The sequence below is a fragment of the Amphiura filiformis genome, chromosome 7 (genome assembly GCF_039555335.1).
Source record: "Amphiura filiformis chromosome 7, Afil_fr2py, whole genome shotgun sequence".
NCBI lineage: Eukaryota > Metazoa > Echinodermata > Ophiuroidea > Amphilepidida > Amphiuridae > Amphiura > Amphiura filiformis.
In genome coordinates, this window is record NC_092634.1 from 16187531 (window position 1) to 16259619 (window position 72089).

The 72089-nt window shown below is 37.4% G+C and overlaps 2 protein-coding genes across 2 annotated transcripts; one reads left to right on the forward strand and one right to left on the reverse strand.

Annotated features, from left to right (window-relative positions):
• Positions 1 to 13042: 13042 nt before the first annotated feature.
• On the reverse strand, positions 13043 to 40908 carry LOC140157675 (alpha-2-macroglobulin-P-like). The gene is made up of 5 exons (XM_072180915.1): positions 40749 to 40908; positions 26055 to 26156; positions 24567 to 24761; positions 13925 to 14003; positions 13043 to 13208 (listed from the first exon to the last, which is right to left on the reverse strand). Exons 1-5 carry the CDS (start codon positions 40906 to 40908, stop codon positions 13043 to 13045), a joined length of 702 nt encoding a protein of 233 aa, XP_072037016.1.
• A 10506-nt stretch (positions 40909 to 51414) lies between these two features.
• On the forward strand, positions 51415 to 52729 carry LOC140156474 (uncharacterized). The gene is given in 3 exon segments (XM_072179418.1): positions 51415 to 52078; positions 52081 to 52272; positions 52275 to 52729. Coding segments are annotated over 3 exon segments (1311 nt in total).
• Positions 52730 to 72089: the final 19360 nt, after the last annotated feature.

A 72089-nucleotide genomic window follows, 5' to 3' on the forward strand; every position in this document is an offset into this window, starting at 1 on the left:
ACATATTCATGACCCCTCACCTTTGTTTCATAACCACCAAGGCCAAATAAAAAAATAAACATGTTTCACGTCCCCTCTCGCTTCCTTTTTTGAGGTTTCTTCAATTATATTTTTATTTTTTGAAATTCAGTTACAACTTTTCAAAAAATATGTCTAGGAAGTAGAGATGCTTTCTATAGTCTAAAGGTTTTGTGATAGTTAGAGGGGCCTATCTCTCAGAACAACAAATAAAAAGAGGCCTCCTCCTTTTTCCAGGCATTATTGTATACGCTAAAACAGCTCTAATTATGGGTATTTACACTGATTTTGCGATAAAAAATACAAAATAAAAGGCCCCTCTTCGTCCTTTTTTCAAAAACCGGACGTGAAATATGTTTATTTTTTTACTTGGCCTAAGGTGTAGGACATTTTTTTTTTTTTTTTATAGCCCCCACTCCAGACGTATTTTTAATTGGACTTGCTCAAGTGGCATTTTCTATTTTATTACACAATTTGTTGCCATTTTTATGAACTTGTAAGTTCTTAAAATAGCCTAAAATGAGGCTATAGCATCCATAATTAACAGCCTTCTCTAATATTAATCTCCATAGACTTTACATGTAAAATGAAAAGGTCCATAAAAAAGAACGGTAACAAATTGTGTACTAAAATTTGCACAAAATGCTAATTGAGCAAGCACAAATGCAATGCACTAGTTTTCGTGAGGGGCTATCTGAAATATTTTTTATGTATTGTATATATATGGTCTTTTTAAAAATAAAATGTCCATCTGAAACATAGGTGCCCTCCCTGCCCGAAGAAAATAACAGCCCTTAGCAGCCACATATCCTGGCTATATGCACCTGGTCAACTTTACAAGCAAAAAGTTGATGGTAAACTTTTTGTTACACCCTGTATATCCCTTTTCTGTATCTTTTGTGTAGTTATGTCAATGCTATTGTTGATAGTAAAGTAATTGTGTATTTTTGTATCACACAGAGCATACTGCATGATATATAGTGTAGCACACTGAGCAAAGTGCATGCTGCTCTCTGCATGTATCATATTAAAAAGGGCATTTTGTTTGTATTGCATGGTTTGCATTAACCAATTTTTTAGGAGCTTCAAAAACATGCATTCATAATGATAGTCAGAAATGAGTGAACTATTTTGCATCTGACGATCATGTCAATCCTCACCACGGCCTGTGATATGTTTAACTTTAAAAGCACACAATCAGAGACAATGGCCAATGATGTCTGAACTTTAGGAAGGAAAAGGGCAACTTTTCTAGGAATTGTTTTCTAGCATTAGTTTCCTATTACTAAGACCTAACTTTTTAGAGAGTTTGTATGTTTAAAGGTAAAAAACTAACCATAGGGCATGCTGTTTCCCGATGGGTTAGAAATTTCAATCATCAAGAAAAATGAATACAAACAAACTGTTTCTGAGTTTGATTGACAGGTGAACTAGGCCTACATGGTAGTATCTTTAAAGGAAGTTTGTCAATCACAACATTATGCCTTATATGTAAAAAAATAACTATCAACACGAATCACATGGTTTTATTTAAAACAAACTCATCGTGACTATATAAGCGATTAAAAACCCCCGACTCTCAACGGGGACATTCAAAATTCCTGGGCGCTGAAATTGTCGAGTGTAATGACAATTGAGTACTGGTACAAATAACCATTATGTCATTGCACTTAGACAGATTCAGCGCAGGAATTTTGAATATCGCGTGTTGAGAGCCGACTGTTTTTATTCGTTTTTATAGTCAATATGAGTTTGTTTTAAATAAACCATGCGATTCATGCTTCATAATTATTTTTCTAACATAAAAGGCACAATGCTATGATTGACGGAGACTCTGATTTTATGCATCATTTTGTGCATATTGGCATATGTGAAATTTATTAAGTTATTTTTTTTGGTTAATAAGGCCGATATCAAAAAAATTAAAAAAAACTGTTTCTAGAATGTCGTCTCAAGATAAAAAAAGTATTTTTGTGTTATGATGTAGCAACAAAGGAATATTCTGTCCCAAGAGGTATAGGCAGTAGTATTAACTTCAAGATCATTCATCCATGGTAGAAATATCATGCGATGAAATTTGACCAACCTCCTTTAATGTTACTTACACCTAAACCTTGATGTACATTATAAATTGAAGGCTTTAAGGTGGTATGGGTACACGCCCTTGATAAATTTTGTGACTAATTTTGCATTTTTCTTAAAAATTACTACACTCTGGTAACAAAAGTTATGTATAATACTTCACTGACATTTCAGTGATTGAAGACAAGTGGTTCATTATATAAAGAAATGAGGTACATTCTAGCGGTACCTCTTTTCTTATCATCAATAACATACCGCTTGTCTTGAGTCACTTAAATTACAGTGTAGTAACTGGATTCCTTGCCCTATAATATACATAACTTTTAATTGTTACCAATGTGTTATTACTTATAGAGAAAAATGCAAAAATAATCGCAACTTTATCAAGGGGTGTAGTACCACCTAGGTTTTGCCCGTAATGGGCATTTTTCAGTTGTTTGTTTCTTTGTGAAAAGGCAAAACTCTAATCATTCATAATTTTTAAGTGCAAGTATTGTATTCAACCAAATAGCTCTTTGGGTGCTTACACAAGACAAGCGGTTTGATACTTGTGATAGAAAATGAGGTACATGTACCGCTAGGATGTACCTCATTTCCTATCATATTTACTGAACCGCTTGTCTTGATTCACTGAAATTTCAGTATAGTAATTGGATTCCTTGCCCCAATAATATACATAACTTTTGTTACCAGTATATGTTATTAATTTTTGAGAAAAATGCAAAAATAGTCACAAATTTACCACAGAGGTGTAGTACCCCTTAAATGGGTTATGATCAAGTTTGAAAGTTCAATGACCTTTTCCCACTGAATGCAAGGTGTTGTTGAAATGGCTCCATAGCCTAGATTAATAGTGCTATTTCTCAGCCAAATATGGCAACTTGTAGTGCATATGAACTGAAATCATTGGATTTTGAAATGTTTGCAAGCTCCGAGACATAGCATTTTTTTTGGAAAATGGCATCAAGGGTGTATTAAATTCATATTGTTTCGATATCACGCCTGCCCCCAACTCAACACAAAAGTTGACAACCATGAGAGTTACCAAATTGCGTGGAAAAGGGGTTATTTTTTTACCAGTAGCAAGGACCTTGAAATTGGCAAAATTTCGTGAAATTTGACAGTGAAATTAGCATAATAGGGGTATTTAATTTGCACTGTCCGCGATATTTTGATAAAAAGTAATTGAGAAAATCCAGAAATTTTATGTCAATATTTAGTGTCATTGATAAGGGGTGTTTGAAATTCTAATCATTGAAAGCGGATGTTTGAAATTCTAGTCATTTAAAACCGCAAAAAAGGGGTTCTTTTTGGCCATATTTAGTCCTCGATTTTGCATGAAAAAGGGGTAATTTGATGAAAAATCATTGCAAAAGGGGCTTTTGAAAGATTTGGTAACTCTCATGGTTGTCAACTTTTGTGTTGAGTTGGGGCGGGTATCTACGCTAGTCCTGTGGTGAGTCTGTTGACATGATAAAACAATATAAAAACTTGATCTCGAATTGAAGCGATTAACTGAAACACTCCCGGGAAGCAATTCAACAAATGGGGACGCTTTATAGTTATATATTTAGTAAGTTGTTATTCGGCACTCTGTCATGTTATAACAGTATGATATACTAGTAATACAATACAAGTGGCAAATGATGTCAGTAATTTATATTCAACAAACACATTTATTACAAATGGAGATAACTTTATTTAGCAAATAAAAGATATTAATGATTAAGTACAAACTTGTGATAAAGTGTGTTTTTCATTGTTATTATTCAAACACATTGTTATACACCAAATGGGCTATTCCAGTTGAAATCCATACACCCCCTATGGAATACATGACCTTAATCTTTGACACAGGTGATGTAGATTTCAAGTGGAGTCACCCATTCAGGTAACCACAATTGAAATTCACACTCCCTGGGAGATTAAGGTCATATCTTCATATTGGGCTATTCAGTTACAATCCTTCCACAGGGGAGTATGTTTTTCAAATGTAATTGGTCAGGGTTAATTATTTTGAAACCCATACACCCCTGCATTATGGCTTTACCTATAGACCACTTGACATCAATGTTTATCAACAAAGGCGAGGGATTGGTCTTTCGATTTGCTCGAACGAACCGCTTCACAGTTCAATGGCTTTCTTGTACCATATGAAATGTGGTGGGAGATTTAAAATACACACGCCCTGAGCAAACTACGATGCGCACGCACAATGCAGGGCAAAGAACAATGGAAAGTGCCATAATGCGTGCGCATACTGCCGGGTAATGACGTCACATGTCAAGTGGTCTATATCTTCCATAGATGGAGTGAGTATTTCAAATGGAAGTTACCCAACTGTCTATTCTATTCGAAAACTCATACTCCATCTGTGGAAGACTTTGGCTAAATCTTCCACATGGGTAGTGTGGATTTCAACTGGAATAGCCCAATGACCAAGTGGATGGTGGGAATATTGGCTGCTCATGATAGAAAGTGTGCAAATTATTACCCCAAGGTGATCTGGAGAGTATATGTCTACTATTTTCCAAGACCGAAGGTAGAAGGAACATAGTAGACCTAAATTCTTACGTCACAGAGAGGGTAATGAAATTCAGCATTCCCTGAATACAGATCAGTCAAGAAGACGATATCAAGGTTACGATGTTGGTAAGGGGCGCACCATTAGATTTCCAGGGGGGCATGGGAGTTTTTTTTTCGCCCACTAGTGAGACGAAAAAAAAAAAACTTCACCCGCTAGTGAGACGAAAAAAAAAAAATTTGCCTCACTGAAGAAAAAAAAAAATTCCCCCAACCAACTTTGTATAAAAGTATACATTAAAATTGAAAAAAAAAATATCTAGCCTTTGGAGGCGAAAAAAAAAAAAATGAAACTACACAAATGAAAACCCATGATTCCTTTATTATTATATTATAGGTCATACACACATGTAGCTGGTTTTAATAGCAAAACAAAAATCTACCAGAACTTTTCTTGAAAAAATGCTTTTTGGGAGGCCTATCCATGTATGTGAACCACAGACATTGGTTAGAGATCAGTGGGGTAATCTCCCGGGTAATGTACTATCCAGCGCCATAAAAATTTAAAAATATCTAGGACCCATTTTTTTATTTTTTTGAATTCAAGTTTTTAAATATTAATAATTTAAAACAAAATTTTGGCCCAAGAATTTTTTGTTACGATGTCTGAAAAAGAAGTGGGCCAAAAACTGTTATTTTTGGGATTTTGGTAGAAAAATGGCATTTTGGCCCACATTTGACCTCACAGATGAACTTATCAAGTCTTTGCCATTCTAAATATGTATACTTTTATATACTTTAGACCAACAATTTAGAGGCCGAAAGTTTCCATAATTCCAGGTTTCAGACCAACCTTAAGGGGTATTACACCTGCCCAATTTTGTGCCTATTTTTGCATTTTTTCTTACAAATTATAGTGCATTGGTGACAAGTAAGATATGTATATTATAGGGCAAGGACTACAACTACTGCACTGAAAATTCAGCAACTCAAGGAAAATAGTTATTGATTTATTGATCAAATATTGGTTTTCCCTCATTTTTGACTGTAAATCCACAACTGTTGTCGGTGCTGAAATAAAATTTCCAGTGCATTAGTTGTAGTCCTTGCCCCTATAATATACATATCTTACTTGTCCCTAATGCGCTATAATTTTATGAAAAATGCAAAAAAATAGGCACAAAATAACGCAGGTGAATACCCTTCAAGTTGGACGTTTGAAATTGTAAGTGCAAAGTGTAATGTGTACAAAATCTTGAAAACGTACATGTTCATTTAAAAATGATTTGATATACCTGAGAATTATTTTCATCTTGTAGCGATAGACAACAAAAATATACCCTTCAAATATGAGAATGAAGTTCAATGAACCATGTTATTATATAGCCATAGCTAGTGGGGGGGGGCAGGTGGGGGCACGAGTCAGTGGTAATAAGAAGTATTTACTAGGGAAAAAATGGAGGAGAAAATATTTGGTCCACCCTCTCACTTTGGTCAACAATTAAGTGAAATTGAGACACATCTTTAAAAAAAAAAACCTCTGGGCAATGTGTTCCCAGCAAACACAAAAATGTTCTTAAAACGTTTATTCAATACGTTTTAACTAAGGTAACACTAGTATATAGATTTTTTTTTCTAATTTAAAAGTCCATGCTCTCCTGATTACAAAACTGAAATTTTGATTTTAATCGGACATTCGGTTCTCAAATGCAGTTGGTCTGTCAAAATGGTACAAAACCAACAAATTGGCAACAACTTTCTTTTTATAATTTTCTTTATTTTTGGCATGAAGTGTTGTCAGGTAATTTTTTCATTATATATGCATGAATTATGCAAAGTAAAGTTTTCAGATACAATTATAAGAGGTATGGTAGTACTGAAACTTGGTACATGGGCTATACACATAAAATGCAACAAACCTATGGATGTATTTGGCAAATTTCCATAATTTGCATAAAAATAATTAGGACCCTAATCAACTTTTCTAATTAGTGGCCCTAATTGATTATGCAAATTGAAATTTGTCAAATGCAACCATAATTTTGTAGCACCTTGTGCGTACTACCCATGTAACATGCCTCAGTACCTGCGGAATACTACCCTTTTTTTATGTTTTTATTTTTGCGGATGGTGTACATTCCCCTGCAGGCCACAATGGGGTATATGTAGGCTCTTTATTATTATTATAAGTGATCACTATTGCCCAGGCGAGGACAAATTACTGACCAACTGTCCTGTTTTAAGCATTCCCTGGTTTTCCTACAAAATCATTATTTTTGTTGATGGGGATGGGTAAAAGCCACAGACTGCTACATGTATAAAATGATATAAACCCATTATAATTCTTTCCTAAATGACACTTGATAATTTGCATACCCTGTAGAGCGGTCACTGCCAGCCAATCCAATTACATAGCCCATCTCCATAACATAATAATTCATTTTATTTTAATCTTCCTTGAAACTAGCTTTTTTTGAAAAACCAAATTCTTCCTCAAAGGGTAAAATTATTTCCTCCCCTGTGTGTGTGTGTGGGGGGGTGAATAATAGAAGAATAGACGGCCCTGACATTTATTTGATGTCTGTAATCATACACTTCCAAGTATCAAAATTGAAATGTGTTCATGGTTATCCAAAGCAGTGTGTCAAATGTCAATAAACTTCCTATAAATATAATACATAATTAATGTCTCCGAGTCTGTTTACATCACTTGAAGAACACTGAATTGTCTCACTTAGAATCTGCAATTCCTTAACTATTGACACTCATCATAAAGCCAGTCATCAACAAAGTGTCATATACACCATTTCACTTCAGTTGTGCTGATGTGGTTTTACACGGCATAGCTGTGAACTGAAAATGTCTGCTGCAGCCTTTATTGTTGTTTTATAAGAAGAAATATCTTCTCTGTCTGTCTCTTTTACCTGCTCTCTGAACAGTTTATTCAACTTTTGTGTCTTTGAGGCTCTTATGACTTTCTCTTGAACACATGAATTCACAAACATAAACAGCTGGATTGCTGTATCTACAAAGTATACTCTACATGTACATTATTCCTGGGAGTTGAAGTTGAGTTGGTAATTAATATGGGATAAAATCCCTGTAGCATGTTGCATGATACTTCAAACCACTAGCACAACACAGTTTGTCCGGTCCTGTAAGCTGCTGCATGCACCTTCAGTCTTTGCTATGATTTGTCATCTACGGCTTTCGTCAATTTCTGTCTTATGAAAGTACAAGATGTCAGAGCCCCTTGGCATCTCAATCTGCTTCCTTTGTGGCAGGGTATTATACTTTGTTGCAGACAATGCAAATATGTGACAGCACATCTTTGGAGTGCTGCTGTGGCTGTTCAGTTGAACAAATACTTAACCGTTATATGCAAGTAGATGTTTTTTTTCTTGGGAGTACATCCTCATCACTGCTTGTGTCCATGTCAGCAACTGCATTTGAGATACAAAACAAATGCGATTCAGTGTATGTGTAAAATATTGCCAGCATTATCAAAATGAAACTCAAAATTTGAATTCCCGACCAAACTGCTTATATTGCCAAACAAAGGGTTTCCATGTGTTAGCCTAAATGCAATGTTTGTGATGCGAGAAATTAACATATAGGTGAGTTTGTCTAAGGGTACTACACCCTGCCCAATTTTGTGCCTATTTTTGTATTTTCTCAAAAATTAGAGCGCATTGATTGGTGACAAGTAATATGTATATTATAGGGCAAGGACTGCAACTCTTGCACTGGAAATTTTATTTCAGCACAGACAACAGTTGTGGAGTTACAGTCAAAAATGAGGAAAACCATTATTTGATCAATAAATCAATAACTACTTGCCTTGAGTCGCTGAATTTTCAGTGCAGTAGTTGTAGTCCTTGTATGCCCCTAACATATACATATCTTACTTGTATCAAATGCGCTATAATTTTTGAGAAAAATGCAAAAATAAGCACTAAATTGGCCAAGTGCAGTACCTTAACCTGACCGACTGACAACTGTAAAAAAACTCTGCTGAGTGTGATTTTTGTTTCAATCAATGTGCACAAAGGGGTATATGACTCCAATTTGCCACTAAGTTTGCTCAATCTGTGGGAAATGTTGATTACAGCGAGAAAAGTGAACCAAAATATTTTGAATTTCTCGAAATAGGCAACATTTGCTCGAAAAGATCAAGTAAAATAATTGACACAATATTTTGCTAAATTTCTGACATAAACACAAAAGTTCTCCTGTGTTGAAACCATGAAACGCAGAGTAAAAATGACTGCACTTACCACCTACCGTTTTGATATTTTAGTGTTCTCTATCGTAAACTAGTAATGAAGCTCTCAGAGCCCAATTTTATGCTAGACAATTTGCAAAAGTATACAAAAAGCCCCAAAATGTAATAATTTGCAAGCGATTTTTAAAGCTTTTTTTGGTCAAAATTTGTGGAAGAAAGTCTACTTCCACAAAATTGCCCCCCAATCAGCACCCCCCACAAAGAATCATGGTTACGGTCTTGACAAAATAAACATCTTCCCCATAAATCCATTATCATATTATTATTAGCCTGGGAATGCATAAGTTTCACTTAGAGGCTTTGCAATAATTATGAGCCCTAGGGGAGGTACCGTATATATATTTTTTTGGGGGGGGATTTTTTAACGAGCCAAAAGGTGAGAGGGCAAGCAATTTTTGGCTGGCTGGGAATGGGGGGAGGTACAATTTTTGGCATACATTTACAGAGCACCCTTTAAATTACACATGCTAAAATAGCAACACACTACAGAAACGTTTAAAAATGTACAATTTCCTGCTCGCTAATCATGTAATTATAAATCTGAGAAAGTTTGCAAATTGGGAACCCAAAAATGTGGCATGTGCAAAGGGGAAGGGAAAAGATTTGTTGGCAGGCCGAGGGGGGGCAATTTTGCTGAGCCAAGAAGGGAAGGATTTTGGCCAGCTGAGAGGGAGGGCAAGCAATTTTGGCACATATTCATGCCGGGCCGCCTTTAAAATAAAAGCGCTCTAAAAGGCTTAGGAAAAAAGTACCGAAATGCTTTTAATATGCAAATTTTCTAGCACGCTGCACTCGCATAACATGATCTAGGCCATTTAAGGTTTGCAAATTGGGATCCCAAAAATTTGACATGTGTAAAGTTGGGGAGCAAAGATATTTTGGCGGGCGGGGAGGGAGGGCAAGCAAATTTTTGGCGGGCGAGAGGGGGGGCAAGCGATTTTTGGCAACCGTTTGGAAATCGGGCTCACAATTTATTGCACCGCTTGCCATCTTTTAGAATACCCTGGTACCATCTTTTTACATTCACAGTGTATGTGTATGGGTCGTTCATAAAAGATGACATTGAAAATCTGCAGTGGTAGGTAGGGTATTCCAAAAGAAATCCCACCGCCCCATATTGCACACAGCACAGGCCCAATAGTACACATATTCATCATAGCTGGCTTCATTTTCATGCTTTATCATGTTTATATTAAAATGAAACATTACCTGGTTCAGGTTGAAGTTTTTGTTTCTTCTGCATCCTTTTGACCTTGTCTTTGTGCGCCGGGATACGAACGATGTGTCTTAATGGTTATAACATCTTCTCTGGTGTGGTTATACATGTTATAATAACTATGATAAAGACTGCCGAATTTTGATCGCAACGTTTGTGATTCTTGTTTGAACATTATGCTATAGCTAGGCAAAATAATTCCATTGAATGATTATAGGGACTAACATTCACGGATAACTGGACAACAAATTTGAGCAGCAAACAGTCAGAAAAGTAGGAAAGAATTGCCATAATAGTGCATGATCATGAAAAGACATGATGTGAGCTGAGTGATCTAACTTTTCTTCGCATGTTTGACCTCTGTGGGGAAATTCCCACTATGTAGTCTCATTCATATTACTTGTGCACGCTAAGCGCAATAGGACGTTAATAGGACGTGACCTGAGATCGTACGTAATGATACTGATAAATATTTATATTTTTGGGCTTTAAAATGGCTGAAAATGTCTTTTTTTCTAAATTCTTGCAAATATTGCAAAAAGCAACAATAAAAATTAGGTTTACTATGCACAGTTGAAGTAGAATTGTCATAAGGAATTACTTTCTGCCTCAAAATAGATCACGTGTCATCATGGGTCAAGGACGAATAAATAAAATGGCGTGCCATTTAAAACCATATTAATTATACGAGCTAGCTCGACTTTCTACCAGAATTGGACTCAAAATAGACTATAAAAATAGTCTATTTCAGAAGAAAATGGAATATCTAAACTGCAGGCACTCTGAGGAAAAACAATGTGAGTATAAATATCAGAATTACCCCAGAAACCGACGTTTTTCACGAAACATCTAGACTGCCAATTTACGAGAAACAATTTTCTCGCTTTTTTACATGTGTCTCACTGTGTTTATATCACTTGCAAACTTCGGTAGCAACCAAAATATACACATAGAGTGACTTGAATAAAATTCGGTTGTAATGCGCATAATGTTTGCAAGAAATGCCGACGGTCAGACCAAAATTTTGAGCATGTCATTGTGAAAAACGATTCTTAATGCGAAAACATACATAAAACCGACAGAAAACAGCAAAATGGGAAGACAAATTCGAGTGTAATATTTAAATGGAAAACTCGCAGGTGCTAAAACCATACTGAAATTTTGTGTGTATGTATGTATAATAACTGTCCAACAGCGATTGTTTCTGACATTTCTCTTTAATGAAAAATGTGCAAAAAACCGATTTTTCACTAATTTGCCCCAAAAATCTGACCAGATATAAAAGTTAGTAAAAAAAGAGTATACATGACATGTACTGACCCATGGCAGTTATCACACATGATAATGAGTGTAGGGCATCTTTACTTTTCGACAGGGGCTACCCTGACCAACGTCGCTACCCCAGCCCTTAACATACTACAATTTGAAGTAAAAAATGTCACGGGAAAGCTGTTGTCGAGCTGTTTTTCCGAAGAGAGTCTTCCAAAATGTCATAACAGTCGGACGTGTAATTATTTTAATGGCAAATTGTGCTTAACAGCTGACTCGAGATAGCTCCAACTTCGAGCGAGCACCATCGTGTGATCGGTTTGATCAATTATCGCCATAGAAGCTGTACAAAAACTTCAGTTCTCTTCCTCTATGGTCATCTAAAAATTATTAAAATGCGATTTTGGAAAGATTGTTGTCGAGCCCTCCCAAATATGGAGTTCTGACTGCCCGATAGGGAGCTAAAAAATGGAAAAACTTTTTCCAAACCGTGTTAAGTCTAAAGCGACATGTTTCTCACTTACTTGTGTGATACGATCACAATAAATGTGACAAGTTTGACATGAGTTGTACCATCAACATGGCTGGATAACAATATGCAGACTTTTGTTCTCATTTCGGAAACAAAGGCCACGCTCAGTATTGTAAATGTGCGTTTGCTTTGTAATGGTGCATCCAACTGAAATTATAATACCTATTTCATCAGCACATTGCGATATCGCACAGGTAAATCAGACACATATGTTTATGGATTTAACCAGGGATATGAGACACATCCCTGATTTAAGTTGAGCTGTTTTGAATGAGGTTTATCTTGGTGTAATGGGGTTTAAGTCCTGCAAAGGTCGTGGTGAATTCTGCTGTAGACATGACTGCATAATGTCCATATTGCACATACAACAATACAAGGTAAATAGAAGATAGATGCATTAATATAAATAACATATAATACACATAAGAAACAAAGCAAGGAGATATCACAGGATAGCCCTTTAAGCCCAAAGGGCTATCCTTACGCATAGATGTATTTGACCTTTTTACTCTGTCCCATCGAATTTCAAAATCCTTTTCCTCTTTCTTTAATTTCCATACAAACTTGTAAAGTTCTGTTTCAGTTGAGTATTTTTCGTGCCGGAATGATTTAGTATGATTATTGTAACGTGTCTTAAACGGGCCACCAGATAGGCCTACATATACATTTTCTGTGTTATCTGATGACACTGTAGCTTTGTATATTATAGAAGAAGCTATGTATTTATAGCGAAAGCTTGGTCAGAGCTGTTTACCAATTTTTGTTGTTCAACCTATACGCTTCAACATATTCTGGGTTGGAGGGAGCATAACCAAGCGGATTTTGCATTCAATGAAGACAAATAAAATTGACACACAGGAGGAATGGTATGTGTACTATAAAGAATATCCAAAGGCTTGATATAAGGGTGTCACTTCAGTCGAATATGCTTCGAAGTTTCTTTTGATACCTTAATTAAATACCCTTATTATGACTTTCTTTACTCATTTCCTATAATCGTACTTTGAAGTTTTTAGTGACTTTACCTGAAAAATGTGGCTCCTGTCATCCCACTTGCCTTTACAGGAAATATCGATCGAGTCAAAAACAACAGGGGCCATAATGTAAGGAAAAGGTTTCATACCATAAAATTTGCCCCTTGATAGGTTCGGTAAGTAAACCCAAATGATCCATCTGCCTGCTGTATGTTACTCAACCAAGCCATGCCTTCACAAATCACTCTCCTATCAACAGTTATGTCCTCTTTTGCTTTGCAGAGTACTCGCAAAACAAACGATGTCAACCTGTGGGGTCAGAAAGTAGAATGAAATATATATTTGCGAGTATTGCTGCATAATCATAGAAAATGTAGGAGGAAGAAAGAAGAAGAAAGAGACCAAAGAGGAGAAGGACATGGAGAAAGAGGAATATGAAAACGAAAAGCAGAAAGAAACATGACAGAAGATGAAGAATGAGATGAAAACAATTATGATAATAATACTGTAGCTGATGGTACCAAGAATGATGACGATGATGACAACGATGACAACGGTGAAGAGGATCATGATGACCATGATGATGATATTTCTGATGATAATGAAAATAATAATTGTGATGATGATGATAATGACTATAAAATGATGATGATCATGACGATGACCACGATGGTGACCATGATCACAATGATGTTGATGATTATGATGATGATGAGGATGACAATGGTAATGGCACCGAGGATGATGTTAATTTTGATGATGGTGAAAAAAATGAAGATGATAATGATAACGATGGCAATGGAAGCAGGGAGGAAGTCAATGTTGATGATGAAGATGAAAACAAAGATAAAGGCAGTGTTGAAAATGAGGATACACAATAAAATAATGAGGATGAAAATTATGATCATAATGATGCTGACAACTATTGCTCGGGTGATAGGATGAGGAAGATATTAATGAAAAAGTACAATAGCAACAATATTACTAAAAATGATAATTATTTAAAGAGAAAACTGATGACCTACCAAGAGTTCGCTGGAGTGGTACTAAATGTTTTGAAAGCTCCATCTGGAGTACGGAAATTGTTTACCTCACGAGAATACCCTGGTTAAAAGAGAACTTAAAAGTAGTGTGATTAAATTACCGGAAGAAGTGATCATCAATCAATATTCTGATGCCTTTCGACAATGAAAAGCGAGACCGTCAAACTAGTGGGTAGAATTTGGTTTTATTTAGAAGAATCTTCTATTCAGTTTATAACTCGATAATGACAACAGCCAGCATCATTGCATGCAAATTAAATGAACGCTTGTTCTTTTGACTAAATAAAATTCTTTTTGCGTAAAGGAATGTATAGTTTAGAAAAGAATACACCTTTTTCCATTTTTCAGCAGCTATCAATTTTGAAAAACATGATGACCAGTATGGTTCACTGGAGTGCGGCAGTCCATTTTAACATTATGGTTTTTGTAAAATGCACACAATTCAGTCTGATTTTGAAGTTGCATGATTATGAAAGGTCGGTTCAAATAAATAGTATGCTTCCCCGAATAATGAAAAACTCAAGCCGCAGACCCAAGCCAATGCAAACTATGCTGAGAAATAAAATACTATTGCGATATGCGCTATAAAATGTGTGTGTGCCCGATGAAAAGCCATGTTCAGTAACCCGTTCAACCCGTTTATCGGATCAACTCCTGCATTTCTCATTTCATTTGGTATTTTTGAAATGAAACATTTAGTCAAAAAACTAAAGAAAACAGCAGTATTGAAGAAGCTGAAGCCCCATTCAAATACATGTAGCTACTTTATATACTGACAGTAGATAAATTTGCCTTATTTTTGTAATACAGGGCTAGGCTGAAACACTAGCAGGCTATGTTAGCACATCTATGACAATGTTAAAGGTACCACAATCTGAATTTTGATGATTTTTACGATCATCCAGTTGAGCAAATCACTGAATGGGCCTTTAAGCTGCGTTCACACATGCAGACAGGTAGGGTCGGTTCATAGTGAATATTCGAAGGCGAATATTCGGCTTCGAATACTTTTTGTGACGTCAAAATATATACGGCAACGAATAAAATATGATGACACGCCGAGTTGAATCGGATTAAATATCGCGCAACTGATAGCGAGATACTATTGATTTATATGAAAGGCTCGAGGTCACCTGAATATCGTTCGACGAATGATGATTTCAAAAATCCCCAATGAAAATTAACCTGCCCAGTTGTCAAATACGTCTGGATAGTTCCAAAATGGCTGATAACGAACTGAAAGAAAATGTTATGGGCGCAAGACTGCAAACCCAATTCTGCCATTTTTTAATTCGCGGACCTATTTTCTCAATAATTATAAAAATGCGACTTTTTTGGTGACTCAAATTTATGTATAGGCTTTCCACTTTTACTTAAGCTATAATTCGCCACTCTTTCTGATTAATAGAGAGATTGCGGAGAGGCGTTCACTGCAAACGCCATACGGGTTACGGATTTCTGCATTTTGCGGTAGAACGTCATAGTCCCGTTCACATCCAAACTAGCCTCCTACACAGCCAGTTTGTGTCGGTCCTAACGCTCGTCGTTCCTAGTATGTTCGTGATAGCCGCATAGAGTCTGAACCAAGACTACGTGTAAACGCAATTGCAATCATGATGGCGCTATGCTGAGACAAATTATCTAAAGATAATAGGAAGCACCCATTGATTCACCTTGGGTGCATCGAACCAGAGAAGATTATCTTCTTTCATCGAACTACTTTCCTCGGTATTGATATGCAAATACGACTGGCTGTATCTATAATGCTCTAAGCATTCAGTCCAGATTAGCGATATTTGAGTTTTGCGGGCTATTGGAAAATGAGTATAGGCCTATGTTCACACGTGTATGCTATTTGTCTAAATAATCTAAACAGAGTTTGGTGTTGGATGCCTAGGACTTCCTTGGTGTATATTATTCGAATAACCAGAAACAAACTCCATTATCATATAAATAATACCCTGTTTACTTTCTAAAGCAAAATGAAAATAGATAATCTAATATGCCTAGTTTGATTACTACCCAGAAAACATAATATATTACAGAAAACGTTAAATGTCGGGTTAAAGGTTATGTGAGGGTCAAGGGCATTAAAAGTTTTAATAACATTTAAAAAACCATTTGTTCTAAACTTGCTGATAAACGTTCTAACACAATAGACACTTAAATATGTTTGCCAAATGATATTTTACTATAGCATTTCGAATTTGGCTTAAAATGTTGTCGTATTATTTTTTCAGTATAACACGAGTTTTCGTGATTTTTATATAAACATACATCGATATGTTATCAAAACCACATGCATTATCATGTTTTAAAAACATTTTGGAGTTTGCTGAATAGTATCCATAAGCAAAACACTTTGACAGCTGTTTAATGCACAACGAAAAAGCAAGGCGAAAAATAGCGTTGCACGAACTTCTGTTCCCCGTCCCAAACAGACAATTATACCGCATTTATGCCGTAACACGACACAATCTTGCCTAAAACGCCTCTTCGCAAGCTGATTTTTGGACGGCATTTTCCACACACAAATGAATAGGCAATCTGCCCGTTCGAATTCGCGTCGAAAAAAAATCGAAATTTGTTCACTTCTTCTTGTCTATACGAGATCAAATTTTAACCCCCAAAATGGATTTTATTACATGTCGGACTCTACTTGTTCTATTAGGATACTTTGATTCGATTCATATTATGATAAACATAACATTTTTCTGTATTTTATAATGCGTTTTTTTGTCATTTTGGAACGTCATTTTTTGCTACCAACCGCAACGTAATCGCCTTACGGTAATTCCACGATTGACCAATTCACAATAGATTTCACCCTCTAGAGGGCATAATAACCGATTTTCGACTAATGTAGCTTGCCGTTCGCGTTCCCGTGTCACGTTTCACGTAAATTTCGCAATCTCTCTAATAAGTCTAAAGACCAGCCCAAAATACCTCAAATAGTTTCTGTATTTTACTGGAACTCATTAGGGTTACACAAATGGCGCATTGATTTAGTTGTGTGCCCCCTTATTAGTGCGGTACAAGCGTACCCATTTTATATGATATGAAAGTAAGGGACTGTTAAGACGTCCAGGAAAAGGAAAATGCCTAGCAGGCAATAGCATTCCAATGCTGTAGTGATGGTAAGTAATGTTTTATGCAAATAATATGATATTTAGGCTTTACAAACATAACCTAAATGTACAAGTGAATGTTTCCATATTAACGTAGCTCTATTTAAATCGACTGATGCAGAAAAAAAAGTCTAACTCCAAATTCAGATTTATGCCTCCACCCCGGTTTTACATAAATAATCATTTGGCCCCAGTTCTAGGTCCCCATATGCATCTGCCCCTGGCAGAGGATGTGTGAGGGTCTGGGGTGGTAAATCATTGGTTATTGATATAAAATGCGTTTGCCATGGAGGTTCACCCATTTTTGTCATTTTTTCCGCACTAGCGGAATTCTTGACGTTTTTGGCACCTATAAACGATGTTATTTTGGGCGGAATAAAGATGTAATGCGTTGTTATCAGTCAAATTCATAATTATAATTAATAATTAAGAGGGCAAAATAAGTAACATGTAGGAATGGATATATAGCGCTTTGCAATGAATATCTTCATAAACTATGCCGAACAAACAAAACCCCGAGCGTTGGTACCCTATCATTGCGTGTTCTTTTAAAAAAAATCTTGTTTATTTCTATAATTTGTGAATCAGGCATTAAAACACACTTAGGCCCTAGCATATAGGTCTACACAAGTTCGGAACGAGACTTTTTATCTTTTGACGCGTATTTCGGTCGAATGCCAAAATTGATTGCTCAATGAGTCATGAAATGAGAGCAATACTACTTTGATGATACCGATCTCAAGTGGATATCAGCCAATGAAAAATGTATTCACCGGAAATATATTTATGGGAGTTGAATTTTGTTGAACTCGACAGATATATATTTGGTGGGTCACCGTGGGTGGTCTCATATATAACACTTGTAAGGGCTGTCATATTTGTCGGCGCTTCAATCATATCATATCATATATTTATTTATTTATTTATTTATTTATTTATTTATTTATTTATTTATTTATTTATTTATTTATTTATTTATTTATTTAATTATTTATGTATTTTTGACTTATTTTTTGACTTATATATTTATTTTTTATTTATTTATTTATCTATTGACTCATTCATTTCTTGATTTGCTTTGCAGTTGAAACCTGCAAGAAGGTATGGGTCAACCTCCGTTGAGTTACTATTCAGGTCAGGGGCGTAATCAGACCTGACCTTCCGGGGGGGCAAGATTGAAAAGTTTCCCAATTTCTGATCAAAAGTTTTAGTATTTATGTTCGAGAGAAAGCTCGCTTGCCGCGAAGCGTTAAACGGGTGGAGTCGGTGGGGTCCAGGGGCAAAGCCCAGGCGGGGGTCAAGGTGGCTGAGCGCCATGAAACTCATGGTTTTTGGCATATTAGAAAATATCAGTTCAGAGTACAAATTTCACAATGAAAGTAGTAGGCCTATAGATCTTCTTCTCTCTTTCTTTCCCTTTTCTCTTCTCCCTTGAGTCCCTTCCCCTTTTCTCTTCTCCCTTCCCCCTTTTCTTCCCTCTTTTTTCTTTTCTTCTTTCCCTTTTTTCTTTCCCTCTTTTTTCTCTTCCCCTTTTTTCTCCTTTCCCTTTCTCTTCCCTCTTTTTTCTTCCCTCTTTTTCTCTCTTTCCCCCCTTCCCAATTTTTGACTCTTCTTCCAGGTTTTTGTGTCCGGGGTAGCTTGCACCCCCGGCCCCCACTGGTTACGCCACTGCTCCTATTTAGATCCATTTATACAGACATTAAATCATGACAATAGTTCAATGGAGTTTACCTATTATGATTTTATTAACTTCGTTAAAGAAATTCTCTAAATTTTGCTCACCTTGGTCAACGGGCAGTACTTGTTAATAGTCGGGCAACACTGTGAATTGTAGAAATATATCTTTCTCCGGTTCATAGTTTTATATTCGAAGCCGCATATATTTTGACGCCCAAAACGTATTCGAAGCCGAATATTCGCCTTCGAATATTCACTTTGAACCAGCCTGTAATATGTTGTTTAAGCTTATGTCCGATGCAATAAAAAATGTCCGCTAATCCCTCAGCGGGTTCGCATTAATCGGCAATAGCGCTAGATCCGACTTCATCAAGCTTATTACTGGTCACAGCTAACCAGAAATGGTCCATGACAAGCTGGAATCGTGTCGTAACCTTTGACCCAAATCGCGCGAAATGAGATTTTGTAAACAACGAGAAATCGATACCAAAATGACTTCGCCAATTTGGTTTTGTCTCGCTTTCATGCGTTTGCGGTAATATATCGTAGCAAATGGCGATGTAGATGAAACAACACCTCTCCTGCACTTGCATTATATTAATAATGCAGCTTTTCTCGAAGAGGAAGAGACACGGAGAAGCCGGCTTTGGTTATATATTTGGAACCGGCAGTTATCTCCGACAGCCCAAGAGTGCTGTCTACACGTAATTACTATTACCGGACACAACGTTATGACCGGACTTTAACCTGCTCGGCTTAGGAATAAATCGTCGGATATAAGGCACATTATGTCCGAAACAGTTACTTCCGACGCTCGTTCCCACTGCCACTTTTATCCGATACTATTACCGACGAAATTTAGGTCCGGTAATAAGTAATTTATGTACGACCGTGTGAACGCGACTTCACCCTAAGAAATTACTGACGTGATAATACATTAAAGTCATGTTCACACGGTCGGAAATAAATGGCTTATTACCGGTAATAAGTCACTATTGTCCGACTATTGTCCGACTCAGAACGCTACTGATCATCCTCTATTGTTATGCATAGTCGTGCTAAAATTCGATCCATACATGTTAAGTCAGAGCTGCTCTAAATCATATCTCATGTATTGTTTGTACTTCTGCAGTTCATATCTACCCAACAAGACCAAGATTGTGAAATTTGATTCAGTAGAACTGGGGAAATGCTCCATAATGCTACACCTACCTCTTAATTTAGCAGCTCAAATATCATCAATATTTACATGTCTTTAGCAAAAAAATAATGGTAACCAATTGGAGACTGCTTGCTAGTTGGTGAAGTTCTGGAGGGTCTAAAGATACTACCCAAATTGTTTAATATTGACTACGATGACATCTCAATGCCTACTTTTCTTAGGTTGTTTCTACTTTATTTATTTATTTATTTATAACATTCGGCCGAAGCAGGCTAAACCCAATAGTGCTCAGAGGCTACTAAATTTAAGGGATGCCTCCAGATATGACGGGACAGGAATATGCGAAGAGGTCCGATTTTAGAAGCAGGAGGAAAACCGGAGCACCCGGGGAAAAACCTGCGAGGACGAGCATGGATCGGCAACCAAACTCACATGTGGCACCGCGGGGAATTGAACCCGGGCCACAGTGGTGAGAAGCGAATGAGAAGACCACTACACTAACTCGCCCTCCCACTAATTTCTCTCTATAATATTATAGAGTTATACAGTAAGAAATAGCAAATAAGTAGGGATTTTGTGCAAAATATACTGCCTGGGCGAAACATGCTCCGATATTTCTGATATCAAGTTTTAGCACAATAGTAGTATGTACCCAAGTAAAATTTTCCGAGAGTTCCAAGTCGATTCGAGAAAAAGAGTGTTTTTCGCCCACACTAATATACACCTTTTTGCTTTAAAAATTAATTTTCTTGGTCAAATAAACAAAAATATCAAATAAAGCATACCTAGGCATGAAATTGTGTCTTTTACGGTAAGAATTCTGATTTTTACAGACCTGAACTTAGCCCATGAACTTTTTTGGGATTTAACTTTTTAGCGTTTCAAACTAATATAGTTCGCTGAAGATTCAATTCTATAAGGCACATCGGTCTATATATATAATAGTTCTGTCAGAATATCCGTTTTGATTTCAACTTTTTTCACTTGCGACTGCCAAAATGTCCAAAATGTCTCAGTACTTATAACCAGCAGAAATAATCGATATTTCTATCAAAATGATAATAGCGTTTAATTAAGCGAAGTCGAATTAAAACCAAATTGTCAATGGGGAGAAAATTTTTGGCCAGGCGTATAAATGGTTTTTTTTTACCCTTGTGTATAATATGGATTAAGCCGTTGATCCACTTGGAGGTATGCACATCAGTGATTTCAGATATGCGTTCACCTAGGTTAAAACAGGTGCAGGGTTATTGAATGCATTCATAATGGTTTTGTTAAGGGTTTTTGTTGTTGCTATGATACAACCAATCACTTGGCATAATTGTAGCTGGCAAATGCAAATGGGTTTTTGACTCACATCATGTTTTATCATCGAGAGATCAACGTCTACTGAAAAACCCACCCTCCACGCCCAATAAATGTATATGTTAAGTGAAAGTAAAGTAACAGTGAGTCATGTATAAGTTTACATGTTTTAGCGGAAAGTAAGTAAGAATAATCAATTGGTTTTAAGTTTTACGTAACTTTGAAAACATGTTTAATGCTAAATTATGCGGTTTAAATTAACACGAGCATTAAATGTTTTATCAGAGCGTTAAACGTTTTCAAGGTAATCATTTGAAACAGAAATATCATAATAAATGTCAAATGTTCACTTCCAATTCATGCATAACAATATAAGAATTGAAGTAAATATAATCAAGCCTTGCAGGCTTAATTGAAGTTCATTTAATGGCTTAACATGATTAATAAAACAGGTTATCATAACAAGTGGGGACACGGATAAGATAATAACTCGCAAGTCAGCAAGTGATTATAATTGTGAATTCAAGTTTAAGTCTAAAAGCTTTCAATTGTATATACAGAAATATCACAATGAATGTCAAATGTTCACAATATGAGGTAACTTCGAATTCAGGCATAACATAAGAATTGAAGTAAATATTATCAAGCCTTTGCAGGCTTAATTGAAATTAATTAAATGGCTTATGTTTAATAAAACATGTTTATCATAACAAGTGGGGACACAGATAAGATAATAACTTGCAAGTCAGCAAGTGATTATAATTTTGTATTCAAGTTCAAGTCTAAAAGCTTTCAATTGTATATACTTGAGCCTTAAACACTGCATAGAGCGGTCGTGTTAAACTAAGATGTCTCCCAGCGCAAAACACTGAGAAAAATGGTTCACAAAGGAAATGAGAACCAGCTGTATAGAAATAAAGTAATAAGTCAACAAGTTCAAAATAAGTTTGATATGACTTTGAATTCATAGCAAATTCTAAAGTCTGAAAATATGTAAGCTAAATAATTCCACAAAAAGAATCTTTCTGTTGGTGTCAAGTAGGCACTTTATCATAAAATCAAAAAGTAGCCAAAGTTAAAGAAAAAGCACTTTACCACTGTCTACCTTGTTTACTGCATAATCAAAAAACAAAACAAGTCAAAAATGGTTGTTGAAGTTAAAGACATAAGCCTGGTACATGTATGTCAACAGTTTCCTAGTCATTGTGGTAAATAAATACATGAAATGATTGAAGCAAAACTTTTCATGTCTATAAAAGAAGACGCATACGTGCAGTTATTTTTCGGCTTTCAATGATATTCTGCATTAATTATATGCATTTATGACAAATCATGGCAAATGACATGGTCATTATTTGAAATCGAATATATTTTCAATAGTAACTACATGTAACCTTTAATACATGTGTGTAAGTATGGAATTGGGTGTTATAAAATACACACGATAAGAATTCCAAATGGGATGGCCTTTCAATTGAAATTAAAATGCGCGTGATTGTTTTGTCTGCGTTTTGGGATCTTTTTGGGCTCAATTACAGCGCTGATTATGTTTGTCACGGCTTTTAGGCTTTTACTCCATAGGATATTGGTGCCAATTAGCGCAGATTATGTTCATGTTGCGTCAGGTTGGGTACTTTCCATGGAGTTGGAAATATGGTGCCAAGTAGTGCGGATTATGTATGTGATACATTATGTAAGAATCAAATATTCTATATATGAATGATAATAACGTCATAAAGAAATATTGTGCCTTTAAATATGCGCAGATTATGGTATTGTCTGGTGTAGGGGCATTTTTCTTTGGTATGAGATACTTAAGAAATCCCATAGCGGATATTCTTTATAAATAAACCAAATGATCTCTCGGTTGGTATAGAACATGACCACCACAAAAAGTGTTGTCTCCCATGTTTGTTGTTTTTGAGTTCATTGACAATTGAAAAATTAAAAAAAATCAACACCGAAATTCTGACAAAAGTATAGCCATGTATAATGTGCTTTAGAAAGTTGGGAAATATTTTTCATTAGCGAATTATGTTACTTTGAAAAGGAAAAACGCTGAACCGAAAAAGCTCATGGCACAAGTTGAAGCCTGTAAAAATCGAAAATCGAACATTAGAAATCTAAATTTCACACCTGAGTTTAACACCAGGACTTGATAAAAGTATACAGTACCAAGCATTATAGTTTTTTTCTGATATTTACTGAAGAAATGAAAAGTATCGCTTTTCATTTGACATGTTTGACAGAGAAAATTAATTATGAAGTGAAAAGGTGTGCCAAATAAAGTGACTGAGTGGGTCTTGTATAACAATAGCCATCGACAGACTAGCGTTCTGAGTGCATTCTTTGCCGGATTATATGGACTGATCCACAAATTTGTCACGGTGATTAAACCCAAGTAAGTATTTCAAGTCGCGTTATTACCGGACCTAAATTTCGTCGGTAAAGGTATCGGATATAAGTGGCAGTCGTCGGAAATAACTCTATCGCACATATTATTGTGCCTTATATCCGACGAAGCCGAGCAGGGTTACGTCCGGTCCACACCACATTTCGTCATACATACATTTTCCCAGCCACATTTCCCTAACATAATATGAAATTAAAAAAAAAGGAAATTTAGTTTGGCAGTGCCCCCCCCCCCAGGAGATTGAGCACCGAGTCCTAAGTTTAATTGTATATCATGACGTTATTTGTAAAATGATAATTGTTTCGTGGGGGAAAAAGTCATTGGTGGTGCGGCTTGTGTCAAAAATTGTAGACCACGAGCTATTTAGTTGCACGGGAGATCACCGGGTGTGAGAGGAGGACACTTGCATACCGGGAGCGTACCGGGACCAGCAAACCAAGGGGGCAGAATTTTCCAATCGTCCAGCTGAACCGCTACAAAATTACTTTATGGACATAAATGTTTAAATTTTATGCTTAATGTGATGCGATCAAGCAAAATCAGTCGGAAATCGGAAATATTATATTTTCAGTTTTTTATAGGATAGTAAAAAGCATTGAAAACCATAGAAATTGAACAACCAGTTCCAAAGATATGAGCAACTAAAAAGTTTCCAAAACAAGAGGAAAGAAAAGGAAATAGTTCCTTTGTTTGGCTATATCACAAAATCAAAGAAAGACACTGATTACAATTGTTGGTCAATTAGCCACGGGTATATGCCTCCTCCCCTTGCCCTCTCAGTTTGTAAACCTCTGCTCGCATATATTGGCACGGGTCATGTGCCTGTCAATAGACTCCCTTTTTGCTCTGCAAATCTGTCACCCAAAGACCCTTTTTTAAAAGCTTACAACAAATGCCAATATATTTTGTGTTAGAAAAGGGATGTGAGATTAGACGTACCATCTTCTATATTTTGGATTGCTTTCATCTCAATGTAGGCTGTATCTTTATCAATGGCCTTCAGGTACTGATAGATGTAGACATTTGTAGCTGTGTACATCATAGTTGTTTCCCCATCACCACTGGGTATAGGAAGGAATTCACCAATATTGAGTCCCTCTATAACTGCACTGGCCACAGGTCCAAGATTAATGCCTGTTAAATTGCATGGAGTCGTGTTCACACGGTCGAACATGTGACTTATTACCGGTAATAGTAACTTATTACCGGTAATAAGTGACTTATGTCCGACTGTGTGAACACGACTTGAGAAGAATTAAATCAGGGAAGTGAGATTAGAATACGGCAAAACTTGTAGCCATTGTATAGACGAATCCAATTTCACGCATTCCTATACCTCAGTGCGGGCAGTTATAGTTGGGTCCCCGTCGGCTCAATCTCAAAATGATGCGGCCTTGGAGGGTATTTTAAATTGCATTCTATCACCCGTATTACACGTAGACAAAAGAATGATGACAGTTTACAACACAAAAGAATCTAACATCGATTTTTATGCGGCTTTAATCCCCCCAATTTGGCAGTCACAACACTATTTTGGTGTTGAGGGGACCCAATAATGGCCGACCAAATCCTGACCATGACTTGGCTCGTTGGATTCGTCTATATCATAAATTATAATTAAAAAGCAAAAAGATAAAGATAAGCGTACTTGAAATGCTGCCGACTGGCGACTCACACGATCTGTCAATAGTTGACAACAGTCCGGGGCAACAGTAATAAGTCCTGCCAATATTTATGTACTTTTTATGGAATTATGCTTGAAACTATACTTGGCACACTTAATCTTGCAACTAGATAAATTTAACAGTAAGAAAAGCTCGAATGGACTGACATAATTATAAGAAATTGAGAGACCGAAAAAATCAGATCGAACCAGAGCAATCTTAGATTAAAGAGGTACAGAATGATAGTGTCTCAACAGGCAAACGTTGTTAACATTAAAGTAATAATGTGTGATTTTCATAAAGAATAGATTCCTATTTAAATGTTCGTTTTCACTGGTCACATTATCCCCTTTTAATTTTTAGCCAAACAAATGAGGTATAACGAAGAAAATCGCGATTTCATTCCGGCGCCTACAATGCGTGTACTACGCTCGCCGATCGTAACATATAATACTACACGGAGTATCGCGCTCGACGTGTGTACATGTGATGTCATTCACGGGAGATGTTAGCAAGCAGTCGATCGATGAACACTGTATAAAACCGGGTCGACCCGGTTTTAATATAAAAAGTTAAATTTTACTGTTATTAGAGCACTTCAGGCTTAGTATTTTACGCGGTATTTTAGTACACCACTGGGCATCATAGTTATGCAAAAAGTAGAAATTGAGGGCGTCGTTGTGAAGCAAATCACACATTATGGCTTTAACGCATGCATGTTGGGAGAGTATCTGTACCTCTTTAATCTGTAAGAATAACTTACCAATCAAGTTAACCTCGCATTTAGCTGTGATTTGTATAACATTATCAGGCATTATTAATCTCACAGTGTCAATCTGGTTTTGATTAGCATTATCATGCAAACCTGCAAAAAAGGAAACAACAAGATATACACTTAAAGGCCCATTTAGTGATTGCTTATCCGGACGATCGTAAAAATCATCAAAATCATGAATACAATTTTTGGAATATATCGTACAAGTACGAAGATGGACTTAACACCGTGTGGCAATTTAAAATATATTAAATTCTTAGCAAGAAATAATTAGAAGGAGTCTACAATACACTGAGAACTTTACAGTGTTGTGAGTAAGACATAAAAACTGGCTGGAATCAGCAATTTTCTCTAGTTATTTTCTCAGAACCATGACAACGAAGATAGGTAGTAATCAGATATTATCATGTACAGATCAGAGGTGGGTGGACAGGATATGAAGACACATGAATAAAAAAATAAATTGAGAGCAAAAAAAAAAAAAGGAAAAAGGAAAAAGGAAAAAATAGAAAAACGCCATCCCCGATCCCAGGGGCTAGATACTCACTCATATGTTGAAAGCTATTTACCACTCCATTGTCATTTTCATTTGGATGAAATTGTTGTCCAATTCCACTTGGGTCGAGTACGAAAGACAAAGACTGAACTTCACGGGTACCTTCCGGCTGGTTAAGAAGTAATTAGAGTAATATTACAATGGATATCAATATAACTCCGCCTTAAAAGCAATATATAGTACCATTTTTTACAGTTCTTCAAAATTGTTCGCCCTTTTTTCTTTACTAATTCTTTTTGCCGCCTTCTTTTTTTTGCTGCCCTTCTTTTTGCCGCCCCTTCTTCTTCCGCGCCCCTTCGTTTTTGCCGCCCCCTACTTTGACCCCGGGGGGCTGGCGCCCCCAAAGCCCCAACAAAATATGCGCATGTTTATGGATTTAAAGAAGATACTAAACAGAGAACTACACAGTCCAGTCTAAGGATAAAATTGAAATTTATGAAGGACTGGAGTCTGGACGGACCTTAAATACGTAAATCTTTTATAAAATAGGTACCCTTTATATCTGATTTCTGTGTTTTTAACACCCTATTCACGATACGTACGTAGTGCCTGGTCGTGAAAAAAGACACTTTTTACGTGAATTTTTGGCCACGCATGATACCCCCTTGTCAATGACCAGTTCCCCCAGGGCCACACCGACATCGCCTGGCTAATAATTATTTGGTGAAGCAGAGACACTAAAATGAATACACGGGATCGATACACGTGAATTGCTATGCACGATTTTGATATCAGACGAAAATCTTCGGATACTGGGTTAGAAAATGATGAATATCTCCCGCAAATGATTTTTTCTCAAGAAACCAGATGTGGTCTCATACACTTGAAAATACGTGTTGAACAGATATTATAGTCGTTACCGTGCGCTTTGAAAATTGGCCGTGCGCTTTGAACTCAAAATCTAACCAAAACTCGAATGTTATATTGCGTTGGTCCTGTATGGACTACGGCGCGCAGCAGGCTAAAGTCTGCTGCACTCACTACTCAGTGGAGGCAGTATACCGTAACCATTGACCGCAATGTCGTATACAAGCTTACTCACACAGCGAGAAATCAATTACCCCGGTTATTGTCAGTAGCCTTAGTCAGGTCACTTCGCTAATTATGCATCTCATAAGGTCCGAATAAAATGGCCATGTGGCTGTGGATTCAACCTACCATGGCGATTTCTACCATGAAGATATCGGGGCGATGTCAGTGTGCGGGCCGTGTGCACTTGTTACTTGTGCCAGGAGAGAAATTTTTAAGGAATTTCGTTTCGGACCGGATCAAAAGGGGTAAAATTCACCAGAGGTCAACCAAAGGTCAAAATGGGTCAAATTCTTAAACTCGTCCTATTTAAATCTAAATTAGAATATGTAATATTGATATGATTTAAAACAAAATGGAGGTCATTTCAAGGTCATCAAAGGTCAACAAAGGTCAAATTATTGAATTAGTTAGATTGTTATTTAACTTAATACCAACATTTAATTAGTTAGATTGTTATTTTTGGTATGTGCATATAGGATTGTAATCAGATTTAGCTTAAACATGGAGGAGTGGTCTGTTTTGGGGTCAAAAGGGGTAGAATTCTAAAGTTTGTACAATTTGAATGAAAATAAGTATAATTATGTGATGTTCATAACTATGATTCAAAACATGATGAAGGTCATTTCAAGGTCATCAGAGATCATCGAAAGGTCAAACCGGCTTATTAGATAGATTATCATTAGTACCGACATTTTTCACGATGTTGACAATTTTGTCTATAATAATTTCAAGGTCATCAGAGGTCATTTCAAGGTCTCGGCTTGACTTCGTAGCCTTATAAGGCTGCAATATATCTAGTTGTGTATTTGTCGCTTATTTATTGTTATACAAGAATGATTATAAATTAAATTCTCAATATTTAATGATGAAGGATATATTTATTCATAGTCAAACTATGCCATAGAAAACGCCCGAACATTGCGCAACAGCTTCTTAATTATTCTTAAGCCTCATTCAAATGCATGATCGTAACAAAGGGATGATCAGAAGCGTATTTGCCCATTGCATGGTTCCGGAACACTTCGGCCTTCGTTGTCCGGCCAAAGCGTTTTTAAAATGCGTAAAAACAACTTGGTTTTAATGCTAATTATTGCGTGTTCTTGGGAAGTCTGATTATCTTTATAAAATAGCAGGGTGGGCGGGTTTTCGCCGAAATATTTTTTATGTAAAAAGTGAAGCATTCTACGTATAAAGGAATATATGAATATTAACTGCACAACATGTAGAACGATTCGTGATACCCAATTGTGGTACATTTGGTGTTGTTTAGGAGGGGGAGAATTTTATTTCAATTTTATTTACGTCAAAATATTTTTTGAATTTACTGAAAATAGACGCTCAAAAAATGATGAAAAATCTATGTAATTTTTACATAGAACCCCGATAAAGATTACTGTATCGTTTTTATGATACTCTGATTTTCCATTTTCTAAAAACATCTTGGGGGTTCTATGTGGAAATCCTGAATAAACCCAACGTCTATACTCCGGGGACTATAGGCCTACAAGAAAATGGCAGAATTCCGATACATTGCACGGACAGATTAAAGTTTATTGTATCTATACAATAAACACATTTACCCCCTGTGAAATAGACTAACCCTGGTCCAAGCTTGTGCTTGGACAAATCAATATGATTGATTTATTGATTGGTTGCATAGTAATGGCTTGGGGGCATGAATAAGTCATGGTGTGTGTCAGGTAGGGAGAATTGGTCAGACAATCAACCCGGGATGGGCTCATGTCAGTTTGGCGTCGAAAAAAAAAAAAAGTGAGTCGGATAACGTACAAATAAATATTGGGCAAATTATTTGTGCCATGAATAATTCATACTGTCGGGTAGAAAGAATATATCAGACAATGAAGTACTTGACTAGGTAAGAAGTGAGGGCACCCAGACCATATATAGTAAATAAAAATTTTATATTGGTTTGGTAATCAAACATTTTGGCTAGGGTGAGGTTTGTGCCTTCAATAAAAGGGGTGCCTTGGAGCCAGGGTTTTGGAGAACTGAGCAAGGAAAAATTTAAAAGGGGTGCCACTGCCACATTACCAGATTAGTTAATGCACCGGTATTTAAAATCTATGGTGAATGTATAGGTAATGCATTTATAAGATTGACAGGGTGCATGTGATCATATAAATATCCTTTTTCAAGGGGAGAAATATTTTTCCTTTGTTGAATGAATTCAAAATAAATTTGCGGAGCGATCACCCAACAGGGCAAAAAGAGGTCAGAGGTAGAGGGTCGGTGGTTCATGAAATTTGGGGGTGACCACGGAAACTGGACAAAAAACGTCATGGTAAATCCGGGTTCATCAGGGTTCAAACTGGTAGGACCTATAGATTTTGTAAGTTCATGAAATTTGGTTAGGGTTAGTTTTGGATTATTCGGGGTCAGATCGCCATAGGTTGTCGCAGGATCATGAAATAGATTATATTGGTAATCCAACTGTTGGATTTCAGTTGTGCAATACTGGATAACAATTGCATGGTATTTCATTTTATGACTTTTGAAGCTTGTGGTGCGTCACTCCTCCCTAATGATTACGTTCAGTCAGGGTGAAGCATGATGAGCCTAATTTCTTTTCTCAGCATTCATGGTTCATAAGTTCAAGGTCATAATGTAGGTTAGAAGGTACAGATTGTTGGAAAATATGGGATTGGAATTTGAGGTAATTGGAGAGCAAATAAGATATAAGGCTCAAGGAGTTTGCATGGAACTTGGGGAAATAGAGGAGCAGTCAAAGTCATAATTTCTTGGGTCAGGCTTATCAGGGTCACCTGAAGACATTGTATAAAGGTCAGATGGTCATGCAACTTGATAAAAGGGGTTCCAGCAGATTCAGGCAATAGATAATAGTATCAGGTGTTTACGGAGCTTGGTAAAAAGAGGTACGTAGCATAGGAGGTTAAAAATGTTCAAGATGTTGGCTTTACTCATGGTCATCCGGAGTCCAGTACGTAAGACAGGGGAAATGGGAAAGCGACAGGATTTGGGTAGTAACATCAAGTGAAGTAGTCATTTGGGGGATCAATGGGAGGTCATTCAATGTTGGTATTCATGAGGCTCGGAGAATGATCCCATTGAAACTTAACAATTCACCGGGGAAGATTTCGGGAAGTTGGGAGCATATCAGCATTTCATCAGGAAATTCCTGTCCCTCTCGTTAGTAGGATAAGGAATTTTGTGTAGCAACAGCGAAATGAAATAGGAATTTTGCATAGCGGTAAGGTTGACCGGCAAGTTGCTTCCCAGTTTCTGTTTTCTGTTTCTGATTTATTTCAGGTTGAATCAACATATTGATGCTCGCAGTTAATAATGGAGGCTATGTGACATGGATGATATAAAGAATGATATAATACGTTCTGGACATTATTTGGACCATTTATACCACATCTAATGATATATCCGAAGCAAGATTCTGGCAGGACAAGACGAAGTGGGACGGGAACACTTTCAGTGTACAATGCGGACATTATGTATTTTAAGGGCACATCTATTGCAAAAACAAGTTCATCTCTATTCGAGGAGAATAATTATTAAATTACAAGTTGACACTTGTTGCAACTTTTTATGCATGTTTCTCCTGAAAAAAGAGAAATTGTGTGGGTGAAGTTCGTACGTGTTCGTCCCCCGTTTGAAGCGAAATTAATTTTCAAGGTAGCCGGCTGACGACGTAAGTAAATGAAGCGGACACTATATCATGCTCTCATTTAATACTTGTGTAACACAATCACAATCACTTGCACAAGTTTGACATTAGCAACATGGTTGCTGCAACAATGAGTTGTACTAATATTTACCATAACAATGCTGCATAATAATATCCAGACTATTTTGTTCTCATTTCGGAAACAAAGCCTCACACAGTATTGTTACTATGCGTTTGCTTTGTAATATTTCATCCAACTGAAACTATAATAACTATAGCATTGCAATATTGCACAGGGAAATCAGGTACACGAGTTTGTGGACTTAACACGATTTATATGCTAGTCTCAGATTGATCACGCTGTAATTATTTTTTTAAAAATTTTATCAGCCCAAATATTTATTATGATATTGATAAACATATGAATTGGAAGATCGCAATTGGCAAATATATAAGAAGAAAAAAAAAAAAGTGGCTGATTTTATCCATATTTAAAAAAAAACCAAAAAAAAAACTTTTAAAAATTTGTAATACTTAATTCAGAGGTTTTGTCTGTGAACAACAGTATACATTATGTGCATTGAGAATGTTTATAGTCCCTTTTGGCAAAGCAGGCACAGTCATTTCATGACGTCAACCTCTTTCTAGGTCAAATCTGTCTCCTTCGAATGAACTCATCACTTAAGTTGGGTTTTTTTTGCAGAATATAAATTTTAAGTCTTATTTTCATTCTCAAAATATTAGCTTGCCAATGATATGATGTTGTCTGAGCAATATATATGACCATTGAATGCCATTAATTATATCGTTACAATGGCCGATAATCTCATTCTCTGGGAACCAATGATAGATAATATATAGATACTGGTACATGCAAAGTTGCCATATTGTGTGTAATTATTGAGTTAGGCACCGCAGGTAGCCTAACTCGCTAGTATGTTCATGTCATTTCTATCGTTTATTATATGACTATTATACATTGAGTGCTCTACGAGCTTCTACGCCCTTACAACGATCACTGTTATGGAGTCAATTTACTTTACTTCATTTCCTGGGCAGTAGTACTGGGCATAGATACTGGTATGCAAAATGGGTTGGCTTGGCACGAAGTTGGCAGCCAAAGCAAAGTTGCCATATTGGTTTTAATTATTGAGTTAGGCACTGCAAGTAGCAATCTCGCTAGTATGTTCTTGCCGTTTCTATCGTTTATTATATACATTGAGCACGCCCTTACAACGATCACTGTGTTATGGAGTTAATTTACTTCACTGCACTTCCTGGGCAGTAGTAGTACTGGGCACATTTGGAAATATTTGCCCAGCTAATTAATTAGTGAATAAAAATATATCCATTTGAGTGCCTTCTGCGAATTGACGAAAACAGCATTTTGCTTGTTATGTCATCAGGAGTGGATCGCACTGGCTCAGGTCGGGGCGTCAGTGGAAGCTTAGGATAAGCTGTTGCGCAAGCCTTTAAGTCACCAGCATGTATCAATGTTCAAGGGTGGGAAATTGCATGGGTGTTGTTTCATAATAGGAGGAATTCAATCACCAGGGTGCCATGGGGTAGTAAGCCAGGGGTCATCCTACGTTCTCATTTTTTCTCCCAAAAATACTATTAAATAGAGGAGTTTTCGAGTTTTCGTAGCCCGCTGCTACCAAGATTGTTTTTCTTAGGCCCAAGGCCTTAATAAGTAAGCCTATGTACAAGTATAGTACATGTTGTACATAGGGGGAGGATAAACTCGGTGCACAAACAAAAATAGGCACAGGTTTGGCTATTATTCGGCAATATATATACTGTGGGCAGCTTGTACCTCTTCCTTATACACAAAAGGTGTCTTGTTTAAAGGTGTCTTGTAAAATTTGAGATACATTAAATCTCAAATATCCTTGTGTTTGTCAATGACATCAAGGGTGCACATTTTCAAGTGATTTCTGTAAGGGAATTAAGCTGTCAAAAGGGATAGCTAGGGTTCATAAATCACAATTGAAAAAAAAAAGGGGGGGTTGGGCAAATTTCTGTGCCATAAATTTGTTTGGCGGTAAAAAAGGGACAGGGCCACAAATTTTATCTTGAATCCAATTATATGAAAATAATTGGATCACCATAGGTAATTGCATAAGTGTTTACAAATAGTAATAATTCGTAACTAATAAATTTGAGAAATAGTGCATGAGAAGTTGAACGAAATATGTCAAATAGCCAGATTACTTTCCTGAATGTTTCCGGCTTCAGGAAAGTAGGATTAATGTATATGCACTTTTCTAAGGAATTTATATTAAAGGATTGACTCAATAAATGTATGTAAACTTCTAGTCCGGCTGCAAACACCATATTTTGGGGGTTAGATGGTTTTGCCAGTTAAAGTTTGTTTTTTTGCTGGTTATTGATCTTTGAGTGGTGTAGAAAAAGATTCCGTGGGATGTAAAATCGTCACCCTTGGGCAATCCGAGATATTCAAGATGGCCGCCACGTATCTCTGAAATAACATTCAAATGGTGTTTTAGTGACAAAAGGTATCATACCAAATAACTATAGTGTTTTGGGCATTTAAAGTTTGTTTTTTGCTGATAAATGATCTTTGAGTGGTGTAGAATAAGATTCTAAGGGGTGTGAAATTATCACCCTTGGGCAATCCGAGATATTCAAGATGGCCGTCACGTATCTCTAAAATAGCATTCAAATGGTGTTTTATTGACAAAAGGTATCATACCAAATACTGTTCTGGGCAGTTAAAGTTTATTTTTTGCTGATAAATGATCTTTGAGTGGTGTAGAATAGGATTCTAGGGGTGTAAAATTGTCACCCTTGGGCAATCCGAGATATTCAAAATGGCCAATTCGTAACTCTGAAATTGCATTCAAATGGTGTTTTAGTGACAAATGGTATCATACCAAATAATTATAGTGTTTTGGGCAGTTAAAGTTATTTTTTTTTGCTGATAAATGATCTTTGAGTGGTGTAGAATAAGATTCTAGCGGGAGTAAAATTGTCACCCTTGGGCAATCCGAGATATTCAAAACGGCCGATTCGTAACTCTGAAATAGCATTCAAATGGTGTTTTAGTGACAAATGGTATCATACCAAATAATTATAGTGTTTTGGGCAGTTAAAGTTAGTTTTTTTGCTGATAAATGATCTTTGAGTGGTGTAGAATAAGATTCTAGGGAGTGTAAAATTGTCACCCTTGGGTTAATCCGAGATATTCAAAATGGCCGACACGTAACTCTTAAATAGCATTCAAATGATTTTTTTGGTAACAAAACAAATAATTATAGCGTATTTAGTGCGCATTAATGGTATTGTGGGCTCAATATGTAATATATGCACGTAGATTATGAATTGACACGCTTCAGTGATCCCAAATTGCATGATGGCGTCCCGTGAGTTGTGTAATGTATGCTCAACATATTGAATGGTTTGCATAACATATCATACTCATGCGTTTCTTGTTATTTAATTTAATTATTCATAACCATTTGCATACAGTTTTACCTATCTTTCAGACCATTTTAACAATAGAATACACTGGTCAATTAGATTGAATTAAAAATCATTACATGTGTATATATTGTCATCATGAAATATGTTCTTTAACACAAATACCTGAGAATTATAGCTGTATGACACTCTTTGAAAATACACTTTCAAGGAGTGTGGAGATATAATGATTACTGTTCCAAGGAGTAATTTGAGTAATAGCCCACATTTGTATGGACTAAGGTCGAGTTTTGAAAATGACAAACTGGCCTATACGTAGTATACAGCGAGAAAACATTCCAACGTGCGCAGAAAAAAGACAGCATATTTTCTTCAGTCATTTAAAAAAAATTGAAACAGAATGTATTTCTTTCAATTTATCTTCACATACCGATACGGGAACGAATGTAATGCTCATCGTTGCTCTCTGAACAATGGGCCAGCACGTATACAAACAATCATCAATGCAAGCAAGATTATGAGTATGACTTGTATGTCAGCTTATGTCCGCCTGAAAAATGATCACGCAAATTTAATATTGGCAATTATGTAGAAGATGGCTCTACCCAGTCCGCCAAACGACTACGTTGATCTTCCTCCACTTTGACTTCCAGGAATACTAATGTGGGGAAGTGTGTGAACGCCAAAAGATTCAAAGCATCCAGACAGATGGAAGCTTGCATATATGTACATATCTACACATGAACGTTATGCCAAAATTTGAGTATCTGATAGCAAAATGCGCGATCGTGGTGAAAGCTAGGCAAATGAAATCAGAGAAAGTTTAGAAATCTCTGTGAGTGATCTTCTCTATGAGGGAACTATGCATCACAGAGATCCTGTGCCTGGAGGAAGAACAGATGATTGTGTTTCAATTCAGTGAGTGTTCCAGGCTAAAGAGGAAATAAAACCAGGAAAGAAACTTTATTATTTTACTGTTTTTAGTGACAAAAGCAATACACGCTGTGATGTTGCAGCATCTGAAGAAGATGCAACTGACGAATTATTCCTAAAACATGCTGTAGATATCCTATCTGGTGATAAGAGTCGCATTTGGAAACCTGCTGAATTGTATCAGGAATGCTGCACACATTTGGAAATCCCATTAACTCGTGCTGATCGTAGGTGACTCAATGAAGAACTCCAAACAAACTTTGCCGAAGAGCTTCAAGTTCTTTCATCACAAAGTTATTCTAGTATTATCGTATTCCGTTGTAACTTTAACGCACGTGAAATGTGAAGTTATAATGAAACTGTTATAGGCAGTAGCATCCAAAGAGTAGCCAAACAGATAGTACGAGAGTGCAAAGACATTCGCAGTGTAAAGTCACAGTACAATATCCCTATCGACGAGGATTTGGCTGAATAATCAGTATCTGACATGCTTCAGTTTCCTCGCCGAAGTTGAAGAAGTCCTTGTCAGCTTTACAAAGTCCTGTGCAAAAGCAAGCAATGCAAGTGGCATTGGGTGTCTTACTCAGAGATTCAAAGATGATTATAAACCATCTGTTCGACTACCGGGTTACATGTTGCTATAATGATCGGTCCTACACTTCCAAGAATTTCGGCTGCAGTTGCAGGCGCTATTGATATTAGTCGTCAAGGAATTGAAGGCGCTCAGCTCAGGGAGGATTGGTACAAGTTGGGCAGATACAGATATCAGGTCAGAGATCACCAAACGGAAAGCTGTTAACCCCGAGCTGTCACTATACACTCCCTGCAAAAGTCTTCCAAAAAGTGTTATATTTCTACCTTTCATTTCGGTGGTGGCCATCTTGGAATTTTTATGCGATTGTAAGGAAGTAAAATGTCAAACTGGATCTGCTTAATTCTAGGGTGTACATTAATTATTGTAAGAAACAAAATCTGGCAAAAGAACTTATGACGTTTAACAGCGGCCATTTTGAATTGCGAGAGTGTCATGTTTAAAACTGTATATAGTTTATATTTAAAGCATCCAAAAGGAAAATAATTTACACAAAATACTTTAAGTTATCATTTATTATGGTACCGCTAGTGAATAACCGAGCTTAATTTTAGTATCCATAGCGGCCATCTTGAATATTTCTAATTGCCCAAGGGTTACCATTTTACATCCCCAAAATCTTATTTTGTACCACTGAAAGAGTAATAATCAGCAAAGAAAACTACTTTAACTGGCAAAACCATCTAACCTTGCTCTGCCACCGGACTATTCTCTTGAGAAATTTTCTCTTGAAAAGTTAAGCCAAGTTTGATGTATTGGAACGGTACCCTTTGGGTCCGTATTTTATTGGATGTTAAATCCAAGTCTGGTTTACAAATAAATGGAGATACTCCTGACGGATATGCCAGCAAAAACTTTTGAGTAAAATGTGCCTTATTTCATTTGGGGGTAATAAAGTTTATTGTATCTATACAATAAACAAATTTACCCCCTGTGAAATAGACTAACCCTGGTCCAAGCTTGTGCTTGGACAAATCAATATGATTGATTTATTGATTGGTTGCATAGTAATGGCTTTATGCAAGAGCCAATGGGTTTAGTGACTATTGTTTGAAGTAGCCAATGGGAAGTGGTCAATAGCCTTGTGATACTGCCCAGTTGGTCAGGGATTAGGCGCATTTGCTATCTGTCATGGAAAGGAGTAGGTTTGGTCTCCAATGTGAAGAAAATTTTTCCACCCACCACACCCAAAAAATTAGGTCATATCCCAGTATTCAATACCTTTGTGGACAGTTACTTAGGAGCAGTAGTTGGCTAGGAAGGCTTCCATATCGTACGGGATATAGAGGTACATAGACCTAAGGGGTATTGCGGTCTGCATTTTAATGATAGCTACTGGGCATGGGCAAATTACCAGGAAGAGGGCGGTAGCTGACCAAGGGAGAGGATTCAAGAAGTGCACATTTTAACTTCTCTTGGGGAGGTTAGGCGCATTTGGGTATACAGATCTAGGCGTTCAGGAAATCCCTTTAAAAAGGGCTCTGTAGCTAGCCGATTAATACATTGCTGTTAACTTCTTTTTAAGAAGTTGGGCCACACTTGCCGAGTGTGGAAAGGGCTCGAGAATACCCTGGAGGGCCCCGTATCTTACAAGAAATTAATTTGGGTTAACTTCTCTGCAAGAAGAAGAGTTGGGCCACACTTGTGTGTGTGTGCAAAAGGGCCAAGGAAATTCCCTGGAGGGCCCCGTATCTTACGAGGAATTAATTTGGGTTAACTTCTGCAAAAAGAGAAGTTGGGCTACACTTGCATGTGGGCAAAAGGGCCAAGGAAATTCCCGGGAGGGCCCCGTATCTTACGAGGAATTTGTGTTAACTTCTTTGCGACACAAGAAGTGGGGCCACACTTGCGTGTGTGCAAAAGGGCTCGGGGTAATACCCTGGAGGGCCCCATATTCATTCATTAATTCATTTTCATTCATTCATTTCTTTCATGCATTTATGTATTGTACAAGGAATTAACTCATTTTCAACTCATTCATTTTCATTCATTCATTCATTTCTTCATTGCATTCATTTATGTAACTTTCAAGGAATTAATTTTGGTTAACTTCTCTATGATAAGAGAAGATTGGGCCACACTTGTGTGTGTGCCGGGGGCCCGGGGAAATTCCCTGGAGGGCCCGTATCTTATACAAGGAATTAAGTTGGGTTAACTTCTCTGTGAGAAGTTGGGCCACACTTTGTTCCGGAGAGGCTCCGTACTTTACGGATAAGTAATGTAGGCATGGGCTCGGGAAATTACCGGGAGGGCCCCGTATCTTACGGGTGAGTAATTTAGGAATTGGCTCGGGAATTAACTTCTATATGATAAGAGAAGATTGGGCCACACTTGTGTGTGTGCAAAAGGGCCCGGGGAAATTCCCTGGAGGGCCCGTATCTTATACAAGGAATTAAGTTGGGTTAACTTCTCTGTGAGAAGTTGGGCCACACTTTGTTCCGGAGAGGCTCCGTACTTTACGGATAAGTAATGTAGGCATGGGCTCGGGAAATTACCGGGAGGGTCCCGTATCTTACGGGTGAGCGGACACTGTGTGTAGATGGGAACAGACTCTGTATTTACGGGGAAAGTAAGACTATCCAGGTCAAAAATTGTGGCGGTAAAAAAGGGACAGGGCCACAAATTTTATCTTGAATCCAATTATATGAAAATAATTGGATCACCATAGGTAATTGCATAAGTGTTTACAAATAGTAATAATTCGTAACTAATAAATTTGAGAAATAGTGCATGAGAAGTTGAACGAAATATGTCAAATATCCAGATTACTTTCCTGAATGTTTCCGGCTTCAGGAAAGTAGGATTAATGTATATGCACTTTTCTAAGGAATTTATATTAAAGGATTGACTCAATAAATGTATGTATGTAAACTTCTCTTGAGAAATTTTCTCTTGAAAAGTTAAGCCAAGTTTGATGTATTGGAACGGTACCCTTTGGGTCCGTATTTTATTGGATGTTAAATCCAAGTCTGGTTTACAAATAAATGGAGATACTCCTGACGGATATGCCAGCAAAAACTTTTGAGTAAAATGTGCCTTATTTCATTTGGGGGTAAATACCATGCACGATGCAGTCAAAATCGATATTATGTATGCTATAACCGAAAGAAATGTTGGAGTTGCCTATTGCCAAACCCGCGATTTGGTAGCCAAATTTGGCGACTTTTGAAGATTTTCCCCGCGACTTCTGACAATTTCCTGTCCCATAGAAACCAATGGATAAGACAAAATTTGAGCGACCTTTCAACATTGGCTCCCGCGACTTCCGATAGTTTCCTGCCCCATACCCAGCAAACACAAAAACGTTTTAAAAACGTTTTAAATAAGTTATATTTTGGCTTTTGTTTAGGTAAAAAACGTTTTAATAACATTAAAATGTCGGGTTATATAAAGGTCATGATAACATTTTAAAACGTTTTGTATAAAAACACACTACAAAAATATTTTGAAATGTTTTCAAAAAATGTTATTGTAAACTATTTTTGCAAACATTTTTGCCAAATATTGTGTCAATACTTAAATAACATTATGTTGAAATATTAGAACCCAGCAAACACAGAAATGTTCTTAAAATGTTTTTTTCAAAACCTTTTAAAAACATTTAAATGTCGGGTTATATAAAGGTCATGAAAACGTTTTTAAAACGTTATTGAAGATATTTTGGGCAAACATTTTTCGCAAAATATTTTTCAACTCCCCAAAATAACATTCTGTTTAGAATGTTTTGTATCAAGTTTTCAAGAATGTTTTTGGAATGTTATTAAAACGTTTTTATATCATTTATATAACCCGACATTTAAACGTTTTCTGTAAAACATTTTTGTTTGCTGAGCAGTAGATTATCAAAAAATGTTTTTTAAGGTTATGAAAACGTTTTATACTCTTTATATACCCTTTACATAACCCGACATTTAAACGTTTTCTGACAACCTTTTTTTAACCTTTTGCGAATGATGTCGAAAACGTTTTGTGTTTGCTGGGTAGAAACCAATGGTTTTGGTAAAGAGAAAAAATGGGCGACTTTTCGATTATTTGACCCGCGATTCGAGCTGAAATCTTTTGGCAACCCTGCCTATAACCTATACTGTATGGCTACCAACAACTCGTGTGGTCCAATGGATTAGCGCGCTGGACTTTGAGATTCTGTATGCAGCTGCGGCGTGGGTTCGAAGCCCATCTCTGCCAAACTAAGATTCACTTTTTTTTTAATTTCATATTTGGGAAATATGACTGGGCGAATTTATGTATGGCGAAGAGTGGTGTGGTTCCGGAATGTGCGAGGAATGCCTCGATATGGCAGCATGAATGGAAATTGAACCAGTCATATAACATTGCGTAAAGTTATGTAATTCTTCCTTTCATATCATGCCAGTTCTTGGCTCTCCTTGCATCATGGCGGAACCGTGCAATAGGCGGATATAGTGCCTGTACTCACCACGACATGCAATGTCTTCATCACGGCGTCATTACCATAAGCTGAGAACATATAGATAGTGATGACGTAATCTTGGATCTCAACTGGGATCACAATGAATGAGAATGACTTGGCTTGTCCTGCTTCAACAACGCCCTCTTCTGTTACAAATTCACCACGTCTCGCATTAGAGCACAGTCCTTCTACACCTACCATCTTAACAGTAACCTGCAGTTGAGATTATAAAACAGGTATTTATAACGTACGACTTATACAATCAGCAAGTGGATCTGCAAGTAGATCTCTGTAACGTATGGTTCTTGAGTTAAAAGCAAAAAGGTCAAAGGTCACATTTTGACTGACACAGGGGTCAACATCGTAAAAATGCTCCGATATAAACCAAAGATGTCTCAAATAATTTTTGTTCCTCTTAAAAATCCGTTTCAACATAATGAAAAGTATGCCATTTTAAATGTTTCGTTACCTAGGTAACGGGGAGAGAGGTCAATCCCCTGATGAGCTCTATTGACCTTGACATATTTTGCTTCGTAACATGTGTAACAACACATTCTGGATGGTGCAAACTTTTTTGAATATAAATGGTTTTGCAAGAGGAACAATTTGAGACATTTTTGGTTAAATCGGAACATTTCTAAGATTTTGACCCCGGTTAAGGTCAAAATTTGACCTTTGACCTTTTTGCTTATAACTCCAGAACAGTATGCACGGTTGTTTGATGTGATCATTTATTAATTTTTCTAACAAAAAATTATGTTCGTTTCTAGACCTGGACAATACCATAACACTAACACTAATAATTATACACATGTACTTTATAGTTATTTTTTAACATAGATTCTATTTTCTATATCAATTTATCTTTTTCTGCTATAAACTGCACATTTGTGTGCAACTTGAGGGCGCTATTTACATACATTTATAATTTAACCAAATAATATGAGTTATTCCCTACATTTCATGATAAAAAGTTTTTTGAAAATTTTGTTGCCATTTGTTAGACTTTTTCTGATGTTCTAATATCATTATACAAGTGTCTGCCCTTCCCTTTTCAAGATGCAAACAAGATTTAAGATAAAGAGCGCCATCATTATTCACCTTTTTTTAAAAAATGACTACAGTTTACATGCCATCAAACAACCGTGTACGTCACAGGTAGGTCAAACCAATTCGAGCAATTTTGAAATTTAGCCCGATGTAACCTTTGACCCCATGCTGGAACCTCATGTACAGGATTGATTTAGTTGGCCGCCAGAAGTTATTGCCTTTGACTTATAGAAAACATCTATAGGCCAACCTTATAACACGCCATGTCGCTTCAAAGGGCTTGGCTCCCTGGGTACATGTCAATTTGTTATTCTCTTAGGTACTTGAGACGAAGTCATAGGGAAGATTATTCCAATCTGGCACCGTCCGCGGAAAAATAAGAGTACCTGAAGCAGTCTTTCTAATTTTTTGGAATGTAAATTCGTTGGTTTTGCGGTGATTTTTGTTGATCGGGATGACAGGTGAATTTTCTTGGCTTGATGTAGCACTAGAAGTCTTCTCTCTTTTGGCCTCAATGACGGCAGCTCCCAATTAATTAATCATGTTGGAATGGCTGCTTGTAAAAGACTAGTCGTTGAAACACGAATCTGGCACACAATTTAATATGGGTACAGATCCCATACGGTTGAGCAGTACACAAGGTGAGGTCTGATCAGTGAGCTGAAGGCATTTGCTTTTGCTTTCTTAAAGCAAGATGTAATGTTTCTTCTCAAGATGTCTAGACTTCTATAGATTTGACTTCCGGCCATTCTTGATCTCAACTCACATGCAAGCATGATCGACTCGTTAAGGTAAAATCACCCAACATGCAACATTGAACGCAAGCACACCCGAGTCACGAGATGTTTGAAAGTTAGTATAGGTTACTGTTATATAGACTGTAACAATAAAAATTATACAACGTCAATTTCGCATTTTAGAAGAAAATTGGCAACAATGTTGTATATAGTGGAATTAGTAACATCTTGGCTAACGGAAAAACTTAACTTGGTTTCTCTACTAGGTCAGACTCAGATGCCATGCCCAATTAACTGAATCATCTAGGAAACGAGTTGGGCCACTTGGGCGCATATGAAGGGGTCATGACAAAAATATGATATGCAGTAGAATCAGTAGTATCTTGGTTAACAGAAAATTTTTACTTGGTTTCTTTCCTTGTTCAGGTTCAAACGCTTTGCTCGATTTTACTTAATCGCCCGAATTGGGTCACTTTTTGCCATGTTCTCACATATCAAGTTTCTACCGCGTAATATGAACTTGTTTGCTTGTCGTCAAAGATCTCGGAATACAAGCAAATATTTTTCATATTTGTATTTCACATAATTGACATTAGTAAATAAACAATATGATATTCAAGTGGAAAAGAAAAAAAACCAACATGATATTCATTTCAAATTTATGAATTAAAATTCCACTTCAAATTCCCCATTGTTTAAAACTACCCATTTTAAGAGCACCTACCAGATGGTTCAATAAGTCACTTTTGCTACACAAAGTCAGAAAAGCGACCCAATCTGTTTTAGGACTAATTTACATAATATTTGCCTGTAGACCACCGATTTAAGGTTATACGAGGTATTGTTGGGTTTTCATTATCTGAATCAATATATTATTGAAAAATAACACTTTGGTGTTTTGCAAAAGTTCATTCTACAAATCATATACTTTGCTTAATTTATTGTTGTTAATGAGTTATGTACGTTTTACGAAAGTGTTGTTGTTTCAGCCCTCTTTACAACATAACTCTAGAACCACAGGACCTACAAAAGTATACCTGTGATATTTGAATTCTTCTACATGCTCGCTATGAATTGAGCAATGTAATTTTTGTAAAAGCTTACTACCATTCGCAAGATGCTGTGAACTACTTTTTTTTTTGCTGCCTCGACCAACAATACATCGTATACCCTTAATTGAAACAAAACTTATGTAGCAACTTACAAAATTACCTTGAAGTTTATCGGCCTAATACTATTTTTTAAATTGTATAATTTTTTTGTTGCAACCTGCATAGCAAACAATTATATTATATCTTTCAGGCAGAAAGAATGTTGACAAACATTTTGCATACCCTTAGTTCCTGACCACGTTCATGATAATTGTGCACAGTCGCTTGTATCGCAACTTGTTCATGGCGCATGACAGAATGAGGTACCGCTACATCCAAGAAGAATTCGCGACGAACTACAATCTCTTTGTAATCGGCAACACACATTCCATAAAGCGGCGACACGCCTACGGCTTGGATGATCCACGTTGTGATACGGTCTGGTAGTTTGATATGATATCGTTGATATTCACTGATGCTAAATTATCAAAATAAAATAAAATGACTTTGTACCTGTACATCCAAGAGATAATTAACTGTTAGAAAATATGTACAACAGCGCCATATATGAAGAGCTGAGATGCAAAAGGGCTTACGTCCACCCCTGGCCGAAATTGAGTTATTGGTATAACGTTATAGTGTGGGTAAAAATACACATTTTGGTGGTTGTTTGACCTTCGTACCACCTTCCCTTCCGGAATATGGTATATTTTCCCTTCGGGAAATCTTCGGGAATTTCCGGAAATCTGAACTTAAAATGAATATAAAATTTTAGGAAATAGTTTTATTTTAATTTGTTGATGTTTTTATAGTAGCCTCGAATGTTCTTTAACTTTTAAAACCAAAAGGAACTGTTTTTGGGTCACTATGTTTGAAAAAATTAATTTTAATCAACAAAAATACTCAAAAAATGCCCAAAAATGACATTTTGGCGAATTTAATTAAAAATTCATAATTAAAAAAGTAAATGAGATATTTCAATTTTTCTTTTTGATTTTGAAAGCATTAGTCAAGTTGCATAACACAGTGCAACAAAATGGGCTCAAATTTGATTGTAAAGGTGGTTTCTAGAAAACAGCTAAATTAATTGTGCTGCAAAAGGGCTTACATCCACAAAAGGTGAGATATAAAATAAATAATAAAATAAATAGAAAGGCTTGAAAATTGTACCAAACCTATTCTTTTAGTTTCTATCCATCAACACTTTATCCAAAACCAAAATGAATCAAATCGAACAAGTAATAATTGCGCAATTAAAAAAAGCTGTTTTTCTCAAAAAGTCAAAAAGTGGATGTAAGCCCTTTTGCAACTCAGCTCTTCATATGTGATTTTGACCCAGACCAAAGCCTGCTTCAAATAGCCATGGCCTTCACCAAAACGCAGTAGCATAACAAAACCGGTTGAAATTTATAAAGACAATTCTGAGCATGTCATATCCTATCCTTACGCAATGAAAGAATATGACATGCTCAGAATTGTCTTTATAAATTTCAACCGGTTTTGTTATGCTACCGCGTTTTGGTGAAGGTCATGGCTATTTGAAGCAGGCTTTATCAATAGTAAACATAAGAGTAAGGAATTTAATAATAATGAACGTAATTTATCAAAAATTTGTAAACAGTGCAAATGCCCCCAAAATACTATTTTTCACAACTGGTAAGAAGCTACGCAATCGGTAAACAACTGGGGGGGCACTTAACACAAATGACCATACGGAAAGACCCCCGTTTTTGGATATCGCAGCTCCGAAAGACTCCCTAAATTTGATCAAAATAGAGCTCCGAAAGACTCTTAATTTTGATAATTTTAGCTCTAAAAGACCCTTAAATTGCTCATTCCTCATATTTCTGGCTTTTTTTCAGCCGATTTTCAACCAGAAAGCCAAGAAAGACAATTCATTTTGATTGTTTGCAGCTCCAAAAGACTCCCTTTTACCGGTATTCCCGTCCGACAGACCCACCCTCTCAAAGTTCCGGTGGAGCATACCCACCAAAAATGTATGATGTGTTCCCGGTAAACAACACGCAAAAGTAACGTGATCAAGTTTGATAAGAACGGTAAACACAACCAAATTTATATAATATTATCCAATGTATATGAGGGGAACAAAGTTCAATGGCATCCTATAAACAAAAGGGATTTCGTTAAGAGACTCAACCCCTCCTTCCTTGACAAGTAAAAATACAGTAGCCCTGAGAATATTTTGACTAGAGTAAAATGAAAATCATTGCTTTTACTGTAGAAACCAATGGTGCCCCCCTTCTACGGCTGGTCCTATCCCCGGGTAAGCTGCTGGGTTAAAAAAAATATCACTATTAATGAGCGCAAAGGATGGATCTACGATTAGCTCAGGTCGTTTGAGCGTAAACGCGTGCGTTTTTTTGTGACGGATACAAAATCTTCGTAGTGCTAGGGTTAATTCGATAATTCCATTAAAGACCCCAGCTTTTTACTTTGCAAGGCACAACTCTTTTGCTTCAATTCTAATCGAGATTCCAACTCCTTATTTAACCACAGCTTATTTGCTTTAATTCCATTGAAGACCTCATCATTTTACTTTACAAAAGAAAACTTCTTTGCTTCATAATTCCATAAATAACCTTCACTTCTTACTTTACAAAGCACAACTTCTTTGCTTCAATTTCATTCCCATATCCATGCGCGTATTTCGTTGTTTTTTTTTGGGGGGGGGGCTTGGGGCGCTAGCCCCACTAGGGTAAAAGCAGGGGGCGGCAAAAAAGAAGGGGCGGCGGAAGAAGGGGCGGCAAGATTAATTATTCAGGAAAAATGGGCGGTGCATAAGGGGTGGCAAGAAGAATGAAGAATATTATTAATGAATAAGGCGCACAAAGCACATCTCAGTCTTTTGCCTCCATTCCACTGACAAACCTTTTGCATGCATACTATCTACAAACATAGATCTTTCATTCTGCAGCTATATGCTTACTCTCCGAACTGAAGTCCCACTGGATTACAGCAGGCCTTTGCATTGCATTTACAAGCTGTAATACCAATGAATACACTTGCCCACATTTATAGAATCAACAGTTTAGTTTTATATTTGGATGGACATTCCCAAGTCACAAGCTCGATACATGCCTCTGGAACTGATAAGACCGCAATATCTTTAGATACTCATCATTCATTTCAGTCCACCCACCTGTCGCCAGTATAATGAATCGACAGTTTGTATTGTGGTGTTTCCTTGTAGCAAAACTTTTGCTTCTAGTTCATGTGCAGCGAAATAGCATATACTTTGTTTAAAATTATGTGGATCCTTCACACCTGTATCACCTTGTTCTACCTATCATTCTTTCCACAGACCACATGTGTCTTAAAGTTTGGACATATGGCTCACTCTAAACACCCAGTATACTCTACATACATATATTTCTTTAGGCAATACCCAAGCTCGTTTACAGCTATGGACATATAATCCGAAGAATATGTTACATACTGCAGTTACTGTTCATTTTCCTATACACAATACACAGTGCTCTCACCATTGTTTGTTTGTTTACCCAGGTTGGTCCGTGAGGAACACATGCTAATCCATGGAAAACCATGGACCGTTCCAAGCTCATACAAATGCACAAGCCTGGATAGCCAGTGTAGGCTAATATATATGCATGCTGGCCTAGATAGCTTTGATAAACAAAGCAAGAAATGGAAGAAAATAGCTAGGAAAAGAGAAAGAGAGAAGGCCACTCCCAAACACAATTGTACAATTTTACTCTTAGCCCTTACTTCGTGAGAAAGGAAACTGGAATTCCAATCTCATTGACGCGTGACCTCTACAAACAGTGTTATAGGTATAGGGCATTGCCTCGTTAACGTCACTGTGTGAAAAATATCCGGCCAATATGTTTTGCACTCTCTGAAATTCTAGAAAATATAGTTTTGTAACATGTCCTAAATTTTTAGCTAATTTAGATGTTGGATATATTCGCACTTTGGTGATTTAGTAAGGAAGGGCACACATGGCCTGCAAAATTCCCTGTGTAAATCGAATGCAACTTTTAGTGACTATCACTCACTTGTGGACCGCTCTCTTCCGCAGGGAATTAAAGCTAAACCACGTGACGGATATTTTTTGTACTTGCTGTCAATCAAGAATAATGTATACATTACACGTAGGCCAAAAACTGTATGTGGGGCATCTACAAATGTTATGTAAATGACAAATAACAGCAAAAACAACTTCCATATCTGTCCATAACTTTGGTCAGTGGAGCGAGCCAGGGGATTTCAAGTGGGTGATTATTGATTGGCAAGTGCCATATTTGGGCATAAGTACAGTCCACCATTCAATGTGGAGAATGGGCTAGACTTTATCGATTGATTTTACTGGAGTAAATCCCTGTTAACCAGGTTTAAGTACTGCAAAGGTCGAATCATGTTTGCTGTGCAGAATAACTGCACTATGAAAAATGCGGTAATCATGAGTTTCTTCGGTTAAACATGACTTTTGGACAAAAGGATCCAAATATAATCCCAAATTAAATTGGTTTGTTGGCAGTAGCATACATCTCATTAATTTTCTTCAAGTGGTATTATTAATACTATGTTTCGAATATTGCGAAAGCTTATCAGCTTTTAGATAATAACAATACTTTGGCTATGTATTTGACACATTTAACTGCAATTTGTACAAAAATTACAAAACTATGGTGGTTTTAAACAAAATAATGCACTATATGACTACATTTTTGAAAACCATTGTCACCATTTCATAATGGTGTTTCCTCTTCATTCAAAAGCAGCATTTATATAATTGAACATTTGTAAAGTGAATAAATGTATTTTGACGATCAAACTAACATCTTTTCAATAGAATTCAAAGGAATTTGTAAGCTATTTGAAGCTCTATTGACAATGCTTTACAATGGATTATGGGAAGTTAAAATCATCATCTGATACATACCCGAGATCAATAAGATTGTCCCGAAACAGCCACGACTCGGGGAAGAAACTGTTAATCATGACGTCTCCAAAGTCAACTTTGGGTGCTGGAAGCTGAAGCCCGCGTCTTGAGCGCCATATACCTTGAGATGAAGCCAAACAGCAACTGTACAAGGCTTGGACATTAGGATGACGCCACTTCCACCCCATACGAGTGGCTAGACCTTGGGCTCTTTTACCGCAAGTCCAGCCCACCATCGTCCTCCGTCCCTTTTGACAGTATGTTGTCAGGGTGTCGTTACCGCCATATTTAGTCCCTGTGATCAATATTATATATAAACAAGTAAATATGCAGACTATAGAAAAATAATTTAAAAAACAGGAAAACTATAACACAGCATCCAATGGGGTGTAACGCAAAACATATAAACAAAGTTAAACTTTAATGTTTTGGAATTTTTGAGACTTGCGGTCTGCCCACGGTCCATTTGTAACTCAATTTATCTCATTATTCTCAAAATTCTTTTTGAAAACGTGACACATGTTTGTTAAATTGTCTGAGAACGCCGCATTTGTACTAATGATTCTGACTTTTCACAGCATGCTAGGGACCTCAAGAGGAACCTTACAACTAGGGGACACAGTGCACACAAAGTGCAGCAGGCCATCAACAAGGTCAAATCTCTTCCCAGGTCAGATGTACTGAAGCAGAAGCCCAGAAGCCAAGACACCAATACCAGAGTCCCTCTTGTGGTTACTTTTCATCCTAACCTCCCTCCTCTCCGCAGCATCACTAATGACAATCACCATATACTTCAAACTTCAGATCGGCTACAACGAGCGGTTCCCGATAACCCCATCCTGGCCTACAGACGTCCCCGCAATCTTAGAGATCTTCTTGTGAGAGCTGAAGTCCCCCCTCTTTCTGATACTATTCCTTCCACACAGCAGGGTACTGTCACATGTGATTCCAGGTGTGTTGTTTGCAAGGACCATATCCAAGAAGGGGATTCTGTCACCAGTAATTCTAACAATTCCTCCCACAGGATCAGGGGCAACATCACCTGCACCACATCTAATGTAGTGTATCTCATTTCTTGCAGAGTTTGTGGTATACAGTATGTGGGAGAAACCAAGAATGCACTTAAGAAGCGGTTTTATGGATACCGGTCCACAGTCAACACCAAGAAGCTTGACACCCCTGTTGGTGATCACTTTAACCTCCCCAACCACTCTATCTCCGACATGATCCTTCAGGGGATTGAGTCTTTAGGTAACCGTCCTGACACCGTCCGTGCCAGCAGGGAGAAATTCTGGATGAAGCGCCTACGTACCATCCAGCCACATGGTCTCAACATCCAAGAGGGAAACGATTAACTTGGTTTTCATATTCATAATATTCCACCCACCCCCCATTTTTTTTTTTCTTCCTATTTTGTTATTTATATTTTCCATCCACTTTATTATTTTAGTTTTTATTTCCCTTTTACTTCCATCATCATGTATTATGTTTTTGTAGTTTTTATTTTTACCACACATTTTCATTTTTCTATTCAGCCCATTGTCTTCATTCATTTCCTTATCCCTCTCATCTCCATTCATGACATCCCACTTCCTGCCCCAATTGATAGTTCCCAGGAACCACTTATGTCTTCTATTGTCTTGCTAATTTCCTTTTCCTTTATGTCCATGTCACTATATATATATGCATGTTTGTGTGTTGTCTTGTCACTTTGCCTTAAAGATCCTGCTAGGATCGAAAGCTCAGGCCCCTAAACTTTGAAATTTTACTTAAACAGGCTATTTTTGTGGATAAGCAGTTTACAACAGCTCACCTTTTAACGTTATAATAATTCTCTGTTGCAGTATCCCCTTGTGGTGATACTCCTTATCCATATTGTATATCGTATATTTGTTACTGTTATCTGTGTTAACCATTTTTCATGTTTTATTTTTACAGCTTTGCTGCCATATATTAATTATCATTTACACCCCCTTTTTTCAGCATCCACGTGTATTATAGTTATATTTACCATGTCTAACCCAACATCTTTATTTCAGCAACTCAGGAAGACCAAACAGAAAGCCATGCGTTATTCTTTTCATCAAGATAACTACAGATTTTATTCCCACTCTCGCATTATTCCTACAGGCCTACAGATAAAATGTACACCAGCGCTGGGCACTCTCTCTGGTCCTCTACAGCAGAAGTGGAATCAACTGTTATATGGTACATCTATCCGTCTCATCAATATCCTAACTGAACATTGTGCTGCTTCTCTTGACAGTTTCTCTGATGAAATCACTGAACTCGAAGATGACCTGCGATCATGTTGTACAGAGGCCCAATGGGAACAGTTTAATAATGAGATAGATTTATGTTTGTCCACACAGAAAGCCGAAATTCTTGATCGCAGAAACAGGAAGATCCGTGGCATCTTGGAGAAACGCCAACAGCACAACAGAAGACGGTTTAGGCGTCCTGCAGCTACTAACCATGATAACGAAAACCTTCCCTCCACAGTCGTTAATTTATCATCCTCCTCTCTTTCCTCCGCTGAATTGGATCTTCTCTCCAAGGGCCTCAAGTTCTGCCCCACCCCTCCAGAGGTTAACCAGGTAGAACTCAGTCAGGATCTCACTCAATACTATCGTCGCGTACGTCTACGGGAGTTTTTCCTTGATGAGCCAGCATCTGAACCTGAGCCTTTTCGCAAGAAAAAAGCAGTTGGGTCCCTCCCAAGAACAGGGTTCCAGCCATGGAGACATACGTGCAGGTTGTTAGTTCCCAAGTTAACAATTCTGCCAATTCTTCCCACAGGACACATGACAACTTACCCCGTGAGGAACGCCAGGCACTCAAGTCTCTCAGAACCAGGACTGACATCATCATCAAGCCTGCTGATAAAGGATCTGCTGTGGTTGTCATGGATCGCCAAAAGTACATCGACGAGACCATGAAGCACCTCAACAATCGCACTAACTATGCTCTTGTTGATTCTGATCCTACTGACTCTTTCTCTCAACAGATACAGACCACCCTGGATGACATGCATGCTCGTGATGAATTAACCGACAAAGCCCATGCATTTCTTTGTCCCACAGATTCTAAAGCTGCTCGATTTTATCTCCTCCCCAAGATCCACAAGCCCGGGAATCCTGGTCGACCCATTGTATCCGGTAATGGTTCCCCCACTGAGAACATATCTCTCTACGTTGACCACTTCATTAAACCCCTTGTTTCACAGACTCCGTCATACATACACGACACCCCGGACTTTCTCAGGAAGCTTGAAGCCATCACGGACCAGATCCCCAGCACTGCCATCATTGGCACTTGTGATGTGTCATCCCTGTATACTAATATCCCATTCAGTGAAGGAATTGCAGCTACCTGTGAAGCGCTGTCTAGAAGTGACCACACCAGTCCCCCCATTGATGATGTGAAGACTCTCATGAATCATGTACTAACTAAGAACAATTTCACCTTCATGGGAGAACACTATTTACAGGTATTTGGGACATCGATGGGGACCCGCATGGCACCGTCGTTCGCCTGCCTCTTCATGTCTAGGCTTGAAGAGCAGATGTTGGATGCTGCCCTTGTCGTCCATGGATTTGGTGGAGGTACATTGACGATGTGTTTTTCATCTGGACCAGAGAAGAAGACAGCCTTCACACTTTCCTGGACCATGTCAATTCCTTCCACAGAACTATTAAATTCACATCTGAACTTTCTCACCACCAGGTCAACTTCTTGGATGTCACCATCAGAAAGGAAAATGACTCCTTGTCACAGATCTCTACACCAAGCCCACAGACAGTCACCAGTATCTACACTCTTCCAGTTGCCATCCCCAACATTGTAAAAGTGGTATAGCATACAGCCAAGCTCTCCGCCTCCGCCGCATTTGTACTAATGATTCTGACTTTTCACAGCATGCTAGGGACCTCAAGAGGAACCTGACAACTAGGGGACACAGTGCACACAAAGTGCAGCAGGCCATCAACAAGGTCAAATCTCTTCCCAGGTCAGATGTACTGAAGCAGAAGCCCAGAAGCCAAGACACCAATACCAGAGTCCCTCTTGTGGTTACTTTTCATCCTAACCTCCCTACGTCCGCAGCATCACTAATGACAATCACCATATACTTCAAACTTCAGATCGGCTACAACGAGCGGTTCCCGATAACCCCATCCTGGCCTACAGACGTCCCCGCAATCTTAGAGATCTTCGTGTGAGAGCTGAAGTCCCCCCTCTTTCTGATACTATTCCTTCCACACAACAGGGTACTGTCACATGTGATTCCAGGTGTGTTGTTTGCAAGGACCATATCCAAGAAGGGGATTCTGTCACCAGTAATTCCAACAATTCCTCCCACAGGATCAGGGGCAACATCACCTGCACCACATCTAATGTAGTGTATCTCATTTCTTGCAGAGTTTGTGGTATACAGTATGTGGGAGAAACCAAGAATGCACTTAAGAAGCGGTTTTATGGACACCGGTCCACAGTCAACACCAAGAAGCTTGACACCCTGTTGGTGATCACTTTAACCTCCCCAACCACTCTATCTCCGACATGATCCTTCAGGGATTGAGTCTTTAGGTAACCGTCCTGACACCGTCCGTGCCAGCAGGGAGAAATTCTGGATGAAGCGCCTACGTACCATCCAGCCACATGGTCTCAACATCCAAGAGGGAAACGATTAACTTGGTTTCCCTTATCATAATATTCCATCCAACCCCCCCCCCCCCAATTTTTTTCTTCCTATTTTGTTATTTATATTTTCCATCCACTTTATTATTTTAGTTTTTATTTCCTTTTACTTCCATCATCATGTATTATGTTTTTGTAGTTTTTATTTTTACCACACATTTTCATTTTTCTATTCAGCCCATTGTCTTCATTCATTTCCTTGCTAATTTCCTTTTCCTTTATGTCCATGTCACTATATATATATGCATGTTTGTGTGTTGTCTTGTCACTTTGCCTTTGATAAAGATCCTGCTAGGATCGAAAGCTCAGGCCCCTAAACTTTGAAAAAGAATGTAAAAAAATTACATTAAAGATTTTACGATTTTTGAGTTATGATTTCACACCACCAAAGAGTATTATACGGTTGTGCGCCCTGAATGCATTTCTCAGAAAAACCCTTGGATGGCCTAAAGGAAGCATTAAAATGAGCAGAAATTTGCATAACTTTGGCTAAATTTGGATTGGTCATGATTAGTAATATAAAATCCTGCAAGTGTACCGCAGATGGAAGAGATCGAGTATTTTTTAATGATTTTAAGCAGTCTTTTCTATACAGAAACACTGGCATGATTTTGCAGGTAAATTAGGTAATTCCCAGACATCATAGATTTCGAGGGCCAGTAGTAAAAAATAATGACGGTCAACCTATATTTTTTCCCAGTCAGAGGGATCAGGCTATAGGGCTAATTTCAACCATCATAACTGTCGCTAAGAACTGTGTCGCTCTTGAGGCAAATTTTAATAGTACATATCTCTATGGGGATTTATTTGGTGGTGTGATATCTTATAGGTAAAAATGTGCATGTGCAAGTTCTCTATATTTTGGCCAATAACTAACAACACTATCAACATTTGAATGTCATTTTTGAACGCACGTGGCAGGGAGGTTAATTACTGGAAACTGAATGTGCATTTGCTTACCCAGTAAATTTTGCCCACCCAGTGAATTCAACTTCCTCATTGCCCAAAAATTGCTCACGCAGTAAATTATTTTGCCCCAAAAAATTCCTATTTCTAAACAGTGTTACGAGTCGTACTTGACTCAAGGCCAAAATCACCTTTTACCCGAACTCACACGAATGCACAACACAAATACACTGTTTTATTAAGCTAACAAAATATAAGTCTTTAATTGAAAGCACGTTATGATTGGTATAATATATGACAACAAATGCACATACACAATAATCAAATATAATCACTCTTTATCTATTTAGTACTTAGCCAGCATTCTTCTTCTTGGTGATCATAAAGTTCTTGCAATGTTCTGGACGACTGATGTAATATATCCTTATTCCCTTGTCCTGCGAAAATCAGCAAAAGTCCATTGTACACTTGCATTTATAAATCCTTGCGTATAAAATCCTCATACGAAAATGGTGTTACTTTCTCCCAAGTGCTAAACTCCTTGCGTCATTCTCCAAACACATTTATAACTCCTTGCGCAGTTCTCCAAATATTAAACTCCTTGCGCCGTTCTCCAATACTAAACTCCTTGCGCAGTTCTCCAAATCACTTTACTCCTTGCGCTGCTTTCTCCAAACTTGGTGCTATTTCCACCTTTCACACAATATCTTCAGGAAGCAGGACTGCGATGCAGTTGTCCCCACTTATTTTGACAGTTGCGTTGAATCAAAACACCAGACTTCAGCAAGTCGACAGAAGAATATATATTCCTTTCTTGGAAGAAGTACGTTCTTTGACGTATTCTAGATCTTCTCCGACAACACTGGCAAATAGTAGTACTTTGACTACATAAAATATTTCTGGTGTGCCATTTCCTTTCTTTGAAGGAATTGGACTGTAAGCATATTAGCTAGCTAGCCCAGATCAACACTATAAACTGTGAAGAAATATGTTTACCTTTTCTTATATACCAAGCAGTTGGAAATCCCCAAATATTAATAGTCAATGTGATTGTGGGAATTCCCAAGCCTTAATTATAACATTAACCTTTCTCATTACATCACTTCCTGAGGGGAAATCCCATTACATCACTTCCAGAGGGGAATCCCATATATGATGTCATCTTCACTTTACAACCTCAGGGGGGTTTCCAAATATTCCAAATTAGATATGATTCAACTTGTTTTGCTCAATTTGAGAGGGGAATTCCCCCAAAATGCCATCACTCATGTAACTTTGTAAACAAAGATAAATCATCAAATTAAATTACTCAGGGCACATCACAACAGGAATAAATATCACAGAGCGAATAATGGTATATAGGAAGCTAAAATTATGAATATTTATTTTGGGCAATTTCTACACAAAACCTGAATGAATTGATTGTAAACATGAATTAGAAATCTGGGATGGGGTGCTTTTTAATAGATTTTAAACATGATTTGAAATAAATCAATATAAACATCTGCTCCTTTCAAGTCTTTGAGCAGAAATTAGCAGAATTTCCCGTTCTTGTTTGTTTGTTTGTTTGTTACTTTTCAGTTTTCACACCTTGAGACTGTGATTCTACCTGGGTCTCTATTTGTTTTGTGCAACATTGAAGCCTTTGCTTTTACTTTGATAGGAATTAGAAAAATAAACATTTTAATTATATATATAGCTATGAAATAGTTTAAAATAATTCAGGGTTGGCCATTTGCTGGCAAATGCTGGTAAATGGATTTCCGATTGCACCTACCCACTTCTGACACTGGGATATACTTAAGTACTTAACCCTAGAACTACTGAGCCATATTTTGTAACACTGATTACGACGGGGGTTGTTGCACCACCCTAATTTTCAATTATTATAAACGTCATATACCGTTCTATTTTCCGGGGGTCAATCTCACACACAAGTGCCTCCCACCCGCGTCCGAACACCTCTGAAATGCACCCTTAATGGCGAATTTTCACATAACCAAATTGCACCCCTTAATGGCGAAACAAATGCAAAATCCTACCCTAAATGGCGTAGCACATGCACAAACCATACCCTAAATGGCGTCAACTGAGAAATATCTATATTGATACCCTAAGTGGCGTAAACAGGGAAATGAGCTAATTTGATGCCCAAGGTGTCTTTTTGATCTTGCAGACATATAGATACTAAAGAAAACATGCTCAAAGATAACAAGAATCAATTTAGTGGTGATTTTTATCAAATTAGTGCAAACTCACTCAAACAATAATATTCCTAACCCTGAATGTCTAATGGCGATGCCTTCTGAAAAAGTACCCCCTTTTCAAAAAATACGTCGACGCCGCTGTGTGATGAAAAACATAGATTACTTTTTAGACGTTTTTCTTGGACACGGGTGTGTAGCAAGTCAAGTAGTGAGTGACCCCCGGGTATATTTTGTACTAATATATAGCTATGGGTCCCCGCGATCCACAATATCGCTATTACGTCATAATGTGAGGGCGCCCATGTAAATTTGGGAAATTCTGGCTAGGTAAAAAATTGTCCTGAAGAAGTCAGAGCTACTCCTGACGAAAGCTTGGCAGTTGTCCGACGACGAACCCGCTAAAAATTGTTATGAACTCCCGTCGTAAAAGCCTATCCCACAATTAGTATAGGCAACATTGATTTGCGGCTAAAAATTCTACAAAAATGCGATGTTCACAGAATTTTCTCCTAAATATATAAAAGAAAAGTCAGTAGCTTTTGGAATAATTCCACAAGAGCGAAATGAAAATCATTGGGCCTCACCAACCTTCGCCACCTCCTCTATGGTCATCTTTGAAAAACGATTCTCTTATAAACCATCATACGCACAGTTTCCACCTCGATACACCTGAGCACACATTTTCCCCCAAGAGCAGAAAACAACAAGCAGTGAATGTCCCCACCACAGTCTTTGATTACACTACACGGTTGAGTGCATAGCATGTGAGAGCTGTGGAGCTTCTAGCTGAAAAATGGGCCTCTTTGATTGGTTTTTGTCGAAACCCCAAGTGTTCCCTTCATCCAATCAGAATTTTTTTTATCAAACGAAAGCTAACACTTCCTCCTAAAACACTTTCAGTCACTTGGTCAACAAATAACGCAATTCAATGTTATAGCAAGGCGAATGTTGAAAATCTTTTGAAAATTACCTATCCAAGCACATTTTTGACCAAAATGTAGGTTTTAAAAGTCAAAACCTCAAGTGTTCCTTACAATATTTTTCAAGTTTTATGTCATTAAATGAAAAAGCACACTTATATTGTCCATACACTAGAGTCACTAGAATGTGCAATGGCCAATTCTCTTTTAATTGCAAATCTTGTGCAAAAAGTTACTATTTTCGCCTGTTTTGTCATACGGTTGTAAATTCAATGAACTATGACTTTTAAAAAAGGGAGAGAGGGAAAGGAACGAGAGAAAAAAGAGAGGAAAGGGAAAAAGGAGAGACAGAAGCCTAAGGCCTACTTGTTGATTTTCTTGTTTGATTATACTCTTCAGCTCCCTGTATGGAACGTCTTCTTCTTCTGTTGTGCTCGTCACAGCTGAGATCTGAAATAAACAAATACACGAATTTGCCTACATTGTGTGTTGGTGGTGGTGATATAAAAGAGGCCAAAAATAGACCGATGAAATTATGTCTATTTAAAACCAAATTGTGCAGGGGGGGCACATAACACAAATTACCATACGCGTATGTTCCCCCGGAAACACCCCCATTTTTTGGATTTCGCAACCCCGAAAGACCCCCTATATTTAACCAAAATAGAGCTCCGAAAGAGGGAAGAGCCTTGATTTTGCCAATTCATCTCTAAAAGACCCCAATATTGCTCATTCCTCATATTTCTGTTTTCAGCCATTTTTTCAACCAGAAAGCAACAGTCTCCATTTTACTTGTTCGCAGCCTTATAAGACCCCCTTTTACCGGTATGCCATCAGCTCCCAAAGACCCACCACCTCAAAATGCCGGGGGAACATACCCACCAAAAACGTTTTTGATTAACCCCCGCGTGGTTGTGCTATGTATTTAAAGTATCATATTTTCCAGATTTCCGGGTTTTATTTTAAAGTACTACTCCTTAAACCAGTTTTGTAAAACTCTAAATCGGCAGTTTCAAAAGGGTGGTAGCTGGTGGTTAATCACTATTATATCACTTATTCATAAATTCTAGACATTTTTACTATCACCCTCTCCATGTGATAGTCTTTACCATCATAGTGCTCTGCCGTAGTGCGCTTACGCCAAGCCGTGTGCCGATTTAGTTATGGGGTGGACCCCAAAATGTGAAGTATATCACGGCAAAACATGGTGTTATGTTGATGAAAAAATGTATTTCCTACCATAAATAGTATTTTAGTAATAGAATTTATGCATGAGTGATATAAAACAAATATTAACTGTCTTAAATTCGTGTAATGGTCGAAATATAATCACTTGGTGAAAGATGTATTGTTTCAATCCATCTTTCACCTCGTGATTATACAGGGTGTCCCAAAAAAAAGAGGCCCCTCATTGCGCCCTCTTTTTCTCCTATTTCTGAAAAATTGATCAAATGTATTTTGGTATGTAAAAAAACTTTTCAAGGTTTTTTTACTTAAAAGTTGTTAGCTTTAATAAAACAAAACAATTATATCAATCGGCTCACAACTTTTGAAGATATGCTCTTTTAAAGAAATGTACCCGTTTTTCACTCTGTCCACGGAGAAGGTTTGGCTACTTCAAAGATTGAAAGGAGTACACATACCATGCATGAATATCAAACATTCCTCAATGATAACTTTATAAAATAACTTTATTTATGGAATGGGCTTTACCGGTGGGTTAATGGGCAATGGATTTTGTTAATAGTGTCATTAATTTGTGGGTAAAATGGATGCCGAATGGGACTTCTTTTGCTTTACTTGCGATTACTTTTTTTTTCTTGGTTATTTATGCCTTTTTGTTTTATTATGTTTCTTACTTCTTAATTTGTTGTTTCTTGCTTTCTTTTTTCATTTACAATATAAGTCATTTCTCTTTCTAGGATAAAAGGTAGCCCTAAAAGGCTGTTTGCTTTGTCTTTGGTTCTTCTGAAGTGAGTTTACTGTGCTGCTCTGCCCTCTACCTGGTTGCCTCCTTGGCGAATACAGGTTTCAGCCCTGGTCCTCATTATTTACATTGCATCAATTGCGTTGCGTTCCATCCTTGTGCGCCGGATACTTGCGAATGCATTCAGTAATACGTTTGCGAAGGTCTTGGATTTTGCCACAAAGGAAAAAATCAAGTGGTGTGAGGTCTGCTGATCGTGCAGGCCACTCCACAGCATGAGCCATCCCATCCACTCTGTTTGCTATCCGTGGACAGAGTGAAAAACGGGTACTTTTATTCAAAAGGGCATATCTTCAAAAGTTGTGAGCCGATTGAAATAATTTTGGTTTTGGTTTATTAAAGCTAACGATTAAAGGTTTCTTTACATACCAAAATATATTTAATCAACTTTTCAAAAATAGGAGAAAAAAAAGGGCGCAATAAGGGGCCTCTTTTTTGGACACCCTGTATTTCGACCATCACACTCATAGACAGTTAATATTTGTATACTGAGAAAATACTTATCAATAGTGCTGAGTACACACCAATAAATAGGAATTACCAGTTACTTTCTGGACAAAAATCTGTGTTTCCAAAATGGACTTTGCCTCTAGACTTAATTAAAGACACGGGGAAAGGTTCAAAAGCTATAAAGATACTTATTCCTATTTTTTTTATTTAGTATTCTCTATTCGACTAATGTTGAATGTTTAGCACATAATAAGCAATCCATGTCATTGTTTAAATATTTTGATCTGTACATTTATGTATTCCCTATATTTGATTACTCGATCAGACCTTGAACTCAGAGATGTGATGTCAGAGATGACTAATTAAGAGCTATTTAGGTGTGCGCCCTTCCATGCTACTGCATTGATATGCATTAAATCTATAAAAAGAGGATGGGGGGGGGGGGGAATTGCAGAAACAGTATTCTAACCTGGCCTCAAAAAGAAACTTTTTCATATCTTAAAATCCTGTCCATAAAAATGAACAAACATTACTGTTATGGTCACTAAAATGACCCAGGCCAAAATCACCTGCTTCGGGTTCACGCAACACCTAACACACAAACACACAGTTTCTTACATAGAACAACTTATGATTATTTATTAATTAGTGCGGTATGGCTATCAATTAAATCCTTATACAATATTACAACAATTATCAAAATTAATACAAAGAATATCTTTAGCTATAATTACTTAACCAAGCCTGGAGATCTTGATTGGCTGACTTTCTGATGATATTCTGTTGATGGTCTCAGTTCTTGATCCAAGATCCGGCAATGTCCGGATTACTTCAATACTCTACTCTAAACACTGGTCAACTGACACAACAGTAAAATAAACTGACACTGAATACCTTCCGGGACCACATTCACAGGCGGAATAATTGGAACCCAGCAAAAGAAATCTGTGAGAACGAGTACAAGATCCTTATACAGGTGATTATTTCCAAATTCCAAAAAGTAAGTGGAATAGTGTGGAATGGGCTACTTCTGCTTTTAACACACTTTCTTCAAAAAACAGGTCTTGTTGGGCTGTGAATGTGGTCCAGGAAGTTGTTCCATGTAAGTGCATTTTGCTGTTGTGTCAGTTGGTCAACTGTTTGGTTACTGACCAGTGTTTAGAGTAGAGTATTGAAGTAATCCTGTGTGCAATTTTTGTTCATATTTATGGACAGGATTTTAAGATATGACCTTGTGAAAAATTATAAGGTTCTTTTTGAGGCCAGTTTACATAAACATACTAACCAAGCCGGGGTTGTGTTTGTAGTCCAGCGTTGGTAAGAACACTGATACCTGCATTCTGTAAATAGATATGATAAACTAAAATATATATATTAAGGTCTCTGGATTCCTCATATGGCATTTAAAAGGCATTTTGTTGTTGTTGTGTTTTTTTTGTTTTTTTTGTTTTTTTTGAGAAATAAGTCGTTTATAATTGATATTCCGCAAAAACCAACTGTAACCGACTGAATTTCTTCGAACGAGACCTATTTGTCTTTGAAACTACAATGATGTCATGATATGAACACGGCCATCGTATTGAGACAATGGACTGCCGACACTGTCAATGCACAGAACCTACTGTGTTGTTTCCATCAGAAAAAACTCTGAATCAAGTTTTAGAAAGTAATGGTCTTTGCACATTATTATATGGATAAAATCAGGCAAATTTTGTCTTTGAAGCGATTTTGACGGGACGTGTTTCTCCCTTTTAAACTCCCATTAATTTCAAATCAGAGTGTAAGCAGTAGCTGGTCAATTTGTGGCTGAAATGTCGTGTTCAGCTTGTCATGCTTGCGACGTTTCAAAATTAATTCTCGCTTCACTTGAAGTCAAATCATTTCGTGACCAAATGTGATTTATTTTGTGCCGCGTTTTACATTGCCATTTTTTAGTATGTGTGACCATGTTTTTTAACATTGAACTAGTTGGGTCTAATTCAAATGTTTAAAGGCTTAAGGATACGATAACACGATTTACCGACAAGTGACTCATTTAGGAATGCGATCATGAATTTTGAAGGAGCAAAAGTTTCCACAGACTTCGATGGGACTCGAATCAGCGATTCGAAACTTCTAATTCGATTATCCGTCTGGCGCTATACCGCTCGGCCAGTTGGTGGCAGTTGGCGCAATTTTTTGTTTTTGTTTTAGGAATTTGACCTTAAAATTTACGAGTTCATGACATTATCATTCGAAATCAACAAAATATATTTCAACAGTATATGGTCTCATTCTTTCTCTGGAATGTTTTGTACATGTATGTGAAATAGCTGCAACAATGGTTCGCTGCATAATTGTAAAAACAGCCTTGACCTAAAAAAGGGCGAGAGGTGCCATATTTACGGATTCAGGCTAAATTTTAAATAACATTGGTATAAAACATTTATTTTTTGATCGATTACAAAAATGTTTGTAGAAATTGTGTCTGGCGTGAATTACACTACAGTTTTTATTCCTAGGGCTCTTTGACTTCAAATTGATCGTGTATAGGCCGCATAAGACAGGTGGCTGAGCTCTGAAGGTTGAATGACGCTGGTGGTAATCGCCAATGATCTACTTTTCTCTATAATATTATGATTATTGTATATTCGGCCTACTTACTTTGAATACGTCTTGTGTATCACGTCCTCCTCCTGGTCCGCAACCAAGATCATAAGAAGCCTTTCTAGCTATTACCTGAACATGTAAAAATAGTCATATCAAGTGTGAGAGAGACATCAACTTGATTCACTTGCACACCCCGTTGAAGGGAAGACATCATATCGGCGTGTTGTAGTAGTATACAGTGACATTGGATGAGAGTGATTGAGGCCATGTCTTGTGGGTGTGGCAAGTTGCAAAATGAAAAGGTCAAAATATGTACAGCAGGTATGTTGAGGAAGACTAAGACTCAATCTGGACCAGGGCAGGGTTGCTGGTATTCAGTGATGGCAAAGGCGGGCGACCCGTGGCCGCATGAGCCTTTGTTTCTCCCTTCGGGTTTGTCTTGTAAGCGCTATTTTAATAAATTTAAGTTCCATAGTGACGTAAGGTGATTTTTGGTTATTATTTATAAAACAAAACTGGCACTTCTGTTGTTAATGATGTTCTCTTTCATTTTCCTAATCTTCAGCAGTATAATTAAATTTGGTGTATGGCTACAAAGTGATATTTATGGCACGAAGTAATGCCATATCGATTACACAGCTATTACTACTACTACTACTACTACTACTATACTTTGGTTCACTTCAAGTTTGGTAGTGACGTATGTGCGTGTTTTGCTCGCCGCAGTATCGTATCGCTCGCGTAAAGTTTAACGCGCTGAGTATGCACGCACGCGTACAGAGGCGGTTTGCTGGCACGCTTGTGGCGCAACCGCAAAAAACCATTGACGTCACTACCGAACTTGAGGTGAACCAAATTACTACTACTACTACTACTACTACTACTACTACTACTACTACTACTACTACTACTACTACTACTACTACTACTACTACTACTACTACTACTACTACTACTACTACTACTACTACTACTACTACTACTACTACTACTACTACTACTACTACTACTACTACTAATAATAATAATAATACTAATACTAATACTAATAATAATAATAGCGACAAAGCACATATCCACTCAATTAAGAGCGCTCAAGGCACTAAAACAAAAACAAAAACAAAAACTAACAATAGACAAAGAAAACTGGAAGAAAATTAAGAAACATAACTTAAGAATTACAGAATGTCTCTGACATAAGATGAGTTTTTAACAGCTTTTTAAACACAGTTACATTTTTAGCAGTTCTAATATAAATAGGCAGTTCATTCCATAGACGTGGAGCTGCGATTGCAAATGATCTGTCACCCCATGTGCGGTTGGATTTTCTTTCTTGAAGAAGTTGCATGTTTCCAGATCGAAGCGTACGGGTGGGAACATAATGTGAAAGGAGTTCAGATAAATATGACGGAGCAATCTCATTAATACATTTATATACAATCAACATAAGTTTAAAAATAATTCTTTGTGTGACAGGAAGCCAATGCAGTTCCTTTAGGATTGGCGTATACGTAATATGGCAATATTTTCTGGTGAAAGTAAGAATTCGAGTGTTTTGAATTTTCTGAAGGCCTATAGAGTTTGCTTGCTGGTAATCCACAAAGAAGTGCATTGTTGTTATCTAAACGAGAAGAGATGAATGAGTGAATAATTTGTTCATTAGCATCGCGACTTAGGTATTTGCGGATCCGGCTGATGACATTAGAGATATGAGGTTGCATGGTCATGTGAGTGTCAAAAAATGCACCTAAATTGCATGCTTTGTAAGATAAGGCAATTGCAGAATCACCGATGCAAACATTTTCAATGTTGATTTTAGAGAGCTGTTGGTGGGATCCGAACAGAAGAAATTCTGTTTTATCATCATTTAACTTCAAGAAGTTTGATTTCATCCAATTACGGATTTCACTGATACAAATTTCAAGAGAAGCAATTGCAGAATTAGCACTAGTTATGTTGAGAAGATTCAAATGAAAAATAAAGTTGCGTGTCGTCCGCATAAACATGATAATTCAATTGATGGCGAAGAATGATATCCCGTACAGGGTAGGTGTAAATGGTAACCCACTGAGGTCCAAGTACGGAGCCTTGAGGCACAGAGTAATCAAGAATGGTAGAATGAGAAGTAGCATTGCCAATGCTAACATATTGCGGCCTATTTGTAAGATATGATTTACACCATTCCAGGGCAAGATCTTGAATGCCGAGATAATAGTGAAGACGGGAGAGAAGAATATTATGGTCAACAGTGTCAAATGCAGCACTTAAATCGAGAAGAATCAAAGCTGCGATTTGACCATTGTCAAGTGATGTGAGAATGTCATTATTAACTCGAAGAAGAGCAGTTTCTGTTCCGTGGTAGTGTTTTATAAGCTGATTGATAGGGATCTGATAGGGAAAATGTATTGATATGGTTTGAAATACTGTTAGAAACTATTCTTTCAATTGTCTTTCCAAGAAATTTGAGATTGGATATTATATAATATAATATAATAGGTCGGTAGTTTTTGAAGATTTCTTTATCCAAAGTAGGTTTTATAATAAGAGGACGAACATAAGCAGTTCTTTGACTTTGTGGAAACATTCCTGTTAGAAGCGATTTGTTGACAATGTCAGTAATATATGGCACAAAAATATCAATGTTGTCCTTAATTAGAGATGTAGGTAGAGGATCTAATTCACATGATTTTGATGGTGATTTCATGATGACTTTTCTAACCTCATCTCAATCATTGGGTGCGAAAGAATTCAATTGTGGTACAGAAGATTTGTTGTAGCACAAATAATAATAATAATAATAATAATAAACAGATTTAGAGAGCGCTTTTAAATGAAAAAAACAAAGCCCTATGGAAAGGACAAATGTAAAGAGGAAGGAAACATTAGGTGAATAAATGAGTTTTCAGGTTCTTTTTGAATGTTTGGACATTGTGAGAGTTACGAATGTGGGAAGGCAAGGCATTCCATAGAACAGGGGCAATGATGGAAAATGCTCTGTCACCAGCCAACTTGTAAGATCTTGGAATGGAAAGGCAAGTGGCAGCAGCAGAGCGCAATGTGTACCCAGAATGACGGGTGTGAAGGATGGAGGACAGGTATTCAGGTGTGGATGAAGCAAGAACCTTATAAACATGAACGAGAGTGCGGAACTGGACACGTTTAGCAACTGGAAGCCAGTGCAGACTATGGAGCAAAGGAGAAGTATGAGTCTGGCGCACTTGTTGTGGAGAAGCTGCAGGCGGGTGAGGTTTTTCTGGGAGATGCCATTAAGCAAGGAGGAGCAGTAATCAATCTTGGACAGGACAAGAGTCCTAACCGTATTGGTACACGCATCAAAACTGAGGAACCGCCTAATCCTCCAAATATTGCCAATCTGCCAGTTCAAAGTTTTGGACAAATGTGCAACATAACTGGACATCTTTATGTCATGGTCAAAAATGACCCCTAAATTCTTTATGGATGAAGATACAGAGATCTCCAACCCATCCAAATAAAGGGTGAGATGTTTGAGATTAATGTAGTGATAATCAGAAGAGGCAGCAAAATGCTCAGTCTTCGCCATATTGAGCTTGAGCTTGTTACTGGTGAGCCACGCTTGTAGCTCATGGATGCAGTTGGAAAGTTTGAACAAGGCACAAGCTGCATCACCCGGAATGGCAGGATTAAAGTTGATAATCATCAGCATAAAGGTGATATTGGAGGCCGTGATTACATATAATGCTCCCGATGGCATGAGTGTAATAGGTGAACAATATCGGGCCAAGGACCGATCCCTGGGGGACACCATAAGGTAGATGAACATTATCAGAATAGCATCCCTTCACAAACACCTGACTACTGCGATTTTCAAGGTAGGACTGGAACACTCTATGGGCATCACCAATGATGCCAAAGTCTTGGCTCAAACGCTACAACAGAATACGGTGATCCACCGTATTAAATGCGGCAGTCAAGTCAAGTAACACCACAAAACAGCCCTGGTGTCATCAATAGCTCTGAGAATGGTATTATGAACAACCAGGAGTGCTGTCTCGGTGCTGTGAGCAGCCCGATACGCTGACTGCAGAGGTTCAGCCAGTTTATTGCTTTCGACATACTTGGTGACTTCACCAGAGACAACCTTCTCAATCAGTTTACCAACAAAGGCTAGATTGGAGACAGGCCGGTAGTTCGAGAGCTGCTGTTTGTCAAGGGACACCTTTTTTAGCTGGACAAGAGTTATTTTTGATAACTCTTCGATAAGTTTGATAATGAATGTTTTCTGAATGGTTTCTACCTTCTCACGGAAAAAATCAGCAAATTTGATTGCAAGTGATTCATCAGAATCAGAAGACGGTAGCACAGTTATTGTAGATTTTTGAAGAAGTCTGTCAATGACATTGAACAGTTTCTTTTGATCAACCGCACTTTCACTAACTTGTGAAGAATTCCACTTTTGCATTTTGGATCATGTTTTTCACCAGTGCACGTTGATTTTGATATTCCAGCCTGTAAAATTCAAGTTTCCCATTATTGCGCCACTTTCGTTCAAGCTGACGCCGTTTCTTCCTGGCTGCGCGAATATTATCATTAAACCATGGAGATTCAGTGCACTAGGTTTCTAACTAAAATACTAACTGCATTCTGCATTATGTATTTATTTATTTATTTACGCCTATGTCTATTTATTTATTTACTGATGATTTATTTATTTATTTATTTATTTATTTATTTATTTATTTATTTGGTAGATTAGTAAGTAATTAGTAATATGATAGTCATTTCACATTATATTCCTAGTTTATATCCCCTATGGAACGTCTATTAATTTTGAATAGCACTGTACATTAGATAAATAGGCCTATCAGTATTGATTTATTCTATTCAGCAATATCAAGGATTACTATCAAACTAGTCACAGCTAATTGTCTGTTGGCTTATTGGTAACGCACTGAGTTTTATGAAAGGGAGGTCCCGGGTTCGATTCCCAGCTCTGCCTATTTTTTTAAAAGGCTGAGAAAAAAAATGCAATTTGGCGCGCGATCTGAGCTGGTCCTTTTCTGGTGGCTGTGTCTGTTACAAGCACACTCCCCCTGGAATCCAAACCATGTTCCTGCCCATTACACACCCCTTAAGGCTGTAACAATCTTTTATTTTATTTTATTGCAGACATTTGGCTGCTTACCTCTCTTTGGTTTAGCATATGATGATCTGCCAGCAAATAGCCAGCAGAGTCTACAGCAAGTAGACCTATCTTCGTTTGCTGTTTGCCATACAGGGTGACAGTCATTATATCACCTGGGCTATAGTAGGTACGTCCATTATTGTCTGGTACCATCTGAGAAGCAACAGTGACATAAATATATTAAAATAACTCTTAAGAAAAAACAATGACAACATAAAAAATCTCATTAATTTAACCAACCGGACATTTAACAGTTTTATGACGCGGCCAAATAAAAATATTATTTTATTATGTCCTCATACCAAGTTTTTGTGTAGCAAGGCATTTTTAGTTTGCGAGGTTAAATTTTTCATATTTTTCGTGATTAATTTCAGAACCACAAATGTTCAGAACTGTTAAAATTACGAAAAATTAATACCCATAAGAATAAATATAAAAATATATAAGCAAATACCTCAACAGGATTTTCGCATTTATCCTCGACAGCAATCCAGACGGAATCGACGATAACTTGGTTGTTACCGTTGACATAAAATGCCACCATTCTAGCGCTTGGTACCATGTCTTGCGTGATTTCAATGGTCGTCACAGTGTTGGCGATAACATGGTCTATGGCTTGTGCTTGTGTTATTTTACCTCCTGCTACAATCTGGATTGGAATCAAATGTAAAGTTTATTTCAAGAACCATTTTCTTTTATTATTTTTTTTTCACTTATATTTAAGCGCTCTCAATTTCTTAATTAGAGAATAAACGGAAGGAATTTTTGTTTTTACTATCCTTTACCGTGTGTGTGATAGATGACAGGCAGATCCAAAATGTTGAGTAGTAGAAGCCGACGCAGCCGGTATAGTATCCACTACGATGAAATTATTGTACAGGTACGATTGTAACACAATTTGAGAGTATATTTATTTGTTTAAAAGGAATATTTCGTGATCCTAGCATCCTCTTTTTATGACATTTGTCTGTAGATATCCACGAAAAAAGTTTATTCCAAAAATTTCAGTTGATTCCGACTTTGCTAACACCTGAGCTACTAGGTTTTTCAAAATATGCTAGTAATGGAAAGAAACAGATCGACCAAAATATGCATCAGCTCTTCCACATGTCGATCTCTTACACAAGACAAACTACCACATGCACGATTATTATTATTATTATTATTATTATTATTATTATTATTATTATTATTATTATATTATTATTATTATATCACATTTCTATAGCGCCCTACAAATAACACAACGCTTTTTCTCCAAAACAAAGTACATATGAAAAACAAAATAAAAACAATAACAAAAAATTACACATTAGGAAAAAGGTACGTCTTCAGAAGTCGCTTAAAAGCAGCCGCAGATTCTGCTTCTCTGACACAAACAAGGGGCTTGTTCCAGTGCTGGGGCCCAAACACGGTGAAACAGCAATCCCCGGCTTATTTATTGGAGCGAACTGCCCAGCAAACACAAAACGTTTTCGACATCATTCGCAAAAGGTTATAAAAGGTTGTCAGAAAACGTTTAAATGTTTTACAGAAAATGTTTAAATGTCGGGTTATATAAAGGGTATAAAAACGTTTTAATAACATTCCAAAAACATTGTTGAAAAGTTGATACAAAACATTCTAAACAGAATGTTATTTTGGGGTTGAAAAAATATTTTGCGAAAAATGTTTGCCCAAAATATTTTCAATAACGTTTTAAAAACGTTTTCATGGCCTTTATATAACCCGACATTTAAATATTATTAAAAGGTTTTGAAAAAAACATTTTAAGAACATTTCTGTGTTTGCTGGGTCCAAATATTTTAACATAATGTTATTTAAGTATTGACACAATATTTGGCAAAAATGTTTTCAAAAATAGTTTACAATAACATATTTTTGAAAACATTTAAAAATATTGTTGTAGTGTGTTTTCATATAAAACGTTTTAAAACGTTATCATGACCTTTATATAACCCGACATTTTAATGTTATTAAAACGTTTTTACCTAAACCAAAAGCCAAAATATAACTTATTTAAAACGTTTTAAAAACGTTTGCTGGGTGTATAGAGCCGTGTTTTGTCAGATGATGAGCGAAGCCTGAGACTGCTTCTAGATGAATCTGGCTGATTATAAAGCGTGACAAGATCTTGTAAATATGCCGGAGCAGTACCTGATATGCAGTTGTATATGTGCAACATGATTTTGAAGTTAATTCTTTTTTCACCGGGAGCCAATGGAGGGTTTTCAACAAATAGGCAGAGCATCTGTCTCGTCCACATGCCTGACTGTCTTATTTTGGAGACGCTGCAGCGGTTTTAGGTCCATTTCACGGGCACCATACATGAGGGAGTAAGCATAATCTATGCGAGGCAAGACAACTGCTCTGACGGCATAATGACAAGCATACTGGCTGAGATTGCGCAATAAGGGTCGGTTCATAGTGAATATTCGAAGGCGAATATTCGGCTTCGAATACTTTTTGTGACGTCAAAATATATACGGCAACGAATAAAATATGAGTTGGATCGGATTAAATATCGCTCAACTGATAGCGAGATACTATTGATTTATATGAAAGGCTCGAGGTCACCTGAATATCGTTCGACGAACGATGATTTCAAAAATCCCCAATGATTTTGACATGCTCTCAAGACTGCAAACCCGATTCTGCCATTTTTAATTCGCGGACCTATTTTCTCAATAATTATAAAATGCGACTTTTTTGTAAAAATGCGACGAATTTATGTATAGGCTTTCCACTTTTATTTAAGGGTACATGCTCTTGGGTCATGACCTTGACATAGGGAAATTTTTTTATTTTATTTTTGACAAGAAGACATACATACCCTTCATATAAAATAACATGAATCCTGAAAAAAGTGCCAATGTGTAATTTCCCCTATTTTGTCTCCGTTGCTAATGAAAACAAACTCCTATTGTATTGCGTGCGGTCCATTTATTAAAAGCTCCATGGTATGCACCAATTACTCTCTTAGTTTCGAGTCCAGACTGCATATTGTAAGGACGAACGACGTGTGTTTAGAACGACGTAAACCACAGCATAAACCGATTGTGAAGGAGACTAACTCTCAAGTTGAAGCGTTTCCGATTAGAACGTCAGTCCGGCAAACTCGTCAAATTGGGCATATAATATCAAAACGGGATGTACGAACGGGAATCGGGATATCGCTGTGCTTGAAACCGTGCGCCCAGCAGGGCCCGCGCCCGGTAACTTGCAGTAGTGTTTTGTTTTGCACTACAGCCCGGGCATGCAAGAAGTGCTGTGAAAACATATTTATATGGAAGATATGGGCCTATATTAGATTTACTGAAACCCGGGGCTCACAAAAATGATTATTATAAATGATCAACCAAATATTGTTGAAGTCTATTGATCATTATTCAATGACAATGGACATGCCTATTGCCTCCGGCAAGGGGGAGGGGGGGGGGGAGGGTAATCCCATACTGCCAAATGCATAGGGGCCTACGGGGATTGCGCTTTTGCAAACAATCCTTACAGACATGGGTCCCTATTTTTGCTGAAAATCCTTATGGGTCCGTTAAACCCCCGTACCGTGAATCTCGATCTTTTCGGGGAAAATGGGTCTAGGCCTATAGGAAAGAAAACTTTAGACATGGGTCTATATTTTTGAGAAAATCCTTAGAAATGGGTAGGCCCCTCCCTACCTGTCCACGCTCAAATGGCAATGGGTAGGCCTAGCGTGCAAAAATTTGCACTTTGGGGGCTAGCTAAAATGGCCAATGAGGTTAATTTGGTCAGAAACCCCTGGCAGAAACCCACATACAGGCGTCAACATTGGGAGGGTGATTGTATGGAACATCTACCCTGGCAAAATATTAGTGGGATTTATCCTCCATCCCACCAGGATCTACGCCTACAAAAGGGATCCGAAAATCTAAACTTCGAAAATAGTCCAATAGGCCTTCTGATTAAAATACAAAATAACAAAAACACAAAATAACTTCCCATGACAATATGTCGGTTCATAAAATTTGTATTAGATCCAACACAAAGGTTTTTTACTGCTTTTGGAAGGAGGGTGGTCCGAAATTTAAAAAAAGTCGGCGGCACTTGAAATTATGACCCCCTTTTTTCGGCAACAAAAAAATTATGACCCCCTCCGCTGATTGGCCTACACCTTAGGGGCTGTGCAATCATTATGACCCCTGGGGAGGGTAAAATTGGCGGGGGGGGGGGGGAAGAAATATTTGGCGAGCCGAAAGGGGGGCAAGCAATTCCCCCCAAGCGATTTTTGGCACGCATTCATGGGGCGCCTTTTTTTTAGCCTAATAAAACACTCTAAAATGGCTTGGGAAAACAGTACGGAAACGCTTAAATTTTCTTGCTCGGAGCGCTGAGGGGGCAAAGAATTTTTGGCGGGCCGACAGGGGGGAGCGATTTTGGCGGGCCGAGAGGGGGGAAGCGATATTTGGCGAGTCATTTGGAAGTTTTACCCCCGGGGGTAAATTGCACAGCCCCTTAGGCCTACCGTACCCCATAAACAGGCTAAAATTGTATTGAAATCATTCAAATCAGTCTTTTTGAATGAAATAACCACACTATCTGTCATCTTGTGATTCCCTACATTTTGGTCATCGAAAATGTTATGACCCCCCCATATTTTTTTATCCTTAAAATTTTGAACCC

Bases quoted from the DNA above. Each gene is read 5' to 3' on its own strand.
- LOC140157675 (XM_072180915.1), bottom strand. From the start codon at position 40,908: ATGGTAGGTGTAGAAGGACTGTGCTCTAATGCGAGACGTGGTGAATTT. The intron at 26,157-40,748 runs GTAATGACGCCG...CCTTTTTTGCAG, and splicing joins CTATATGTTCTCAGCTTATG to GTTTGCATGATAATGCTAAT. The intron at 13,209-13,924 runs GTAGGTCATCAG...CTGACCCCACAG, and splicing joins ACCACTCCAGCGAACTCTTG to GTTGACATCGTTTGTTTTGC.